Genomic DNA, 62,408 nt, shown 5'->3' on the forward strand with positions numbered 1-62,408 from the left:
ACCAGTGAAGATCACAAATCATTGAAGAGAAAAGGTTCAGAGCACTGTCTAGTGGGTCTAGATGACCCACTAATTCCCAATGTTAAAGTGCCTAAGATAGAACAAGGGTTACGAAGTTTTTGGATGTTTGTTTGGCCTAAAAAACCTCAAACCCATTCCTGTTCATTTTAGATTATAGATTAATGTTGATAATATCGCTTGAGAACCTAAAGGTGCTCATATAAAAAAAGAAGAAAACCTTTTTAAGCTCCAAGTTCAATTAAACTATAATATAGAAAAGAAATGATTAACTGCATTTCCGTGTCTTTTTTCAGACTTCAGAGATCCATCCCCATACAGGTTTTTGTGCTTTTAGTTAGAAAAACTTTAAGCGATGACATCATTGAGACCAAATGAGTCGAGATGAACGCAGCAGCACATAAAGGTGGATTTTTTGTTTTATTGTTTACATATATGTGCAAATTTGCTTCATTCAAAGCTGAAATAAATGAGCTGCAAAACAATCCTACACATAATGTAAGCCAAAATAAGGAATTCTGTTCATATACAATTTACAAAATAGAATAAAACTTTATAAAAAAACCAAAGGTTTACTTTGATCCAACAGCTGAAATGCCGCTTTTCATTTTATCGACACATAATCGTCCTTTACATTCACGTGCGTATCGTAGAAGTCTCTTATTGCAAACGCGTCCATTCAGTGAGGTAGAAAGGTTTCCTGGTTCCTGGTTGACCTCTTCATGAGGAGACGCTAGGTGCTCATTCTGCGCTGAGAGCTGCTTTCAGTCCTGTAGAGCTGCTCGTAGGACGGTTCCTCGCTGTCGCCGCTCCCTCTGAGGTCCACATCTGGAGCGGCGTACGGGTCTTGGTGCAGAGTGATCCCGTTGGACGTCACTGGTTGGTGACTGAACCCTGGATCCTGTTGAGGTCTCCAAGGAGCTTTCCCAAACGTTCCTGGAAGGGAAACGTCAGCTTGAAGGTAGAGAACGTCTAAAAAAAAGTAGCCGTTAGCAAAAACGTACCCATGAATGTGTTGTAGGGAGGCGGACGATCGGGACGTCCCCCACAGTCCACGACTTCCACCTCCTCGATGGACGGCCGCCGGTCCCTTTGCTGCGGGAAAGGACCATGATGCAGACTGGTAACAGGAAGTGACATCAGGAAAGCAGAAGGGCGCACGTCAAAATGCTCCGCCGTGAAATAGTCCCTCCCTCTGGAGTCGGTCAGGCTGCCGGCGTCCACGCAGACCGGTCTCTGGTCCACAGAACACCCTGAAGATGTGAAGAGCGTAAGCACCAAAGTGGACCAGAATGCTTCACTCCAGAGTTCCAATCTAGTCATGTTGAATAAAGACCAACTAACCTGTGAAAACGTCTGACGGCTCGTTGTAGTAAATGTTATCTCGACGAAGCAGAGAAGCAACTGGACCTTGATAGTTGCAGAGCAAAGGATCTATAGCTGCCTCCATGTCCGTCTCGCTTCCCGTATCAAGCTGGTAGAGACCTGTAGAGTCATGGTAGCGTGTGAGACAGATGACACAGCACATTATGTGGACCACTTAATGAAATGCTGTTTTACGTTGACAGTGCTTCTTATGTATGACGATGGGTTGTGTCTATTGATCCTCAAAAATCTGTCCAAGGGTTTTGGTACGATTTGGTAAACTACTGAGCTGCACTGCTTGATGGACTGTCGGAGCGTTACTGAGACTGGCAGTCTTACGTACTCTGCTTAACCACAATCAAGTGAAATAGTGAGCGTATCGTTTTGTAATTTATGTTACAACTGAACAATGTTGAGTTGTTGTCAATAAAGTTGGACTTATCTGTTGGTGTTCCACTCTCTGTGAGGCAAACATAAAGAACACAGTTCACCAGAAAAACTTCCTATTGAAAGCTTTCCCCAATGCTCTGCCCTTTTGCCCCCTCTAAGCATTCTGGGTAGTGTAGTCCTACGACATTTTATGACTGCTTCACTTCGTCCAGTATAATCTGTGGCGCCTTATGGTCCAAAAGAAATACGATAGCTACTTTTAGGGCAGACGGTGTGTTTTACCGTTGGCGTCTTTAGGTTGGAGGTAGTAGCCGCTGATGGAGGACGTCATGCACGGATGACTGCTTCCACTCTCGGATGGGATGTACCCATCCTGCCGGTCAGCCAAAGTACCCTGGGAGGACAGGTAGCTGGGGATATCTGCGGGCAAGTTGGTCTCATCTGGAACACAGAGATGATGGATTTCATAAATATTTCCCAAAACAAAGAGGACAACTATCAAATAGCCCCCGCCCCCACACTCTTTAAGAACTACCATCCTGCTAGTAATCAGCTGTTTCAGCCACACTTATTGCTGATAATTAGGAAAGTAGGGCGGTAACTTTGGAGAACAAAGATCAGAAGGCTCCAAAACAGACGCTTCATGACATATTATTGTCAGAACGGGTGATGCTACCTGTGTTTGTGATGCTGCAGTCTTCATTTCGTCGTCGAGTGTGGTAAATGATGACCACCCACACCAGGGACGTCCCGACCACGCAGCACACCACCGCGATGATAACAATCCCCACGGTGGTCCACCCGTCTTCGTCAGACCCTGCTCCCGTCACAAGGCCGATCCCCACGCCGCCCTGCCCTCCCGAGTCGCAGTTGGGGTTTGGTATGACCACCAAGCGCACGCTGCCTCTCTCTGTCCCGAGTGTGTTGGACATCTCACAGGTGTACTTTCCCGCGTCGGCTTCTGTGACGTCTACGATGATCAGGAGCTGGTTGGCTGCGGCAAAAAAGTGGCGCTCGGTCACCACCAGAGGGCTTTCCTCTTTGGTCCAGTTCAGCCTGGGGGCAGGGCTGCCCCCGGCGATGCACTGAAGAACCGCAGTTTCTCCCTTGGCAACGGTGCGATCAATGAGCGGACGCAGAAAGGAGGGCGTTTCTGTACCAAAACAAAGGCGGGAAGAACAGACGTGAGCGCTTGCAACCCAACAAAAGCAAAGGCAACCAAACAGTTTTCTCTGACTCTCACCAAGAACCGTTAGTGTAGCGTTCGCAGAAATAGCCCCGGCCGTGTTCTGCGCCGTACAACTGTAGACGCCAATGTCTTCTGTCTTGACATCCACGATGAAGAAGACGTCGTCCTCCGGCATGACGTGCATGCGGCGTTCACGAGCGGCTGGGAAGTCCGTCCCTCCGTCTTTTTGCCAGGCGATCTGAGGGGAGGGGTGACCACCAGCAGCGCATTCCAGCCGAGCCGTGGCGCCAGCACGGACGCTCAGATCCATGGGCATCTTGGTGAAGGAAGGGAGCACTGGAAGCGTAGCAAAGCACACATTTATTGGATTAAAAACGTTTTGTTTTTTTAATCGGGCGGGTAGCAGTTCGGCTCCTCCCATTTCAAACTTACTGTGAACGGTGAGCTTGGCCTTGGTGGAGTAGGACGACCCAAAGTGGTTGGAGATGACGCACTGGTACTTCCCCTCGCTGGAAAAGTCCACAGTGCGCAGCTGCAGAGTGCTGGTGTACTCCGTCACCTCGGTCTCGCCGCCCACACGGCCCTGCACCCGCAGGTGGGCCTGGTTGTGGATCTCGGCGTCGTTCAGGACCTCGTTGTCTTTCTTCCACGCGAAGGTCATGGGAGAGTCGCTGGAGCTCGCCGCCGTGCACAGAAAGGTCACGTTGTTGCCTTTGAGGGCGGACTGGGTCTCGGGCTGCACCGTGATCTGAGGCTTGGGGAAGTCGACTGAGGAGCAAATGAAACCGCTGCGTTAACATCGTCATAGTCCGTCTCAGGAGCGAGCTTTGGAGTTCGCTGGCTCCACAGGAGCTTTTCCCGTCTCCATTTACCACCATAAGCAGGTCCAGCAGCACACGAGGGTAACACTCCACCATCCGGGTCAGTTTGGACTTAGCGGTTCCAGGGAGTCTACGCTACATGTGTCTGTACAGATGTTGAGGCGACGGCGTCACTCACCACACACCAGCTCCTCCTGGCCCACGGCGAACACACTCCTGCCCTTGAGCGTCTGGGGGTGGGCGCAGCTGGCGTTCAGGCGAAGCAGGAAGGTTTGCTCGGTCACCCAAACAGGAAGCCACTTCAGATGGCAGTCGCAAAGGAGGCTGGACGTGTTCAGACGCCTGCAGGAGGAGGAGACATCAGGAACGCCAGCGCACTCGCTCATGAGGGTCAAACTGAGGGAACGATGGCTTCTGATACGCCATCTAATGATGACCCAACATAGGAGGAGGGTGTCTAACATCAAAGGGGACCATGTGATTGTCAGCGATGTGACAGGTTCCATCTGATTGGTCAAAAGCGTAAAAGATTCCATTTGATTTGTGAAATACTTCCAGCTGCTATTGTTTTATCACGTGTGTAGTAGCATTTAAGGCATGATATCGCGATAACGATACACTATTGACTTTGAAGGCGTTTCTTGTTGTGACCTTAAATTTACGGCGGACTTCACTCTTTCGACAAGCGTCAAATTCACTGTTCGATACTTTCCCAAAGATGGCGCTCCAGCTGCTTGTGGGAGGAGCTACCGCCGAACGTCTTTGGTTCGTTTTTGGTAGTAATGGGAAAAGAAAAATATTCCAATGTTTTTTCTCCACAGTGGTTTTGGACATCTAACCCGTTGATTGCATCAACACAAGCTAAAGCTGACTACCTGACTGGTTGATGTGACACGAATTCTTCGGCAAAGTTCAGATTTTTGAACTGTCGATGCCCAAACCATGAAGTGACGCCCAAACCGCGGTGCTGGCAGACTGATGCGCGGCGCCAGCCGTTGGAGTCGCGCCGCAGGAACTCAGATCACGTCTGTACTGGTGGCTTGTATTGGCAAGAGTCTGCCGATACTTTAGGTATTCTGACACACGTCCCACGATACAAATCGCAATGAGCTACTGGAACACATTTTCACTTTTTATAAACAGTATGACTTAGAAAAAACTGTACTTGAATATAATTGTAATAAAATGGTCAAATTAATTGTATTCAATGATCACAATGTTAAGCACTGCAAGTGTATCTCAAAGACAAGTTGCTTTTGTCCAGGAAACGTCATAGAGCTTTTATTTTGGTAACTTGAAATATAGAAAAGAAACAGTCAACATTGTCTGATTTCCACAACAAAATATGTTTCAGTATAAGAATAAAAAACAGAATGAATGTTCCTTAACCAATAAGGTTCTAAAGGTCTAATCAAGTAAGTAAAGTTCTGTTTCTTTTCAACATGAATGTAGCTTCTCTAGAACTTTTAGATGCTTCAGGAGCCTGAATGGAGCTTCTAAACTAATCAATAAAGTGATGATGATGAGGCAGCATGCCAGGATGAAGAGCTTTAATGTGGCTTTAATTTGTTTCCATGACCGTCTGCTCTGCAGATGCAGCTCCACTTTCTCACACGTGGAAGTAAAGACGGATTTCACCGCTCATCGCCATGACGATGGCCTTTCTTCAGAGCGTTGGACACATCACTCTGATCCATCAGGACTAGAATATATTGCTGGGAGGTTCTGCAGAACTTTGACCCGCTTTGCCGACAGCATTTTGTCTCCGTGCATCAGCCGCTGTGCAGCTGCAGAGCTTCACTGGTTCTGATCTGAACTACAAAGAACCACAATCCGGGTTTTTATGGTACTGACAGCAACATGGAACAGAGTTTCTGTTCGGTACCATCCCAGTAAAAACCAAGAAGTTCATGTCTCAGAACAACAGAACCAGCTGCTTCTCTGAGATCTTGTTGTTTTGTGGTATAGAGCTGCTCTAAGAGGCTCAGTGTTCTCTGCTGCCAACTAGTGGTTGGAGGTTGAAGTGGAAAACAAGAGTCAGACTGCTATAAATCCTTCAACCAATCAATGTTTTCCTGTTTCTCTTTCTTTATTCTAGTTTCTTCCTCCATTTTTTGCCGCTTAACTCCTCCTACAATGTTTCAGCTTTTTCAACCATTCAACTATTCAAATCTTCATCTCTTTCATCTTTTTACAGCTCTGACTTTTGCTCCTTCAAATCCTTGAACTTTTCCAGAAATTCCAATAATTTTGCCTCCATTGAAATAAATGGGGAATCCTTGGTGTAGAAGCTCGCTGGTTCGATACCCGGCTCTGATATTTTTCACAAACACATTTTTTGTTATAGTGCTGTTTTCACTTTATTTATGGTCAACTTTGATCATTTCTTTATTTTTGCCAATTATGACCCTTGAAATTTCATTTCCATTTCCCTCCTCAGGACATTTTCTTCTGGAAATGCAGCTCCTTTTAGGTCAATAAATATCGTCCCGACAGCATTTGTAATCGATAAAATATCACAAAACGAAATATCGCAATATATATCCAAATACATTTTTCCCAACACCCCTAGTCCGTGCACTGCCTCAACCTGAGGCCTGAATCCGTTCGGTGTGAACACAGAAACACTGAAGCTCAGAGGCGACCAGACTCACAGCTCCTGCAGGTTCTTCAGTGGAGCGAAGGCGTCGACTTGGATGGCCATGATGGCGTTCCGGCTTAGATCTCTGCAGAAAATATGACAAAGAAGGATTAGCAAGCGGTGATGTTCTACACAAAGAGCTTGTTTTTGGTCAGCATCAGCTGTGAGCAGTAGGTTTGTAAAACCGAAGAGAAAAAAGAACGTCACAAAGGAAAGTCTGGGCTCCAGAACAATAAAACTCTGGGCAGCCGTGTTCTGCCTTAATCAAGAGGGGCCCAACTCCAGGCTGAGATTCCACCACGGCTGGGAAAAAGTCTAATTCCAATCGAAAGCAGCTGTTCGACCCGTACACACACCAGCTCGCCTCCTCTGGTCCTGCTGATCGATCTAGTCTGGCACAAAGTTTCAGAGCAGCCGGTTTTGAAGCCCCACCCCCTCCACATCAAAGCGGAGGAACCGCAGTGGCGTTTGGGTGTTTGGTTCTAACAAACACTCGCCGCGTCGTTTGGACACGATCACGGAAACACGACGCCGACTCACAGGTGCTGCAGCGCGTCCAGGCCTGAGAAAGACTTGGCGGTCACCGAGCGGATCCTGTTCCCATGCAGAAACCTGGGGAAAACGGATCACGTTGAAGGAATTTGGCTTCTATTCATCCTCCTTTTGTTTGTTTAACTTGCTTCATGGGGTCAAACTCACAGTCTTTTCAGGTTATGCAGAGCAGAGAAAGGTCCGTTCATGTCCTCGATGGTCCAAGATATTTCGTTGTTTTTTAAATCCCTGCAGAGGAAAGAAAGACGGCCACGCTGTGAGAAAAGCTTCTAATGTCAGTAAAACTTTACTCTGTGTCCTGTGAAAAGTGGAAAATCTACCAAACTTTTAGATTAGGTTCAAAGTGACTCTTAACAGGAAGTCATTTCATGGCTTTTGCCGCACTTTATAAAGTGCTGGGCGTGAGACGGACTTCCTGTGTAGCACCAGGACAAAAAAGGTCTACAAGAAAGCACATATCTATGAATATCCTACGTTTTTAGGTCAAATACTTGTTAAAATACTTTTACCTTTTAGTTCATCTGTTTTTTTTCAACATACCTCTCAAATTATATAGCTTTTGATAAATTCTCCATGAATTCTCCATGAATCTTCACATTAAAACCCTCATGGTAGAAACAGTAATTGTTCAAGTTTTCTTCTTTTCAGGCTAGTTAGCATTATTTCACACATCCTAGCTTACAGAAATATTGACAAGTAGCCTTCATGACAAACATTTTTTTTATTTACGTGTGTTCTCTACTAAAATGCATTTTAGCTAGCATAGCTTGGTAGCTATGCTAGCTAAAATGCATTTTTTCTTAGAGAAAAAAATGTGTTAAATCTTAAGGTAGCCTAATACAAAAGATGAATGTTGGGGCTTCAGACTTGGACTTGAGACACAAAAGTCTCTCAGACAGAAGTTTGAATCGATCTACCCGTAAAGACTTAGTTTGGGACTCGTGAACCATAGTCATTTGTTTATTTGTGCGTTTACCTCCTGATCACTGTCAAGTCTGGTGACAAAGTTTCTTTTTTTCCCCTGACATTTCATTGGCGGCCATGAGATTTGACTTGAACTTGCGTACTTGGCTTTGTGACCAAAGACTGGAGACTTGACTTGGATTTGTGACTCAACCTTACATACTTGACTTAACCTTAAACAAAGACTCGAGACTTGACTTGGATTTGCAAAATCTTCTTTGAGCTTCACTGAACTCCAACTGTCAGTGACAAACAACACTTTCTAGGTTAGACAATGACTCCAACTTGCTGAGTTGTTTGAATTTTCATTAGATTTTTGTCCTGATCGAGTCCGTTGTAATGTTCTAAACAATGTTACCAATATTATCTATATTAACATTATTATTAAGCAGGTCATCAAGATAACAGTCCGAAAAGTGAATATCTTGGTTGCATTTCAATGGGCAGAAGTGCAGAGTTAAGGCAGCTTCTTCTAAAGACCATCAGTGAAACTAAAATACTGCAGACGAGAAAGAAAGAAATGATCATTTTAACATTTTATGGTGCATGAACTTTGAAAAAGCAACGAAGCCCCAATTAGTCTCAATTAGAGCAAATGTCTATGAGACATTACAGAAATACTACTTTAACATGATTTAAAGTACTAAATATAAACGGGTTTATGTTGTTGCAAATGTATGTTTTTACAGCCTGATGACATTTATTCTGATTAATCTGTATAATAACTTGTCAGCATTTGCAAAGTTTGACGTTTCCACAGCAAACCAAGCATTTATTTGTTCCTCTTTATTTATGACAGCTGAAGGAAATGGGAAAGGAGAGAGTTGACTCCTGAAAACCGAGTGCAGACATTTATCCTGCGACCATCAGGGAAGTAAAACATTAGGCAACAACACAGAAAGCAAGAACGGCTCAAAGAAAAGGTTTCCTTTGATCCCTCAGCTATTATAATGCTGTCAAACTGGTATTTTCCTCCTCTACTTGCCTGGAAATGGCTGATGAAATTGGGAATGTGTGTGTGTGTGTGTGGGGGGGGGGGGGGGGGGGGAGGGAGTGAAGCCCTCAAGCAATCCATGTCCACCTAGATGCACACCTGCCCTGCGGTGACCCCAGCGACGCAGCTCACATTTGGTTCCAGTTAACTTCTCAACCATGGGAAATGTTTCTGAGCACAATGTGGGAAAGAGGAGATGCTTGGCTGTCGGGGTGGGGGGGTCACACACATGAAGGGATGGTGAACTGTGGGCGGGTGGGGGGCATTGTTTTTTTCTTCTTTCCCGATGTGTATGGAGGCACCTCAACACGGCCATTTATCTGGCATCCCAGAGACAAATCAGGCAGAAAATGTCCACTCATGCTAGGAACTGCTTGGGGGGGGGGGGGGGGGGGGGGGGGGGGGGGGGGGCGTAGAGTCGCAATAATCAAAAGGTTTAGATGTTTTCCTGCATCCATTTTTATGAAATGGGACACCAGCTTTGGTTAGAACTTGGACCACTTTGGGTGTTTGACACACAAGACTAAAAACGAGGAGACGGTCGTTAGCGGGCGCCACTCACAGCGTCTTCAGGCTGGGGAGACCCCGGAAAGCCCCGTCAGCGATGAAGCTGATGCTGTTGTTTCCGATGTGCAGCTCATCCAGCAGGCTGAGGCCCACAAAGCTGGACTCCTCCAGTCGGGTGAGGTGATTGGAGGACAGGTCGCTGAAGACGAAAACAGAAAAGCGTCCAGTTCAGATGAGCTGGGAAGAACAGGTTACCCAGAAACCCCTGGAACTTTCTAACAAATCCACTCAAAACCTGTAAAGTCCCACTCAAAAAGGGTTTTTTAATTCCAATTGAACCGTTTTTGGCCTAAAAATAAAAACGTGTCGTTTGGTGGACATAGTTTCTGCAGAGCAACAGAGTTAGCCCAGCCCAACTTCCCATTATCCCTGTGTTTACATGCCCCTCCCGCTAGCTTACAGCCCCTCAAACCCCCAACCAAAAATGCAACAAAAACAGCAGCAACATCAGATCCGTCCATCCGTCCAGTTCTGATCCAGATTCCAGCTCAGACCAGGAAAACAGAGATGTTCATGGATCCGTTTGTCTGCAGGTGGAGGATCAGAAAGGGGCGGAGCAGGAAGCTTGTGGCCCCGCCCAGAGTATTTTCTACATCACAATTACCATGTCTTTCAAATGGCCTTTTGTTCGTCTGCTCCTGATTCACAACAATTTGAACAAGGAAATACCCTTGTTCTATCTTGTGGGGTCAAAATGACCCCACCCCTACATTGAGGTGTTCTCCCTACCATGACAAAGGTGGATAAAGGTGGAAAGATTTCATGTAATCCATGGACACCAGTGAAGATCACAAATCATTGAAGAAAAAAGGTTCAGACCACTGACTAGTGGGTCTAGATGACCCCACTCCCAATGTTAAAGTGGCTAGGATAGTACAAGGGTTACCGTTACGTTTTTAAAAATGTCTTCCATCATGAGAAAAATGCTACAAAATCACCAAAAACCGGATTTTCATCACACATCGATACCAGCAGTAAGATCATTTATTCCTCCAGGTTGTTTCTTAGCTAAGTTTAGCTTTCCCAAACATTTCTATCATTTCTAGAAAAATGTGAGGTTTTAAATGTTTTGTCTTTAAGTGCTGCTCTCTCGTGCCAGAAAGATTGTACCTGTTAAATTAAGTATGAAGTCAAAGCAATAGTTCTGCTTTGATTCCATGTTGAGATCATCACAAATGCCTCAGCAAACCTGCTAAAACAGACGCTTTAAAGAACACAAAACCAACCAAAAACAGCAAAACCCTCAAACCTAAACCATGTGAGGTCCGTTCATGTCTGACTAGAGTGAAGAAAGACAATATTCTGATCATTTGGGACCTGAACCGTACAACTTCTACTGGACTACGTTGAACCAAATTTCCCGGTTTGTTTCCCCCCCCCCAAAATGAGTCAAAATGAAACTAGAGTTTGCATTTTGTTTTCATTAGTCAAAACTTCTAGTGGAACATTTGATTTGTTTGACGTGACGCAGCAGCTTTAATAAATTCCAACTAACCGTATTTTCTGCACTACAGGGCTCATCGTCAACGTTTTCAAACGTATACGTCACACAAAAGGTGCTATGCGGCGGACGAAAGAGTCAGAGATAAGTCCACGTAAAAACACGCAGTCTGACACCGCTACACGTTAGCCGCATTAGCGTATTTACCATAACACCAAATACCATTCTGACAGAGAACCGAGTACGCTTCAAGTAGGGCTGCACGATATAAGCGAAAACTCGCGATATTAGTGATCAATATTGCGATTGACGATATAACTTGCGATACAGGGGAAAAAATAGCAAAGCAACCAAAAACATTTCCCTTTTACTGCAACAGATTAAGTTAAATAAGACTCAACATAACTTAAGTTATGCTCCAAATGACCCTCGTCTACATAGGAGGCCAACATCAACATAAAAGGAATCCATCCGATTGGTCAAATGCTTAAATTGATTTATTTGAATGGTTAAATACGATATGCGTATTGCACAGCTTGATATCGCGATAACAATACATTTGTGATTTATTATCAAAATTGCTTTCACATCAGTAAACACACACTAATTTGAAAACAGTTAAAGCTTTTAAGAGCGCCTTCCCAAAAATAGGGTAAGTTGAAATATTTGACATCAGCGTCGATCAAAGTGCAAAAAAAAGACAAAAAAGAGAAATCATTTCGTCTAATAGCGTGCCTCCCTAAAGTCAATACTTTGACAGTTACTGAACGAAGCAACAGAACACATGTTTTCATTCCTATTGACGTCTTTGTCACACTGCCGTCTGGCTACATGTTTTTGCGACATTAGATCATTTTACGGCTGTTCTTCAGTCAGCCACAGACGATCGTCATGCCTGATGAAGGCCTGAGTGCTAAAGCGTTGCAATAAACGTGCGAGTAGCGAGTCCATATGCGATCTGAAAATCCTCTCAGCTGACTGAGCACTAAAATAACAATTTGAAATTCTTCTTGCAAGAATGTACATCATCAGGCCCAGATTCAAACTCATCAATTACTCCATTCAAACGGCTTAAGCCTCCTAACAAGCGTTTTAGCGACTGTTCCGACATTACCCAAGAAAGGAAGATAAGAAGGCCGGACACGTGTGCTTTCAACTTCCAAGGAAAAGAAGGAAGGACGTTGGGGAAAATGCCAACAACAAATAAAGAAAAAGGGGGGAGTATTTGTGAAAAGGCTTAGACGGGGCAAACATCAGGCCGGCCACAGTCGTAAACAGCAACCACAACAAAGGAATGCGGCGGCGTTTCCAGGAACCCGATAAGTCGTGAAGGTTCGTGTGTGAAGTTCAAAGCAAAACGAGGAAAACTATGAACGGGATTCAGCATTAAAGACGGCAGACAGGTGGAAGTTCTGAGGGTGAAGAGATGGGGTGTTGATATGATGGCATTGTGTGTGTGTGTGTGTGCGTTTGTGGCAACAGGGGGAAGAGGACCGGGAGGAGAAGTGTTGGGAGTTCAGAGAGCGAATGGAAAGTAAGGAGGGAAAAACAAGAGACTCACAGCTGGCTGAGTTTTTGGCAGAAGTCCCAGGCCTCGGGTTCGATGGCGCCGATGGCGTTGTGTCCGAGGTGGAGCTGCTGCAGCGTCAGCAGCCCGTACAGCCAGCGCTTCGTCACCACCGTCAGGTTGTTGTTGTCCAGTTGTCTGCGCGCCACAAAACCACGTTTTTAGGGCTGCACGCCAAAACCGTGGCGTTAGCTTGTTAAGGTTTGCTTACAGGACTTCAACGTTCTCCAGACCCCAGAAAGCGCCGTCCATCAGGCGGACGACGCCGTTTCTCTGCATCTTTAGAAAACGGAGAGACTGAAGACCCAAGAAAGTCAGGCCCTCCACGTGGCGAATCCGATTGCGGCTCAAATCCCTGAGACATAAAAAATAACACCAATTCAAAAACCGTAAGGCTAGCTCATGATTTTTCTGCTTTGTGGATACTTCAACCTCAAAGTCTTCCAAAGTGTCGATGCGACGCGTTAATCATTGAAACCACAGCCTTAGCTTTAGCGTTAGCTGACGTTTTACGCACTTTATGAGGGATTGGAAACATTTGTGACTAAATCTTGTCAAACTGGAGTTAAAATGAGAAATCTGAATATTTCAAGGGCATGAAAACGATTTTAACGATTGAAACGTTTTTGAAAATTAGGTGGAAGTTTCAATGACGTAAAAAACAAACACAAATGACTAAATTTGCACAGACTAAAACAAACAAACATTCGGATAAAACAATCAGATGTGGGTATCGATACCGACGTATTACTGGTATCGCATTCAAATTTGCTGCTTCCTTTCAGACACGTCAATCACTGGCATTCTATTCTAGCCAATCATCTCATCTATCCAGCGATTGTGGGCGGGCTCATTTAGGAGGGGGTGGTTGTGAGCGTCCGTCAAAATGCAGCGGGGGAAGGAGTGACCCGATGGATGGGAGTGACGTGTGAAACACGTCACCGTGATGTCAGCGTGTGTGAAAACAGAGATGCAGACTCTCCACAAAAATGCATCTCATGCCTCATTTCCTTGCCGTTTTGGTTTCATGGCTCTTTCCCACCACGTGTGGTGACTTTTGTTAACTAGTCCTCGAGGCTCTGTCACACCTGAGCCTGTGGTAGGTCCTTACCTGCTTTCCTGACCGCCACATTTAGGCGCCTGAGCCGCGTCAAGGGTACCACTACACCGATCAAAATCCAAACGGTAGCCTTCCATAGTGTTGGGCTCTTCTTCCATGGAGGCTGCTTCCAGCATGGCGGGTCTAAACGTCACTAGTTAAAAAGGCCTTATAACTCAACTCAGTTTTCCTTCTGATCTCCTGAGATAAATCTCTTTGTTGCTTTCTGGGCAGCCAGGAGGAGTTTCCACACTAAAATAAATTCTAACAGCTGACCAATGGAAAGCCTGAAGGCTCCTTAGCACTCTGTGTGTGGCCCAAACGTCTGCATTGTAAAGGTGAAGCGTGGAAAGCTGAGCTTACAGGTGCTGGAGGCTGGGCAGCTGGAAGATCTTGGGCGTGATGGCGGACAGGCGGTTGCGGTTGAGCCGTAGGACCTGCAGCGTGCTGGACAGGTTGGCGAAGCAGCCCGTCTCCATCGAGGAGATGCGGTTGTTGTTGAGGAACCTGAAACGCGCCGAGGACAAGACGGTGAGGGTTCGACGCCCGGAGGGCGCCGCACGGCGTGGCAAAAAGCAGAGTCCTCACATGTTTCTGAGGGGCAGAGCGGGGAAGGAGCCCGCCTTCATTTCCACAATGTTGTTGTAGCTGAGGTCCAGTGTTTCCAGGGAGAGGAAGGGCCCGAGCTGCTCCTGGGAGATCCTGGCGATCTTGTTGTTTGCTCTGAAAACACAGACACCGTTGCTTCAATAAATTGGAAAAATACCGAGGATTTGACGAGCGGCGCGCCAGAGTTTCAGGTTCCCGGACAGACAAACAGCCAAGTCCTTAAATTAGGCTGTGGAATGAAGAAAACGACAAACTGACACACTCCCTGACCCCGTTTGCATTTTTCCCAGAAGCCAGCAAATTGTTGTGTGCGATTAATGTCACTGCTCGTCTCTGCAAACAACCTTCAGCCCTGGCGATGTGTTATTTTGTTTATAAGGTAATTACCAACAAGGTATTTAAAAACCTTACCCACCAATTACTCAGCTGATGAATACCATTGGCTCAGTGAAAGCATGCCTCGGCAGAGGCCAGCAATTTCCTGAGCTACACGCCTCCTAAATTGCAGTGCGGGGACTGCTTGGTTATAAACAGAGTCGGTACAGGGCGCTCTTTGTGTTTGACGTTTCGGCGGCAGGGAGAGTGGATGCACGGGTGGAGGGAGGAGGCTGCAGCCGCCAACACTCCTGCTGCTGCACCTCCACGCCGGGGAAGGAGGTGGAGCACAGAGCGCTGAACGCACGAGCTGAAGGCGCTCATCAACCGGGAAACTATTGAACTGAATAGGGTTTTTTTTCTCTGCGTCCCATTTCATCAAAGCGATTGAATCAGCAAAAGGAAAAGTTTTGTAAAGAAAAAAAATTCTTAAAAACCCGTCAATCTGTGAACTGATTCCACTTTCCAAGAACCATCAATGGGAGCTGATAACAAAGTCGTGTAAATAGAAAAATACTTTTTATGAACTCGTCTGGACATTCATGGCAGATGCCTGAACATTTAGAAAATGGTAAATTTTAGTATTTAGTATGAGATAACCAAAGAACAAAGAGATCATATTTTTACTAAGACATTTAATGTGTTCAAATATGGGAAATCACATCCGTTCACGTAGCGTAGAATTTTGAGCCATCGACGCTCTAAGACGCGTTCACACAGGCTCAATTGACCGTCAGTAGAGTTCATGGCTGAAGTGGTTGCCATGGTTTCGCTGGTTTCTCCCATTTTCTATCTTACCAACAGATGATTCTTTGTCATTAAAACGAACTAAACAACTCGTTTTCCCTCCATGCAAAACTGAACATCCATTGGCTCAAATCGATTTAATAAGCTGGATTCAACCCAACGTCATCAAGGATATTTCTGTTAGTCAAAGAACTGATTTAGTAATGGTTGCTAAGTGTTGGTTTTGTGCAACTTTGCCCACCAAGTTTCCAGGAGGTCTGGTCTGCTCTTGATAGTGCCGTGTAAAGGAAAACTCAAAGAAAATGTCCCAAACTAAACTATTCTGTTAGCTTGGCTCATTTTATCGTGAAGAACCCATAGATCCGTTTTAGGAATGACCTTGAAAATCAATTACTTGCTTTTGCAAAGTTGACTAAAGCTGTCATGACGCTTCCTTCAATAACAATAGCAAACATATAACATAAGATATTTAAGACGTTTACGAGTTTTCTGCTGGAATGGACTTTGTCTTAATGCATTTCACAAAAATAGTTGGTTTAAATGAATTGAAGTTGGAGTGAACATTCTAGATGATTAAAACCCAAATCCTTGTTTGGTACGGGGGATTACTTTGATCCGTTATCAGACACGGCCGCCTCTCTATCGTGGATCAGACATAGTATGTTGAGCACATCAGAGACAATCGCTACGCCGGCCAAAGTAGCAGAAGTCTTCATTTTTATGTCAATTATTAGGTTCAAAATGTTTAAACATTTTTACAAACGTAGTCCAACACATTTGTTCTCATAATAAGTGTCTCAAAAGTGTCTGAACTGGGACAAATACAACTCTATGTAGGTTGTTAACCAGAAAAGACAAAAACAAAAAACCTGAGCCAAATGTTTTCTACAAGCTCCTTCCTTTGCTTTTCGTCTTCTAAACCAGTTTGTCCCTTTCGGGGTCACGGGGCTGCTGGAGCCTATCCCGGGACATCTGGGGCCACCCTGGACGGGTCGCCAGTCTGTCGCAGGGCCACAATCACACACCCATGCACACTCACATTCACACCTGGAGACAATTTAGAGCAGGGGTGGGCAATTATTTTAACTGGGGGGCCACATTGGGTTCTAAAATTCGATAGAAGGACCGGACCAGGAGCAGATGCGTGGAGTGAGATGATATAACATGGAATGTAGATGAAAACATTTATACTAAAAATTATATTCTAAAACCGAATATTCTAGAGTTTCTGGTTTAAAACTTTTGTTCCCATTTTAGATCCATTTTTTATTGTGAAGCCCTTTGGTTCCTTCAAGGAGCTGTAAAGGGCTTTATGAATAAAGTTTCATTCATTCATGATCCTTTTAATAAAATAAATCACATTATTTATGAAATAAAACAAATAACACTATGATTTTCAAAGACAAAAATTCAGGAAAAATATACTGATACATTTAAAAAAACGATAAATCGTGGATCCTCTCCCGTCATGATAATCCTAATAAAGACTTTGAGGGCTGCAGCTCGTCACACGTCTCACGTTTTGCGTAGCTGCTGTGTTCTGCACGTCTGTTTCTCATCCAGTAATAATGAAAAGCTAATTTCTGTGTCTTCTGCTGCAGCTCAGCTTATACTGATCTTTTCACCAGAACAGACTTCCTCGTTTATTGCAGGAGTTACGTTCTAAAAATAACCTGTGATCTGTGAAATCCACGGAGTCTGATCACAGAAGTTTATGGCAGTAAAACTCCTCACGGCCTAAATACTCTTTTCTCACACAGGCATGAACATTTTCAGACTTTTCTCTTGTTTAAATTCTCAAACCTTCATTAGCTCCAGGATCTTAGAATGAAAACAAAGATCTGATCATAGATTTCTGATCTAAAGAGCTCCGCGTTTCTGTACAGAACACACGGAGGAGATTGATTGACAGGGTCTCCAGCCAATCAGGACACAGAACAGGGTGCGCTGTTTAAAAAAAACAGCATGATCGCTCTAAAAGAATGAACTAAACCGGGAAAGATGAACTGTGACGTAAAAGGAAAGACTGTCTTCTGTTCTGTTTGACAGAGACTTCAGAGGGTTTCAGGTTGGAGCTCAGACTGCAGAAGGGGGAAGAAAATCTCCCGTCTTGATCGTGTGGCCAGTGTTAAAAACAAATACAAACATGGGTCTCTGATATTGTTCAGCGGGCCGGACCAAACATGGAGGCGGACCGGATCCAGCCTGTGGGCCGCAGTTCCCCCCACCCCCCTGATATAGAGGAACCAATGAACCTATGAAGCATGTTTTTGGACTTAAAAACATACTAAGGATTCAGACTCTAGACAATATTGTTACTTAAAATGTACATTTTGTTGCAACGTTTTTGAATTTTGCTGTTGGCTCTTTTAGTGGAGTTTCTCTTCTTGAACCTTTTACAGTCTGACCAAATTGTCCAGTTTTCTTTGTTTTTTGTGGCTTTACCCACCATTGGGTTTAAAAGCAGATTAAGCTAAACTAAACAGATCTTGACTTAGAAAAATAAAATATCGTCAATATCAAAATCTGCTAAATACAATATCACCTGATCAAATTAAATAATCAATAACTTGAATTTCCTTTTTAAATCTATTTCCTGTAAGTTTTCTTTAGAGTAAAATCTGGTTTTTGGTTAGAATTTAATGCACAAATTTCTGATTTTATCAATTAGACTTTAAAAGGTAAAATGTTTTAACCCTTGTGCTATCTTAGATGACCCCCCCCCCCCCCCCTTCCATTGAGGTGTTCTCCCTACCATGACAAAGGTGGATAAAGGTGGAAAGATTTCATGTAATCCATGGACACCAGTGAAGATCACAAATCATTGAAGAAAAAAGGTTCAGAGCACTGTCTAGTGGGTCTAGATGACCCAACTCCCAACGTTAACGTGCCTAGGATAGAACAAGGGTTAATTGAATTTTTTTCATAAATGTCTTTTTTTAACCAGAAATCAAATCAAAATATAAAACAATCAGTCATCTGGTAGCAATACACAACCATAAAGACTTAGAGTATCATTTTAAGGTTATTGACCCAAAGGATTATCAACGACTACTTTACAGGGAATTCACTCCTGGTTTGGCATTTACCATATTTAAATTTAATTCAATGTTTTTACTGAAACATTACTTTGAAGAACATTCAGTGAGTCTGTAGAATCAGATCCATCTTCAGAGTCAAAAACAGCTGCTTTTCAGATGCATCAGGTCCAAATTTAATTATTCCTTCAAACAGAATCTTTGCTCACCAAAGTGCATCCTTAGATACTTGATGGTGTAGCACTTCTTTTATTCTTCATCGCTGATGTAGAAGATAGTCTACTAGATATGAAAAAATGGCCTGAATGCTCAAAAAACCCCAAAAAGACAGGAATGTAACAAAATCCTCAAGTGGGCCGTAACTCTGCTACAAGGGGGGCATTGTGAAAAGCATTCGCTTGAATCCCAATAACAAAAACGGCACAAGGAGGCCTTTTGTTGGAGGATTTGCAGGGGGCTCTCCATGCCCCACTGCCCTTGGGTGCCCGACAAAAGTGCAGCGCACCACCTGTATCTCAGTTTTCATGTTCGCCTGCCGACAGAACCAGGTCCGCCTGGTGGGACGGAACCGGTCTGTCTGGTTTTGCTCAGGGGAGACGGAGGGGCTTCCAAAGAGGATCTGTGCACTGGGATGACTCCAGCCAATCACTGGGATGGGTACAATACAAACAGCATTCGTGCGCACATCATTTAAATCAAAGCTCCGTCCACACCGAATGCTGTTTGTGCGTAAAACCAGTGTTTTTGCTTTAACCTGCGTCAAAGCCGGTTTACCAGCAGCTCCTGCCGCGTTTGGGAGGAGCCTCCATCAAAAACTTTTCTCAACCTGATCACGGAGCACGCGGACGGCGTTGAAGAAGTGCACTAAAGCGTCAGTGCGGTGCACGTTTCTACGAAATCCTTCAGAAATCAGTCAGACTCTCTCAGTCTGAGAAAACTGCTGGTACCAGTGGGCGGGGGGGGGGGGGGGGGGGGGGGGGCTTTGTAGCAGCAGGCCACTGTGAAAGAAGGATAAGTGGTAGATTCTGACACCCCCTGATTCTCTTACTTACTTTTCCCCCCGCTGATTTCTATGGGTATCTTTTATGTAAAGGAGTATCTTAAGTTCAAAAGTCTCAATGTTTTGTTTTTATAAATAGGCATCAATGAGAAAATATTTTAATGTTATCATACATTTGTGTCTGTGCGAATATGTTATGAAGTACTTTATATATCATTAAATAATGTTTTGAAGCTTTAAAAAAAATAATTGTAGACCTTATTTTGTAGCTTTTTTCCGTTGTTTTTTTCCCCTGTTACTGATCCGATTTGTACTGTGACTAAAACCACAACACAATCTGAACCGTGAGTTCGGATTGTGGCTAAAGCCCGTTGCACCCCTACAGCATGCTCTGTTCTTTACTCTTTAAAGGGCCCATATCCTATTTCTGTGAGGAATTAACATTACAAAACACTTAAAAACCCTAAAAGTTGATTTTGCTAATCAACTTTTAGAGAAACAACTTCATCAACAAATCAGTTGATTAAGCGAACCAGGGGTATATTTGTATAAACTCCTTCTGCATTTGAAAACAAACTTTACTTCTATGAGTACTTTTACTATTTTGTAAGTGATTGGGGAGGAAAACGGTTTTGCCAAATTCACACCGTTCAAGTGACCTCTTCCAATAAAAAGTCCATGTAAACGCACGTTCATGTGTTTTTTGATTGAAAGTTTTAAAGTTCAATTTTCTGAACTTTGTGTACAAATGCGCGTTGAAAATGAAACCAGCTTGAACTTTAAACAATCAGGGAATGAGATTTGGTAGTGACGTTTGGGTAGTGTCCTTTTTGTCACTGAAGTGCCAGCTGTTTGAAATGTGACCATGAAGCAGAAATGATTAATCGTAGTTTGTGTCTGGCCGGAATTAGACGTCACTAAGCCAGTCACATGTCGGAATAAATTAAAATTAAGAATAAGAGTTTATTGCCGTTAGTACATATAAAACAGTCGGGGTGATTTACAGAAGGACAACAAAAACTAACCAGGTTCATAAATAAGATGAGGAACAAAGTTTACGACAGAGAAGAGTGTTAAAATATTGGAGTGTCCCAAACTTTCCATTATTGCACTTTTTGTCACATATTCGCTGTTCTTTGCACTTAGTGTCCCGGCTAAATGTGCATCACATCCCTGGTGTATTTGTAGCATTAGAGAGAAGTGGACACAAGTGTTCAGAAAACAAAGTCAGAGGCTGAAGAGGGGAAACAGAAAAACCTTGGCCATAAAGAGAGAGAACCTACAAAAATACTAAAGTTGCTTCAGGTTTAATGTTATCATTGTTATAAATAACCATTTACAGAAGGACTGCGTCTTGGTGTGCAACTACACTCAAAATTAAAAAAAAATAAATAACAAAATATATACACAGCACAGATAAACACACATACAACCATCGTCTGCACAATCACACATTTGCACAGATCCACAGACAACTGTACAGGCCACCTATACTGGGTCGCACCCAGTTCATCCGGTTAAAATCATTCACCTCTCCCGTGACTCCAATCACCACAGGTGTGCCTCAGGGCTCTATCCCGGGGCCCCTTCTCTTCATCATCTCCTTCATTTTCATTTTCACTACTATGCCGACGACACCCAGCTCTACACCTCCTCCAAACCTGGCTGTACTTTTCCACCCTTCTTCCCTCTCCAATTGTCTTTTTGAAGTCAAATCCTGGTACACCGCAAATTAAATTGCAATAAGACTGAACTTCTAATTGTTGGCACTAAATCCACTCTTGGCAAACTTGGTAATTTCTCTCTCTCCTTCGACAATTCCTCCATATTTCCCTCCCCTCAGGTTAATAGTCTGGGTGTCGTCCTTGACAGCACTCTTTCATTCACTGCCCACATCAATAACATCACCCGCTCTGTCTACTTCCACCTTTGTAACATTCGTCGTCTCCGTCCCGCACTCACTCCCCACTCCACAGCGGTCCTACTCCACAGTCTCGTCATCCTGTATCGACTACTGTGAATCCCTTCTTTCTGGACTTCCACAAAAACCCCTCCGTAAGCTTCAACTGGTTCAAAACTCAGCTGCTCAAATATTAAACCAACCCCCCCTCCCATTCACCATATCACAGCAGTCTTCCAGCAGCATCATTGGTTACCAGTACCTCACCGGATCACCTACAAAATCCTCATCTTAACCTTCAAAGCCCTCCACAACCTCGCCCTCGCCCCTCCGTGTCTCTGAGCTCCTGACTGTTGCTCCTCCCACTCGCTCCCTCAGATCCTCTTCCTCCCTTCGACTGGCTGTTCCATGACCACGTCTCATTCCAATGGGGGGGGTAGAGCATTCAGCAGCTCTGGAACCCCCTCCCCTCTGATCTACAAAATATGGACTCACTCTCTCACTTTTCCAAACACCTCAAAATTCACCTTTTTCGTCACGCATTCAGCTCATAATGTTTAAATTGATGTTTTTAACTGTTAACTTATTTTGTGTTTTGGAGTTTTATTGTTGTATATTTATGTTTTTTACATACTTTTGTACTGTGAGGTGACCTTGAGTGTCCAGAAAGGCGCCATATATATAAAATTTATTTTTGTTGTTATTATTATACAAGCTAACTCACTCATACGTGTGTCATACCTCAGAGCGGATACAAACATCTGTGTTTGTGCAGAGGTGAACAGGCAGATGTGTGTAGGTGCGTCTGTGCTTCCTGCCCACACACCAAGAGCTCACGTACAACTCAACAACCCTCAGAAAACCAGATACCAGCCGCCCCGAGACCAGCACTGAAACTGAACTGGAACCAACCCCTGGAGGGACCCCTGGTGGCCCAGTTCCAGCGTAGGCAAAGGCCCACCAACCCCACTGCTTCAGGGATGATTCTTCAATTGAAACTCATCCCAGACACGTCTCGACCGTGGAGCTAGTGAGCTTTCGTGTGTCACTGTGCTATTTCCTTTCAGAAAACGTTTTCATCTGGAATCAGGCGCTTTACTCTCTCTGCTGCGGCGCCTGACAGAAACCGGCGCTGCGTTTGCCGTTCAGACGCCGCAGTAAATCCAACGACTTGTGCGTTTCCCGCGCCGAAGTCCAACCGTTTCGGAGCAGCTGGTAAATCAGGAACCAAACAAACGATGCAAACCCTCATTAGCAGCACAGAGATTTATTCTGCAAAGGTCACGGGTGGACGGCAGGAATCACTCCTGTTTGGGTTTGTGATTCCCATCTTCAGCAGAGAGAGTCCTCCTCCTCCTCCTCACAGATTCCCCGCGGCGTAATCAGACCTGGAATCTGTGCGGTCATTTGTTGAATCCTCCTTGAACACGGGCAGAGGGATTTGGAGGTGGTCCCTGCTCCCCACAGACCCCCCTCCATAAATTCCAAGGAAATTGTTCAATTAATTAAGATGATCACAACTCAATTGCTACCAGCTGCAGGGCTTTAAGGTTTGTTTTTGCTCTGAGCGAATGGGGTCACAGAAGTCGGCGAGAGCTGCCGCTCTGTCTGACTGTCTGTTTGAATAAGTGGTATTTGATACCCAGAGGCTCCTTTTTTCCCCTTTTACAACCATCCCAGCTTCATGAAACTGAAGGAGGGAGAGAAATTCTGGAAAAATGTTCCACTGGAGGAAAAAAAACACCAGAAAAGGCAGCACAGCTTGATCTGAGGGAAGATAGTGGAGGAAAGCAATTTCCACCCATTTTTTCACAAGTTGACAGCAGACTTCAACTCTGATTCAAGATTCAGGTTGAAAGGGTTTGTTTTCATCTGTGCAGTAAGCAAACGGGTTTCCCTGCACAACAAGACGCTACCTTTGCTGTTTGCTCTGAATGCCATAACGTTAAAGGTTAAATAAAAATATAGAGGCTGATATTTAGAGGATATCTGAAACATTCACACCAAATATAAAACATAACTATGCGCCAGTAAATGACTAAACCTATAAACAAACCAGCTGTTGTGCAAATTCAGCTGAGAAAAGCTGCAGAAGAGTTTTTTGTGAGCTAAACACTGTGATGCACATGGATGAGAATTAATAACCAGAAGCAGCTGCATTTCCAGAAGAAAATGCAGGTATGAACGCTAAACTGCTGAATGGAAATGAAACTTAAAGGGTCATTTAGTGTTGCAGAGACTCTCTGGCATCCGGGACGATTTAAAAGAAAAGTAAAACCAACATCTCGACGCAAAATACATTTTTGAAAAGCCAACAAAAATGCTTCTATAGTTTTTATTGGGATTGATTTGACATTCTAGATGTGAGGAAGCTTTGTTTGTAAAAGTTGAAGGTTTTCTTCCTCCGTCGACCGGCACAGCGAGCGGGATAGATTGTTGAAAAGTAATCAAAGTCTGAAGTCAATTTGTGAAAGAATTGTACATTGTATTGTCACAAGACTAAAATATGTTGTAGTCCAAAGCCTTGTGGGCATTTTAACGTTTTAATCGTGTCTCTAGCTGAAAGCATATTGAAGTTATAATTTTTGAAAGAAGCAAAGGTTTTCAAGGTTTCCCCGTGTATTTCAATGGTGGCAAAAATCCTGGAATATCTTGAAAAGTTCATGGATTTGAAGGAGCAAAAGTCAGAGCTGTAAAAAGATGAAAGAGCTGAACATTTGAATAGTTGAATGATTAAAATAGCTGAAACATTGTAGGAGGAGTTAAGCTGCAAAACCTGGAGGACGATACTAGAATAAAGAAAGAGAAACAGGAAAACACTGGTCTGTTGAAGGATTTATAACATTCAACCAATAAACAATGAGTTTGTGCAAAGGTGCTGCTTTCGTACGGACTCCTGTTAAGGAGTCTGATGCAGAGGGAAAGAAAGGAGTTCTGAAAGGGATTCTTAGTGAGGTTTTGTGGTTTGAGACAGAACGTCTTCCTGAAAGCCGCGGTGCGTTCACTGAGCTTTGGACATTGGCATACCCAAACAGCTCGTCTCTGTCCCATACAATCTACTTTTGTCATTTTTCTACAATCCGCAGCAAAACAGAGCAGTTTGTCGGAGGAAATGTTGAACACGGTGGAATGACTCAATTAGAAATGAATTAGTTCTTCTCATCTGTCCCGGGTTCAGTCATCCAACCTGTTGTTGGGGGTTTTAGGGAAATCAAGGGAGGGGGCTGGGGCATGAGAGGGAATTCAGGCCTTTGAGGAGCTTAGATCCGCTAATAGGTAAAAAGAATAGACTTACAAACAACTTTAGGGAGTGTTTTCGTCTGCTGTCTTTGTTGTTGGCCACAGAGTAAAGAAACTTAAACGGGTGAAGTCTCGGCGTGTCAGAGCGGCGCTAACGACGGTGACGAGATAGCGGACCTCGTTATCACCAGAAGAAAGAGAGAGCGGGCCGTTTTTGGCTTCCGTGTACTGGTGTCCAAAAAGACCAGAAAAGGCTTTGAAGTGTTTTTTAGATTTCTTTTGAAGCGTTAATGTCAGGACAGTGATTTCACCACACTGATCAAGTTTGGATTTTGATAGTCAGCTTGCTGAAAATGTGAGAAATTTTATATAAAGTTAAAGTTGTGGCTGTTTTTAAAACTGTTATGTAGGGAACCTGGAACCGATCTTCTGTGCTACATGACGATAAAAAATCTGTCCAATTGTTTTAGTACAACTTTGGTAAACCTTGAACCAGCACAGCTTGATGGATTGTTGGAGGATTATGGGTAATGTAGTCAGGAGTTCTTAGTCTTATTACAGACACAAACAGAGAATGGCACAGTTCACTAGAAGAACTACCCATCAACCCCTCTGACCAATCGCCTGGCTTTTGGCTCCTCTAAGCATTCTGGGTAGTGCAGTTATACTACATTATATGACTGATTTGTTTCGCCTGGTGCTTCAAGTTTTGCTGCATGGTGTGAAATTTCAAAACAGAACGTTTGTTCTTTGTTTAGTGATGTGGCGCCTTATGGCCCGAAAAATGCAATAAGCCAACGGTCAGCTAACTATTACATGTGATCACAAAAACCGGTTATTTTATTGCTAACCTACAAGAATGAGTTTAATCTTTTTGTAATTATCAAAGGAAAGGGGTCATTCAAAACTGTATTTTAATAAACTAATGGGGGAAAAAAGACTAAACCAAAGTAAGAAAAAACGACTGAAGCTTTCGTCTGCAGCAGACACATCCAGAGCTGGAAACCTTCAAACAAACCGTCGACTGACTGTGGGCGGAGCTCCCCGCAGCCGCCAGTCGGGTCATGTCAGGGCTTGATGGGGAAAATGCCTCATGAACCCGAGAATCAGACAAATTCTTTCGCTGCAAATTTTTCCCTTTGGCAGTTTTGGGAAAGATGCATCTGAAAGTGAACGCAGACACTCTGAGGCACTGAGAAAAGAGCTGCTGCTGAAACCAGATCGGAATCCCCACAAAAACGTTCGCCGAGCTTTGAGGCGGGAAGGCAACGTTACAGCAGCAATAACTCTAATTTCCTGTTTTTTTTTATCATCCTGTCCCTGGCTGCGGTTAAAAATACACCAACAACAGGCGCTAAGCATCGTAACTCCATCCTTGCAGCAATTAACCCTCAAGGATTTGACCCAGACTGGGGCTAAAGTCCCAAACTGCTTCATCTGGGAGCCGCTTCAATCAAACTGGATCGACTTTATAGAGGGGAAAAAAGGGAAGGCGGCGGGTCACCTTTCAGCCCACGGCTGGACCCGGCGAGGGAACAAACAGGAAGTGTACTTACAAAATAAGGGTTGTGATTCTTGACGCAAAGGGTCCCAAATCCGGCATTTCCTTCAGGTCATTATGGTTCAGTTTTCTTTATATGTTGAGACAGAAAAGAAAGAAAACGTTGATTAAACGTAGAGAAAGAAGGAATGAAAGCTAGAAGGACAATCGTACTTACATTTCACTCAGATTCTGCAGGTTAGAGAACAAATCTCTGTTAATCGTCTGCAGTTTGTTATGACTTAGATCCCTGTCAAAGAAAAAGGAAAAGTATTTTTAGTCAATATTTTGATGCAGAGTCATGAAAATATAAAATATTTGACTTCCTGACTGAAGCAACTCTGAAATGAAAAGGTAATGTAGGACAGGTGTAATTCACTGAGTGAACACTAGGGGTCTGTAACGTTCACTGAAGCTACGTGACACAGAACACCGTCTGCACAGCTTGACGTTCTAGCGTCAGAGGTTTCAGGCGCCATGGCAACACGCCTTGGCGACACGTCAGAAGTTTTGCTGCTTGGTGTGAAATATCTGAACTTTGGTGAAACTTTGCATCGCGTCGACCAATCAGGATATCAGCTTTGGTGGCGACATGTTCATTGTGGGGACGGCAGCTGGAGTCCACAACCAACACGGAGGAGAAGCTGACTGTTTGTCGTTTTTGCTCTTCACAAATTTTAGATTTTTGTATTTATATCAAACAAATGTAGTCATAATTTGACTCTTATTTTGACTTTTTGCTTCTTTGGACTAATATGGGACCAGACGGTGACAGTAGCTCCTCCCACATGAAAGTGTTTAAAAACAACATAATTATAATTAAAAGACAACTGGGAACACTTTGAAATGGATCAACAGATGATTGGAGACGGACCTGAATGACCGATACGTTGTTCGTAGGAGTCTCCATGAAGCCCCGTCGCCCAAATATCAGAGCGAGCTGATGGTAGGAGCTGCCAGACATCTGAGAGCAACTAAAGTTTCCAAATGCAGCGTCTTGTTCAAATGACTTAAAAGGCTGCTTTTGGCTTTTCCGAGCTCCTATACAGCAACAGAGAAGGTCTGTGCCAAACGTGCTCAATCATACCCAAAATCCTTCTTCCTGTGTGCCAAAACAGAGACAGGCTGGTGGGGTTTTTCTTCAGCTGACAAAGTGGGACAAGGTCTCCGTCCAGATCTGAGTTTGATTCATTTTCTAGCTTAAATCACAAATACTAGAAGCCAAATGCAGCTGGTTTGATGTCCATTATTAGTCTACAAACCCTTCTAAGCATGTTGGAACCAGAGCTCCACTGCCCGTTTCTCAGACGTATATTTGGGCTGTAAACTAAAACCCTGTGCGCCGTTCATTGTCTGCTTCAGACTCAATTTCTGTGTTTAGACTGTGTCTGCCCCCCCCCCGGACCAGTCAGCTTGGTCTTTGCAGTTTTGGTTGCAGCTCATTTAAAAAAAAAGGGGGGGGGGGCAGCTGAAAGTCGGCTGGAGAAGTCTGGCGTGCACAGCGCGGCGCTCCATAAAAAGCAGTGGAGTTATTGGCGCTGCTGCGCCTGATCAACGCCGTGGTGCCAGACACTTTTTTTTAACACCTCCCCTCCTCTGTCTTTACCTCCCTCATCTGGAATCCATTAAGGACCGCAGGGAGGAGGGGGAGAAACCAACAACCGGTAATGTATTCACAGTGCTGGGGGAGAATGGAAAGGACGCCTGAAACACCCCTCCAGGATTTTGTAGGGCCCGTTTTGGCTTTCAGGTGGTGCTTCAATCAACCAAAGATTTATTTGCCTCTTTTTTTTTAAAGCATGACAGCTTTTTTCCCTCCAAGCAGCTGTTTGTTGTTGCAGCTCCGGCCCTGGGAGGCAGACGGAAAAGGTGTCGCACCAAGCTGCATAGATAAAGCCGTACACATCCATTTCCCTCACAGAGGAGCGAGATAACACAAAGAGCCACATGCAAGCTGCAGCCTGTTGGTGCAGCTCTGCTAAAAACCTGCACAAAGATTCTCCTATCAGATCCTAGAAAGTGAAGGAACCGACAGCCTGTTGTTCACACCGAGGCAGCAAAAAAGAAAAACCCCAACTTAGTAAACAGAAAGCTTTTAAAAACCTAAAGAACACAATATTTTAGACACTTTAAGGCTTAAAAGGCTTCATTTTGTTCTAAAAACAACAGTGAGCCTCATGATCTGACGCACCTTATATACGGATGAATTCTGATTGTGTTTACTGATGTTGAAGTGATTTTGAGAGGCTTTGGCAAAACGTTCGGTTGGGTGTTTTAGCGAATACCACAAAGCGGCTAACGTGTAGCCGTGTTGGACTGTGTGTTTTTATGTGTTACTATGAAGGTCGGGGGTTAGCTTATTGCGTATTTAGCGTATTACATGTATTGTGAATAAGCTAACATGGCTAACATGAAGCGTGTTTCAAACGGTTACTCTGAACACGGTTAGAGTCTGACTGACGGATTTATCTCTGACTGTTTTGTTTCGCTAAACGCGCCTTATAGTTCAATACGGCGTATTTATGGTATATAATTGACATTTCTTAGTGGGCGGATCCTATGGTGCAGAAAAATACGGAAACTATTATACATATTTTTTATTTCCAATAACTAAATAAAAGATCAATTTTTAGAAGTTAGGCAGTTTTTTCCCTATTTGATGCTAGCTTACCAATGTTAGCCTCAGCTGCTAGCTAATAAAACAGTCAAGTGGCTAACTGACATTAGCCTAATTATTTTAAAGGGAAATGGCTAATATTCCTGATTTTGTCTCAACTTCAAAATACTCTTCCAGAAACAACCTTGCTCTCCTACATTTATGACTTTCAGGCAAAAATGGATTATCTTATAGCGCTAGCAAGAGCATAACAGTTAGCTAATGAAAACGCTAGAAAAGGTTCATTTTTCTTAAATAATGGCTTAACATCTTGCTTTTCTGTTAAATTAAAATTGAAATACTGTCGCACACAACTCATAGCTAAAAATACTTAATAGGAAAAACAGCGATATCAGGGATATCAAGGGATTATTTTAAGACAAATCTACATTTCACTACCAAAACATCTCTGATAACTAGGATGTTTTGTTTTTCCAGTATCCTTCTTTCTACACCTGACTTTTCCCCTTTGGCTAACTGACATTAGCTTGACTTTTATCCGGAAAAGGTCACGTGTTGCATATCGATGCAAAGCCGCTTTTCTCCACGTCAGCAAATTCACGTTGATGAAGTAACGCGTGAAGAGGTTCAGTGCGTCAAAGAGTGTGTTTTTTTAGGTGCCGCTGGCGACATCTCTAGTGTAAAAAAGAGTTGAATCAAATTCAAAATTTCTTTGCCACATTTGGGCTTTTAAAGCAAACATTGGTTCGCTTACAGCACTAGCAAGGACAACCTTTAGCTAAAAAAAAATTTAAAGTGGTGCTAGCTAGTTAATCTTTTTTTGTCCAAATAAAGCACTAAACACAAGTTTTCTACAGAATTACATCAACAGGAATTAAGTGAATTAAAGCCAAATTAAAAACACTTAAAACTAATGTCTTAAAAGGTATTTAATTGTAGAACAGCCTGTGTGAGAAAATGGACTGATTAGGTAATGATAAGTAATGATAATTTAAAACAATTTTTTGTTTTCTTCATTAATGAATCCTTTTCACCCAAATGTAACTTTTTAGCCATTTTCTCCTTTTAAATAGCTGATAACCAGGATTTTATCCCGTTGTTCCCAATTTTTCTTCCTCCATCCCCCTTTTTTCTGGCTAATTAACATTAGCTTGATTTTTATGAGGCCCGCACAATAAACCCCCAATTTATAGTCATCGCGACATCAAGCTGTGCAATACGCGTATCGCAAAAGTCGGCAAAAAGTGCAATAAACAGTTACCTTAAATGTGCTGAAACAACCTTATGGCAGCTTGAAGTGTTTAATCAAACAAATAAATCCATGTATGCATTTGACCAATCGGATGGACGCCTTCACGTTGTTGACCAATCGGATGGAGCCGTTTGATGTTAGTTGCTCACCTCATATATAGACGAAGGTCATTTGGAGTGTAATTGAAGGTATGCTGAGACTTATTTAAATTAAACTGCTGTTGCAGTAAAGTGGAAATGATGTTTTTGCTATCTGTTCATGCATCGTAAGCTATATCGTCATCACAATAATGATCACTATTATCGCACATTGCGAGTTTTCCTCATATCGTGCAGCCCTAAATTCTAAACAGCTAAAGGCTGATATTCCTGGTTTTAACTTAATTTCTTTGCCACGTTTGGGCTTTTCAAGCAAAAATAGATTTGGCCTACAGAGTTGTTAGCTAAGTGACGTTAGTTCATAAACCTTTTATTTTATTTATTTTTTACAATAAAGCACTAACTTCAAGTATTTCTGAGGAACTATTGCAGACAGCAAAAAGATTAAATGAATCTAAAAATATCTATAAAACTGTTGTACTTTGCATTCTCGACTACTTTTTTAATATGCGGAGACCTAATTGGGGCAGACCTCCATTTTTGACCCGCCTCCTCAAATCTCCAGTGCTCAGGATTTCATCCAGTTGTGGTTCCCCCCCCCTCCATGAATCTGTCCCAAACTAAACCGTTCTCCTCGCTGCCATCGCTAATTCAGCAGAAATAACTTAAGGGGTGCTGGAAAGAAAGGGCTGGGCGCTTTGAGGGGTTTCAGAAGTGCTGGCGAGCCACTTGCACAGTGAAAAGAATTTTCCCCGGTGTGGAGATCTTTTTAGTATTTTCTTAAGCCCCCCACCCCCCCCCTTCATTTTCTTTGGAAGAACAGGCCTCAGTTATGAAGCTCGGGCTGTTTTCTCTGGCAGCTTCAACTTTCCACAGCAGCACAGTCTAGGTGGAGAAAAACTGGAGCAGGAACCAAAGCAGAACCGGGCCAGCGGTCCAAATGAAGAGCTCCAGCTTTAATGGTCAAATTAAAACCTGTCACTGTAGCTATGGATGTTCTGGTTCTGGAGTGATGAATCTTGATTTATGCTTAAACTGCCTCAAAGTCTAAACAAAACTAAACCAGAACATGGTGGAAAGGTCCAACACTGTCAAATATTAATACATTAGCTATTATAGTATTGTAGTAAATAAGTAGTGGAACTATAATACATTTAAATTCAATTGTTTACACTAAAACATAGACATTTTAACAGGAATGATGATGGGGAAAATGACAACATGTTGGTAAATTCTTGTCAAATTTAGCCTCAAACGCTTTTTGGAAAGAGTTTTGAGACTGGAATAGATTTTTTCCCATCATGCCTTTAGAGGACGAACGAAATTAGAGGAATAAAACAGGAGCGAATCAGTTTTGAGTCATTTAAGTCAAATAAAGGCACTTTAAAGTTTTAAAAAAAGTTTCAAACATAAATAGAAATAGTCGATATTAATAAAAACGTGAATGTTGTTTTGGTTACTTACAGTCGAACCGTCCAATCCGGGATCCACTTCGGAAACCGACCCTTCTCCAGCCGACTGCAGTCCACCAGTTCCCCAAAACACTGGCAGGGAGGCGGGCACGTCCTCGAGCTGGACCCGGAGCCACGCTCCAGAACCAGAACCAACAAGAACAGCGAGGCGAACCCCGAAACCGTCCGGGGATGCGAGGAGGACCGCATTGTTCCGGAACGTCGTCGTTCTTTGGCAATCAGTCCGAACGAAGTGCGACAGCCCAAAAAGAACCGAACCGAGAAGCAGCTTCCTCCTCCCGCTCCTACATCCGCGTGCTCGCGGCCGCGTGCCTCGCAGACGTAGGGATCAAACGCAGGCGGCTCCTCTCCGACGCTCCCATTCCTGTGGAGAAAGTTGCGCGGAGCTCCTCGCGGCTGCAGTTGGAGGCAACTTGTGGAGAGCAGGATTCCCGCAGCGCATGAGCACACAGCAGAGGTATGCGGGGGCGGGGCCGCGGGGGAGCATGGGAAATGGAGTCTCAAAAAAAAAAAAGAAAAGGACAAGCTCGAGGGAAGAGCTTCAAACCGCCCCCAACTGAGGGTAGCGTACGATCAGACCAACGTACGCTCCCTTCCTGCACGTTTTCGTCTGCTCCTGATTCACAATATTATTTAGAGTCTGAGCGTTCAGAGCGGCCAACTGAAACTGAGCAAAGGAGGAATCGAACCCTGTGTCAGCCAGCCTAATGCACCCCAGGCTATTGATTTTAATTCAGATGTCGAGTGCAAATATTGGATTGATCTAGAAAGAATCCATGGTAATGAACAGTTGATTGATTTAGTTGATATTAGAAAAACATACATTTACATTTTTATCAAAGGTTTTTCAAAATAATAAAGTAATATTGAAAAATAGAAATACGTTTTCTTCAGTTATATCCCATAAACTATATTTTTAAATGACAAGAAACAAGATCATGTGTTTTTATTTTGAATTTTCTTTTCCTTTAAAGTAAAAAAAGAAAAGTCTCTCAAAAAATGTTAACATGAAAAAATATATACATTTTTTTTTAAATATCAAATCTAGTCCTTCAAGTTATATAAAATAGAACATCTGAGTTAAGATTTAAATTTTCTCATTTTCCAGTCACACCAGGTTCAGGCTGTCAATCATCCATCATGTCTTGTGTTTGTGATCCTCGGTACATTTTGGTGTCAGCATCAGGTCCTCTGCCTTACTCTTTTTGTCTCAGTTGGTTCTAGTTTGTTTCTAAGCCCGGTTGTCTGCAATAATGAGTCCAACGCCACCAGTTTCTGACACATATAACGGAAAAATCTCAGTATCAAGGCCTGTTCACATCGGGACGAATTTCGCCGGCGATTTTCGCCGACGTTTAACGCCTCGTGACTAAACAAAGGGCACCAACGAGAGTGTGCACACCGACGCGAAAAAACGCGACGCGTTAAAGCGTCAAAAAAAAAAAACGCCTCGGGTTCGTTTTTTTTTTTCGACGCGTCGCGTCGAAATCTACTCGACCAATGAGAATGGCGCTTTTGCTCACGTGTCTGGAGCTTCTGAAGTTACAGTAAAACACAACTTGGGGGCGCTCAAACACAAAACTGCCTTGCTGAGCACACATACCAGCGAAGAAGATAGACGCCAAGTAGCGTCTACACAGCCGCGAAGCAATAATGACGGACATTCTAAAATATCCCCGAACCAAGCACCAGTTGGACCTACTGGTGCTTGAAATATTCATGTTTTCGTTGTTTGATTCTGACAAGCGTGTAAATACTTGCTCTCTTCTTCTGAGTGAAAAGCGACTTTAAGAAGCGTAAAGTTGCGCAGCGCCACCTTGTGTACAGGAGTATTTCTGTTTTACATTAAGCGCCATCTAATGTCAGGGAATGAAATTGCATGTTCGCTCCACTCATCGTCAGCGAAAATCGCCTGGGTGTGAACACAAAAAACGTGGCGAAAAACGCTGGCGAATAACGCCTGGCGAATATTCGTCCCGGTGTGTACGGGCCTTCACGGTGGTATTATTCTCTCCTCATCAGTGAAATACCTGAATGTTACGCCTTTCAGACACGGGAGTGAAGCTCGGCGTTCGGGGAGAGTCTCTGATGATGTCATGAACCCAAACATGATGATGTCATGAACCCAGACGTGGAGACGTGATGACCGATGCTTTTGCAGAGCTTTTTTAAATAAATAAACCTGATCTCTCGACATCATCTGCGTCTTCCATGTAAGTGAGATACACACAGACACCGCTCCATGTAGCCATCAGGATAAAAACATTCGCCAGAAGCTCCTCCCACACGCAGCCGGGGCGTCAAGCTTATGTATGGGGGCGGCCGTGGTGCAGCGGTAGGGCGGTCGATCCATGATCGTAAGATTGCAGGTTCAATTCCCGCCTTAGTAAGGCAATTCCCGCCCATGAGTCGAAGTGTCCTTGGGCAAGACACTGAACCCCACCTTGCCTCTGGTGGTAGGCGGGCGCCTGGGTTTGGCAGCGGAGCCGCCACCAGTGTGTGAATGTGTGTGTGACTGGGTGAATGGGTCTGTGACTCTAAAGCGCTTTGTCCTTGTAGGAAGAAAGGCGCTATATAAGTATACGCCATTTACCATTTACACATTTATGGACAGGCGGCGAGCAGAGAATTCGCTGCTTGTTTGAAGAGGGGCGGTCGACGCAAATTTGTCGCACGAATGGCATCTGGACGCAGCTCTACTTCTCACCACCACCAAGGGATATTTTTGTCAATTTCAAACAATTACTGAAAACAAAAAAACTGCAGTCGAGGGCATGTGCCTCGGCGGCCCAAACCCCGGTCATGGAACTTGGCTTTTGGGACATGGAATGTCACCTCTCTGGGAGGGAAGGAGCCTGAGCTGGTGCGAGAGGTTGAGAGATACCGTCTAGATATAGTCGGGCTAACCTCCACACATAGCCTGGGCTCTGAAACTCAGTCCTTAGAGAGGGGTTGGACTCTCTACCACTCTGGAGTTGCCCAAGGTGAGAGAAGCGGCGGGCTGGTGTGGGCTTACTCGTGAGCCCCCAGCTTAGCCGCCAAGTGTTGGAGTTCACCCCGGTGGACGAGAGGGTCATGTACCTCCGCCTTCGGGTGGGGGACAGGTCTCTAACTGTGGTTTCGGCTTACGGGCCGAACAGCAGCTTGGAGTACCAGGCCTTCTTGGTGTCTCTCGAAGGGGTACTGGAAAATGCCCCGACGGGGGACTCCATTGTCCTCCTGGGGGACTTCAATGCCCACATGGGCAATGACAGTGCCACCTGGAGGGGCGTGATTGGTAGGAGTGCCCCCCCTGATCTGAACCCGAGTGGTGTTTTGTTTTTGGACTTCTGTGCTCGTCACAGTTTGTCCATAACGAACACCATGTTCGAGCACAAGGGTGTCCATCAATACACCTGGCATCAGGACACCCTAGGCAGGGTCAATCCCTCTGACACGCCTTCTTTTGAAGAAGCAGAGAATGAGGACTTTGGGGTGAGCCTGTCTATTACCCGGGCTGAAGTCACCGAGGTAGTCAACGAGCTCCTCGGTGGCAGGGCCCCGGGAGTGGATGAGGTCCACCCTGAGTACCTCAAGTCTGTGGATGCTGTGGGAGTGTCTTGGCTGACACGTCTCTGCAGCATCGCGTGGCAGTCGGGAACTGTACCACTGGACTGGCAGACAGGGGTGGCAGTTCACCTCTTTAAGAAGGGGGACCGGAGGGTGTGTTCCAACTACAGGGGAATTACACTCCTCAGCCTCCCTGGGAAAGTCTATGCCAGGGTACTGGAGAGGAGAGTCCGTCCGATAGTCGAACCTCGGATTCAGGAACAACAGTGCGGTTTCCGTCCTGGTCGTGGAACAGTGGACCAGCTCTACACCCTATCTAGGGTGCTGGAGGGATTGTGGGAGTTTGCTCATCCAGTCCATATGTGTTTTGTGGATTTGGAGAAGGCATTCGACCTCGTCCCCCGTTGTATCCTGTGGGGGGTGCTCTGGGAGTATGGGGTCCGGGGAGCCTTACTAAGGGCTGTCCGGTCTCGGTATGACCAGAGTAGGAGCTTGGTTCGCATAGCCGGCAGTAAGTCAGACCTGTTCCCGGTCCACGTTGGACTCCGGCAGGGCTGCCCTTTATCACCGGTTCTGTTCATAGTTTTTATGGACAGAATTTCTAGGCGCAGCCAGGGGCCGGAGGGGATCTGGTTTGGGGACCACAGGATTTCCTCTCTGCTTTTTTCAGATGATGTTGTCCTGTTGGCTTCATCGAGCCAGGACCTCCAGCGTGCGTTGGGGCGGTTTGCGGCAGAGTGTGAAGCGGGTGGGATGAGGGCCAGCACCGCTAAATCCGAGGCCATGGTTCTTGACCGGAGAAAGGTAGCTTGCCATCTCTCGGTGGGTGGAGTATCCTTACCCCAGGTGGAGGAGTTTAAATATCTGGGGGTCTTGTTCACGAGTGAGGGAAGACCGGAGCGTGAGATTGACAGGCGGATCGGAGCGGCGTCCGTAGTTTTGCGGTCGCTATATCGGTCTGTTGTGGTGAGGAGAGAGCTGAGCCGAAAAGCAAAGCTCTCAATTTACCGGTCGATCTTCATTCCAATACTCACCTATGGTCATGAGCTATGTGTTATGACCGAAAGAACGAGGTCCCAAATACAAGCGGCTGAAATGAGCTTCCTCCTTAGGGTGGCGGGGCGCTCCCTTAGAGATAGGGTGAGAAGCTCGGCCACCCGCGGAGGGCTCGGAGTAGAACCGTTTCTCCTCCACATCGAAAGGAGCCAGTTGAGGTGGCTCGGGCATCTAGTCCGGATGCCTCCTGGACGCCTCCCTGGAGAGGTGTTCCAGGCATGTCCCACTGGGCGGAGGCCCCGGGGAAGACCCAGGACACGCTGGAGAGACTACGTCTCTCGGCTGGCCTGGGAGAGCCTCGGGGTTCCCCCAGAGGAGCTGGAGGAAGTGGCTGGGGCGAGGGAAGTCTGGGCATCTCTACTTAGACTCCTGCCCCCGCGACCCGGTCCCGGATAAGCGGAGGAAGATGGATGGAGATGGATGGATGGAACTTCTTGTTAACACCTCATTTCATGTTGACGTATCATACCCCTCAGTTTAGTGGCTGAATGGATCAGCCCTTTTTAACGGGGGACGCGTTAATTCATGATAACGGACGCCGTTTCGAGCTGCATCCCTTACATTGTGACATTGTTTTGAACTCATTGATGATGTCACAGCAGCGACGGACACCCACAGGGACACGAGAGCGATGCAAGACGGAACATGACCATAGTTAGACATTAAGAATGAGATCAATGGGATTTTGAAACATTACACGCTAATTTGTCCGTAACTAATGAATCTCGATAGTTGGACAACTGTCAGTTTGTCAGTTTTGACAAATGTAAAAAAAAATGTATTTAAATGTATTTTTTTAATAAACCATCAACGTTTACATCTTCAGAAGATCATAAATATCGTTGCAAAATGCTCATATTAATTAGATTTTAACTTTGTGAAATCAATAACATCATATCCACCGGTAAAAAAAAAGTAGTGAGCATGGTGTCTGAATTGCTTTTAAAATCCAGGGCACTACATAGTGGTGCACTATCTAGTTTTGTAGTAGTTAGGGGTTAAGGTGGGAATTCAGACATGGCCATAGATTGTTGGGAAAACAGTGAGAAGCAATGTGCGTCACATTAAAAGTTGTTGTAATGAGCCTGAATTCATCCGATCACATTCCAGTGAGTTGCTGGGTCTCATCGTTGTGGTTTTATGGCATTGGTTTAAGAGAATTCTGTTCAGGAACTACATGGTAGCTTTCAGGATGACGTCACAGCAGCGCATGCCGCGTAACCAGACACAGAAAAGCATGTAGGAAATGTTTTAGTGGTGTTAAAATAAACGTTCTAACAAATAAACAGTTGGACCCTTTTTCTGTTTGATAACACGACAACCGTTGCTTTATATTTGTCCGCGGCTCATCTGCTGCTTCATTCCTACTTTGTTTAGGTCTCGTGATCACTGGCTACGGTGGCCATTTTGGTCCAATTGTAGAACGGATTGTATTCAGACTAAGAACGCTCAGTGAACTGATATTGGACTCAAACTGAGACCACCTCCAAAAGACGGGTCAGAGAGCTGTTTCTGGTCCCGGACCAGGGTCCATTTGGGTGTATTCAAGCATAAAATGTGTTCCAGGTTATTAAGGGAAAAGTAAACATGTCGAGTCTGAACACCCCCTAAGTCACGTCACTGAAGCTCTGAAAGATTTCACAATAAAGGTTTGAAAAGACCTTCGGGACAGAAGACACTTTCAGACCAGGATTTTCTAATTTAGTATATAGGAATTCTTTCCTTTCACACCGTAAACCTTTTATTTTTTTTTGCTTCGCTGAACAGTCCATCTGCTTTACAGTACAGATGAATCACACCAGAGTTCACTTGCAAGTGAACCAAAACTTTGTTTCTCTGTAGTCATGAAGCAAACCAACGAAGGGTCAACAGACCAGACCAAACAGTCTGGGTGGAAAGTAGTGAAAGCGTGCATAGAGGAGGGGTATTGCAGACCAATTGTGATCCATGGGTCATTACATAACATACATTATTTTGGTTTGATTAATTGTCTTATTCTGAAGGAAGTTTTATTTTGTAAAAGTACTGGATTCTCTTCTCTGCATTCGTCTATAACTCTCTTGACACATTTCAAGTCGTTTATTTGCTACTTTCTTAAAGCGGCTGCTCCTCTACTGTCACACCAATAAAGTTCTGTGAGGGTTTTATCATTTTATTTTGTTGAATTTATCCACCCTGCGAGGCTGAAGTTGCCGTCTGTATTGGTTTCCAAAATTAAGGGAAGGTTTAATGGGTTCAACACTGAAATCTGTGGAGATGATCAGGTTTTGATTATACTTTTAATAATGCATTTACCTGGTTCCATATTCACGTGAACATGGTGTGTGTGGTACTAACACAGGTGCTCACTTGCTGTAAACTGAACCAGTGCTGATCTCCACACAAGGTTGTCTGTCTTTTCTAGTCCAGTTCTTTATGGAGTGGAGGCATCTGTGGATTGTGGACATGACCGCCCTTGACTGGCCACTGCTTGCTTGCATGCACAGAATATGTCTAATGACGTATTTTACATGTTTACATGGTGCTTTGTTGGAAAATAAAGCTGACAGCGGATGACAGTGGAGCTTTCTGGCCTGGTGGTGTCTGAAAAAGGTTTAAACTCTCATGAAGAACCTTTTGTGATGTATTTATTTTCCCACTGCACAGTAGATCCTTGGTGTCCAGGGGGGTATTCCAGAAAGCAGGTGATGCTAGCTCCCACGGTAAGTTTGAGGCTAAAGAAGTGTACAACCACTGCTTTCGGTTCCAAAAACAGAGGTATGTTTCAGGGTATGCTTAGTTGCCGTAGTAACTCATGCTTTGAACATAACCTGGTCTGGAGCAGGTTTAGTTGAAGATTAGTTTGTTTTCAGAGAGGTGAAGCAGCATGGCGTGTCCATTTGAAGAGGATTTAGTGCAGGGGTCGGGAACCTTTTTGGCCAAGAGAGCCATAAATGCCACATATTTTGAAATGTAATTTCGAAAGAGCCATACAATAATGTAGTGTCCTTTTCCCACACTGAGGCACGGAGACTTAACCTCTTTTAAAGTTCTTTATTCTGATTACTGCAGACCGCAACAAACGCCGTTCAATTAATTCAGCAACTCCTGAATCTCTCCCGCCAACACGAGAGCGCTTCTCCCAACTTTATATTCCCCTGCTCCCGCTGCAGCCCTCCCATTTCCCTTATTCGGCCCATAGCTGAACCCCATTGGTCCAAACTACCTAACAACAGGCTGAGCGACAGAACTGAGGGCCAATCAGATCTCTGCTTGATGCGTTCAATGAACTCCAGAACTTTCAACGCGGTCCAACAGCCATCCAACTCAGTCCGCGACAATTTGTTTAAAACTAAATATACAAATGAATGTGTGCATTTGATTTAATTTCAACATTTTTAAAGTACAATAAGTCTGTGGATTCTTTTTAATAACATTGTTATTCTGTTGCTAATAAATGATGAGTATTTCTCGTGGTAGTTCTGCTGATGGTCTAGTCTGGTTGATACGTGGTGAGTTTCTGCTTCATACAGGCGTTGAGACTTTAAACGTCATCGTCTGTCTGAATGTTCTGTAGATGTGACAAAGACTGCTCACATGTAGATGGGGAGCCAAACACACACTCACGCTGCAGTGAGTGACGGGCAGTGGGTTTTACGTTTTTACAATCCCTGCGCGATTCACCTGCTGCCGGTCCCCATACCCCCCCCACCCCCACCCTCTGCTTTCTCCCTCACACATCCCGTCCCCGCATCTGCGCGCTCTTTCTCAGAGACGGGAGCGCGTAGTTTTAGGCACGTCAATTCACAGGTTTCCAGCTGGTACAAACTCTGTGAAATAATAGATAATAGTAACTGATAGCGCTGGCGCAGATTTCTCTCTCTAAGCACCGCTACTACTGCGCGCCTCTGGCATCGCATCGCGCCCGAGAAGGACTGGTCTAATGAAAAAAAAAAACTATAATTAAAGATTTGTCTGCGAGCCACATGTGACCATCAAAAGAGCCATATATGGCTCGCGAGCCATAGGTTCCCGACCCCTGATTTAGTGGATGAAGAAGCTCAGATGATACTTTTTCCATCGTGAGGGGGGTGATAAGACCACATATGGATGTTGGAAAGAGAAACTTTTTTACATTAATCTAACTTCATTATTTGCTTCAGTTACGATAAATCAATTCTTTTTAGTTAAGTCAGCTTAAAAATAACACATAGTTATCAGACATTTATTTTACTTTGATTCAAATTAATTCAATTAAGTAGGTGTAACTTTGGTGCTGCTGTTAGATCGGCACCGCAAGGAATTGTGGGATACCATTCCCTTTTTCTGTTTGGATAGATTTGGGTTCAAGTGTGGGTTTTTGACCAAATATGTTTAGTCGTTTAGCTGTTTTACTGTATTTTGCAGAGTTATTTTATCCTGTTATATTTCATTCTTTCTGCACCATGAGTGAGAGGGAGGAAGAGGATGATGAGGATATTTAGCACACCTAGTATTTGAAGATATAGTATATGGTTATATCATTCACATCTGCTTTGTTTCATTTATTTTATTGTTATAAAAATGAGTATATCTGCAGGCTCAAATTTATACATATGAGAGTTCAAGAAGTATATTAAGATGGAAAAACTTTAATTAAATTGTAGTAATATGAGATTTAGTTAGTTAAATTTGAGTTGTAAAAACAAATATTGAGTTGGATAGACGTAAGAAATTTGGTTGAATAAATTTAACTCAATTACTTGTTACCAATTGAAGTAATTTAAGTTGGATAAGTTATATATATATGCGTCACAAGGAAAATGGAAATAAGATCAGAAACTCGTGCGTTTACTTTGTTCTTTTTCTCCAAGCAGAAACTCTTTCTTTTGCTGATGATGCAGCCGTGTTACTTTTTGATGGATGTGTAGTCTTCATACACCATCATTAAAATCTCAGACTCCGTCTCACTGAAGTATAGCGCTCTCTTTTTTTCTCCACGCGTTTCCATGGTGACTCCGGAAATCGGCCATCCATTGAGAATGTCTTTATGTACCTGCCGTGCACGAGCATTAACCCAGGGTTACCAAGTCGAGCGTAATTACATTAACTCATATCCGGCCTTTTGGAACCGACATACCCCGAGTAAGCAAGTTCAGGCGGACTTCAGCCAGAGTTCAGGGTTAAAGTCAGAGTAGTTTAAACATGCTTCCTGGAATACCCCCCTGAACCATCCGAACCTGCAAAGGCCATTGCCTGGCCTCTGTCACAAAAAAGGCAGCAGGTTTATTAGCTAAGCTAAAAGTCCACAAAGCTAAATCTGGGTCAGGCATGCAGAGGTCAACAACAAGCACGGGAGCATCAAAAGAGAAACAGGGGTAGTCAGGATCCAGGGGAGAGTTCGGGGCAGGCAAACGGAGTCAAAAACAGAAGAGGGTCAGGAAATCAGCCGATCAGCTCAGAGAGTGACACAAAGGTGTGCGGCATCCAGGAACTGTGCGCTGGGGTTGCTGGGAGATGTAGTGCATTCAGTCCTCTGGAGACGGTTCCTGCCGGTGACCAGAGGGGGAGAAATAGTTCTGACTTCTGACAACCTGCAACAAAAAAAGTCTAAACCAACTGCAGATATTCTACAAACGATAATAATTCCATAAAAGAAAGTTACTGATTTGTGGAAGTTGGTTTCTGATTGGTACAAACTTGTAAAGGAGACATTTAAGAATTGTCCTACATCAAAGCTAAATTAAGACACATATTCCACAGTGTTTAAGAGAAATGCACAATATGGCATCATTACTTAAAAAACTGATTAATTTTTTTCCCCTGAAAAATAATCTTAATCAGAATTAAGCTCTCAGTGGCATTCTATTAAAAAAAGAATTGAATTAAATCTTAAAAATCAACGACTTTGTTTTATTGAAACAATTAATTTTTAAATTTTTTTGTAATTTTAATTAATTTTGAATTAAATTTCATGTAGGAGCATTGATGTAAAAAAAAAAAGATTTTCCCTTAACGTTTGAGGGAACAGTTGAGGGAAAACCATATGGTAAGAAATCCAGACGCTAACTTTGTGAAAATCTTGTCTGACCCAAAGTCAGTTTGTGGCCTAAACAGAGTTGGGGAGAGCTGGCATAAAGACATTCTTGAAGTTGGAATGAAGCTTAACTTTATAATTTACTGTTTAACACAAAGATTTAAAAACGGTTGTGTTTTAGAACAAAAGTTCTGGTTTGGGGGAAAGCAGGTGAATCCTCTGTCTCCATCAGGATGGAACTTTCTGTTCCTTTCGCTGTCGAGCAGAAACAAGAACCTCAACGCTGTGAAGAGTTTCCAGAAGAATCCTGGAAGCAGCAGCTCCGAGCTTCCAGGCGAGTTCACACTGGAAGTTCGGTCCACACGCGAGTTTACGTCCTCAGATACTTCATGAAGGTGGAGCAGGTGTTGGAGGTGTGATGGCCTTTCAAGTCTGCAACAAAAAACCTCCAAATAAAAATAAAAATCACTGAAAAGTCCATCGACTTGACGCTGGTTGATGTTTTAGAACATAGTTGGAAAGTCTTCAAAAGTTCCTAAATCAAGTGATCAGTTTGAATGTGTTTATTTTTGAGTGTTTATGGTTTATAAAAAAGATTTACATGTAAATTCTAACATAATAAGGATTTTTGAACTGATTATTGCATAGATTTAAAATGTCTTAATTTCTGCTCACCTCCTTTTTCAGAGTGTAAATAATTATTTATTTATTTTCTATTTATTTTTATTTTTTTTAACTTGTCCTGTCCAACAGCTGGGCAGGCAGATGAGAGCTGAGGGCCTCTTGTGTTGGACATATTTTATTTTAACAAGAGGGGTTATTAATCTTTAGACAAACCAGAGGTATGTCTGAATAAACCCCTTTTGTAATCGAGGCCAAACTTTATTAATTTCAATCATGTTTGAAAATCTTTGGTGTTGGACCGGACGGAAAAGGAAAGAAGGGAAGAAGAGAGAGGGATGTTAGAGAGAGGGGGGGGGGGGGTAGGAGGGTGATAATAGGAGGGGGGGGGATAAGACCATGAAGCAGCATAAAGCAACAAGTTTACTGGTTGTTAATCATTACGCTACGGTTCAAATGTAGTACAAAAGGGCGGGGCCTGTTCACACACACTCAAATGTTATCAACACACCTGCTAGCTGCAAAAAATGTTCACATGTCAACATGTACACAAAACAGATAGTGTTCACGAACGCATACCTATGCCTTTAAACCAACTAGTGTGAAATCTTTCATTCATTCAATCATGCAAACTATAAGTGCAAAGGTGAGCTAACACCTGTGCTCAGGTGAGTGTTTATGTTCTTCTAAAATGGATGGTGGAACGTGAAAAGAAGGAGGGAGAGTGCCCAGCCATCCCCACACCCAGACCCCCGCCGCAGCAGCAGCGGCAGCCGGAATCCCCCAACGCCACACGGCAGCAGGCAGGGAACAACCGCCCCCCGGGCGACCAAGACCGCCACCCAGGCGTAAATAATTATAATATATTTTGATTTATCCTTTATTCAGATTTTCTTATTGTTTTTGAAGTTACCCATCTCCTTATTAATGGGCTCATCATTCAGCGTGTTTCACATTCGAAGCACTAATCATGAAAGAGGAGGCGTGGCCGAGGGAGGTTTTGTTTTTGTACCCAAAAGAAACCAAACTAGGTGAAGGAGTGAAGTTTTTTTAGCCCCTCCCACCTAAAGAATCTGAGTCAAAAGACGGTTCTGAGTTAAAGTGTCCTCAAAGCCTTGGAAGACAAAGCTGCTCTGGTATTTTCACAAACACGTGTTTCTGTACTCTTCTGTTGTTTGAAAAATGTATCCTTCAAGGTTTGCTAACTTAAAGATCTACTTACTCCAGTGAAATGAGTGTTTTTGGTGTTTTTCACGTCTTTTTGTGGCATTTTGCTGATGATGGAGCACATATATGATGAAAATTAAGCTTAAAATTGCATTTCTGAGAATTTCTTTATTCAAATTGTTGTGAATCAGGAGCAGATGAAAAAATGCAATTAGTAGAAAATACGCTGTGGACCAAAAGCTTCCTGCTCTGCTCCATTCTGATCATCAACCTGCAGACCAGCAGATCCATGAACGCCTCTGTTTTCCTGGTCCCAGCTGGAATCTGGATCAGAACTGTTCGGATGGAGAGCTACGAAGTTTCACCGCCAATATTAGGTTGGAGGGCTGTAAACCAGCAGAACAGAGTGTAGACAGAGAGCTCTCAGCAACGGCAAGAAGAAAAGGGGGCGGGTTTGCTCCTTTCCAACTCAGAGACGAATTTTTAATGAACTCCTGCCGCTCTGCAGAAACTATGTCCTAGAAAACGACACAGGGTTTTGGATTTCGGCCAAAAAACAACATAATGATTTTAAGAAGAGCACGGAGAACGCTTTGGGAATAGATCATCAGAGGATCAGAGTGGGTCTCTTTGCACATTAAATGACTGAAATCCTTCTCTGAATCCCGTTCGGGGTCACAGCGATGCTTCAGCCTGTTCCAGCCACTGTTGGGTGAAGGTGGGGTTCACCCCGAAATTATCACCCGTCTGTCTCAAGGCCGCACAGATTCCAACCTAAAGAAAATTTAGAATCACAATGAACCCATGAAGCATGGTGTTGGATTGTGGGAGAAGAAAACCCCCACATGTTCGAGGAGAACATGCAAACCTCACACAGAAAGGACCCAGCAGGGACTCAAACCAGGACGTTTGCGCGTGCTAACCACTCCACCACCCCACAGGCCTGAAGAAATAAGTCTGGAGGAAAATATCTTACTTTAGTCACCATCTTCAAGGCCTTTTTTTGTTTCCCTCCTCCTGGGGTGTGGGGGGCACAAACTTAGCAGGAATGAAGGGTCAGGAATGTCATGATTGATTGGACCCCTGTGAACTCCAAAGGGGGGGGGGGTCAGACTGTCCCAGCAGGCCCACTCATCGACAGACTGATTGCTTCCTCGTGGGCTTTTCTGCTGTGACCCCCCCCCCCCAACCACCACCCTCCCTCCCCCGTGCTGACATGTTTGATGGAACAGGTGGCTGTAAGTTTGCTTTCTCCGCCCCTTTATTCCCATTTTCATCAGTGAAAAGAAATCAGAACCACTCCATGTAAAGCTTTACTTCAGCATCTTCTTCATCAGTCGGTATCTACCTATCCCATCATGCCTTGCATCAGCTTTCAGATTCTTCTCGCGGTGAAATCCTATTTTCTAGCGGTCGCAGCGGCGCCGGGACGATAGATGTTTCTGTGGACCGCCTCTTTTCTCTGCCGCCTCAGGTCGGTCTGGACCTGCTGGGCCAGAATCTGTGCCGGAGCTTTCAGACTCTGCTCAGACGCTGGCGCACAGCCAGACATCGTCCTCAGAAGAAAAAGCTACCCAGCATGCTCAGCTCCAGGTACCTCTGCCAGTAAGAATCCACAGTAGAGGGGGAGGGGTCAGAACGGTATGGCTTCTTCACGGGTTTCCAGAAAGTTCTCCTACCTGCGAATCCGACACACTTGATTATAAGAGACTTACTGTTTGTATTAATCTTTAAAGATTTAATTCAAATCTCAGATGGAGATCTTAACAGGTGTGTAGACGTGCAAAGACATCCCATTTAGGACTTTCAAAGCTTTTAATGCCATTTTCAATTAAACTGCAAGTCAAAGAAACGGACAAATGTCCAGCAAGCGTACATTCAAACATCACTTCATGAATAAAAAGAATAAACAAGTTAAAAGAAAAATAGGAAAACATAAACATTAATGAAGCCGGGATAGAATAACGCACAACACTTCAAAAACTGTCCTATTTTTTTATGAAATGTGTTTTTTTAAAAATAGAAATGCAACAGTACAAAAAACAATCATACGGCACCTGAATGGACAGATAAAAACACAATCATCACCTGCCTTTGGACATTTCTATTCGGTGGTCGAGGAAACGATCAATTCCCACAAAACGTCACGCTGCTCTCACTAAGACAAACTGGCAGGTACACACATGTTACATAGCTAAGGGGACAAACCACTATGTTTCCTACCAACACCACGTGTAACACACTCCAGCACTCCTGAGCGTCGTAACTATTACACGCACATCCATGGTCCTAGTATAACAACACAGAATATAGCGAACATTTATTAACAAAATGTAAAAAACCATTATCTATGAACTGCACACCCTAAAATGCTAAGGATTGTTATTTTTTCCTCTCGATAATCTCAGCATTCATCTCCGTCAGTCTGCACCCGACTTCTTCTACCCTCAGTTCGCCCTCAACTCTGCCGATTACAGCTACTCAGACTGCATTGCGCCCTCTACTGTTTTATCACGGTATTAAACACAGCACTCGGGAAACTTGGAAAATAATCTAAAAAATAGATTTCTTCCTCAAACAAATATTTTATACCACCTGCTTCCATTAATGACTAAAAACTCCACATAGCAAACATGAAGCACAGCACACGACTGTCCTCACGGACGGATACGGACTGTTTGTTGGTAAACACAAACTATGGGTCACGTGCACGTGCGTGACTTTAGTGAGGCGTAAGGACACCGTACGACAGCAGCCCCCGTACATCATACGTGTCCAACTTACTCATCCTTAAACAGTCCCCTTCCCCCACGCACGGCAGGTCACATGATTTTCATGACGCGCCTTAAGGCGGTAGGCTGTAGAAGTCTCAAAGGAACTGCCAGACACACCGGCCCTACCTTTTGAGGTGCAGCGGATCCTTTCTACGACCCTCCACGGACTCGGACAATCCAAAAACACACAGCCCCAAATGGATCGACCCCCCCACAGTCAGTCCCCCCAAATATATGCATTTAAACAGTTCTGTTATGGTTTTAGCAGCAGTTCTTTTAGCTGAAGTGCTATTAATAATGCTTAAATAAGCTTGTATTGATGACTTTTTTTTTAAATCTTTGTCAATAACATCAGTATTAGTTCCATATTTAAGGGGAGCAAAGCTTTTTGCTCAGGGGGCAGCCCCCATGCTTGGCACAGATTAAACATGTCAGTGTGCTAACGTGCCCAGATGACTGTAAATCTCAGAGAAAGTCAGGTTTCATGACATAACTTCACTGGCAGTCTTCTGTAGGTTTTTCTGTGAGACTCTCACTGTGATTTTTCCCCAGATGTCACTCAGCTCATGTCCATCAATTCCCAACACAAACTGGAGAAACAAGTATCCTTGGAATTCCTGGGATTCACAGCGAAACACGAACCCCACAGGCATGTTTACCCCAAGTACACGTGCACCGTCTCACCTCCCCAGGACCCGGGAGCATAAGGCCTCATTGCAGGTGCCGCGCCGTGTTCCCCCCACCAGACACAGGCGCATTTACTGGTCCGAACAGAGCGCGTGTTGTCACTGTGTGAGGCTGACGCTGACGGCTCGCTGAGAGCCTCCAAAGTGGGCCAGTAAAGGTCTGCGTTGTGTGGCCGCTGTCTCACAGCGCCAAACAAGATGGTTGCTGTGCGAGTGTGCCGGCGGGTGTACAAGCGTGCAGTGTGCCTGCCTCTTATAATTGATGATATGATGGAGGGTGGTGGAGAATGTGGGGAAAGGGAAACGGCCTTAAGACGGACCCAAGCCCCCCATTCTTGGAAACACCAAGCAACTTCTGCACCGATCAAGTTTGTAATGTAATTGTTTTGCTCTTGACTCTGGTGTGAAGGGAGCATCAGCTCTGACGGGGTAATCGGCTCTGGCAGCGATCTTAGTTATTAAAATGTGTAAACACCCAGAGCAGAAGTCATCAGTTTAGAGTGAAGGACACAGGATATAGGACGTTAGCCCGAGGTTGCTATTGATTGTAATTATCTTTCATCCCTGAGCTGGAATTGTTGCTAATGCAATCGCTGGTGGTCCTGAATCTGTGAAGTCTTATTAGAGCGGATCCATCTGTACGCAGACACACGGGGCTGAAAAGTCCGTTCAATATCCAATTTAACTCCCAAATCAACCTCTCTGCACGTTCCCCTCACTGCCTTCTACTCCACAAAGCTCACCTCAACCAGTAAGTGTGAGTGGCTTAGATAAACACACCAAAGAGGCCCCAATGCTGCTTGTCTGACTGACAACGCTCCTCTCAGAATGATCCCTGATGAAGGCTCTGTTGGTCTGAAAAAAGGACTGAAAACTCAACGCCGTCTCACATGAGGTTTCTATTTCGTTTCCATTATCTAGCTTTTCAATTCTGAAGACTCTGAGTGGGAATCTGCTGTCAGACAAGCCAGGAATCCTACATCTCCTTCCTGCCAAGACCCCCCACTTCACAAAGTCCCCCCAGGAGAAAACCCGGTGGATCCAGAGTTAGGATACAAAGTGGGCCAGCTGTTAAAACACTTGACAGCCGTTTGGGAAATTGTAGGGGTTGGGGGGTCAGGACCTATTGTGGGTTTCTTTACATTCAAAAATAAATCTATGGTGTATTTAGACTGGACACATTTCCAAATGGACCCTGGTCCGGGACCAGAAACAGCTCTCTGACCCGTCTTTTGGAGGTGGTCTCAGTTTGAGTCCAATATCAGTTCACTGAGCGTTCTCAGTCTGAATACAATCCGTTCTACAACTGGACCAAAATGGCCACCGTAGCCAGTGATCACGAGACCTAAACAAAGTAGGAATGAAGCAGCAGATGAGCAGCGGACAAACATAAAGCAACGGTTGTCGTGTTATCAAACAGAAAAAAGGGTCCAACTGTTTATTTGTTAGAACGTTTATTTTAACACCACTAAAACACTTCTGACATGCTTTTCTGTGTCTGGTTACGCGGCATGCGCTGCTGTGACGTCATCCTGAAAGCTACCATGTAGTTCCTGAACAGAATTCTCTTAAACCAAAGCCATAAAACCACAACGATGAGACCCAGCAACTCACTGGGATGTGATCGGATGAATTCAGGCTGATCAAAGCAACTTTTAACGTGATACAGATAGCTTCTCACTGTTTTCCCCACAATCTATATGCCATAGACACTTATCAGTGAACTTTCTTTGCTGTCTTCTAGTCAGTGACCACCATTGATACAGTCGTTCAAAACTTTTGAGCCAAATATAAAGTCTGACTGAAGTAAAAGTGCAGGACCTCCACAATTTCTGTCTCTACTTGGTTTGCCCCGCCCCCGTAATTCCTGACCAATGACTGAAGATATCTTCAGTCACATGGTTTTGTTTACAAGCTTTAGTTCAGAACAGGGACCTTCCCTTGACGTAAGTCTGAATGCAGACCAAACACAAGGCTCAGGACTTGATTCAGACCAAATTAAGCGGACGGGTCCGGACCAACGGACTTCTCCAGTCTGAACTCACCCTAACTTGATGTCAGTCTTCATGGTTTCTGCCTTCACATGTCCTAACGGGGGTTCATGTATTGTTTTTAAGCATCCAATTGGACTTGGTCATAGCTATTGTACAGCGGGTCAACCGAAGCAACAGCATAATTCACCTGAAGCACAACCAGAACACCACGAAGACTCTACCCACGCTACCTCAGGCTGCAGACCGGTTTAACGTCAGACAAGATGTTCAACAGGTCCAAACGGGGCAGAAGTTTGCGTTGAATATTTTTAAGCTCCCGGTATCGAAATAAACAATTTTTCAAATTAAAATGCTACTATAAGAAATTTTGTTTAAAAAATATCTAAAAACAGTAAAAAAAAATTTTTTTACAGATGACAGAGATTCAACGAGACAACGTTGTAGATTTGTAGAAGTTGTTTCTGATTTGTAAATAATTCAATAAAAGTAAGATTACAGTTTTTCTCATAGAGCACCATTATAACAGTGAGAACTCAGCCCAGTCTCAGATCATCTTTCAGGGCAAAAAGATTTGACATCTTTTGTTTTTACATAAATCTTCATTCATTGTGTATTTTTTTCAACACAGAGGAACATTTTCACATGTTCTCATGTTTCTTAACAGATGCCTGCATAATTCTCCCTTACTGTAGGAAAATTCATAAATGCAATTTTTTTCAAGTTTCCACAAATCAGCTACTATATTGGATTGAATCTTCATTCTCTGTAAAATGTTTGCAGCTGGTTTACACTTAAACTTTGTGAAGAAGATTTTCCCTTTAACGTCAAAGTGGATGCTAACAACCGGATGCTAACTTTAGCCGGGTCCAACTTTTAAGGTGTGACAGATAAATAAAGCAAAATAAAATGTCACAACCGTCGTAAAACTGGCATTTTATAGATATAGTAATAACCACCTGTGTCTGTAACTTCATTATCTGTGTGTGAAACATTCAAAAGTCGTCTGTTGCATATTTATGCAGAGCAGCTTCAGAACAACTGTCTCAATAAATCCATATTTGGAGGAAAACTCCTGCTTTTGTCTGTAAACAGCAGCTTTATGTTTCTTTGAAGTCGCAGACCTTTATTCTATTTCCTTACTGACTCTTTTCTCCCCAAAGAAACTTTCCAAATACATTTAATTGTGGTTTTTTTGTAGCTTTTAGCTTTGCACCATGAACTTAGCGGTCGGAGCAGCTGCTCAAAGTCAGGTGACGCGTCAAAACAGACGGATGGTGAACAGAATCTGCAGGAAACATTCTGTCACTGCTCCCAAAGAGGAAACCAGATGAACAACTCGATCATGGTTTCAGTCAGCAGCAGTACATCTTTGAAACTCTTCTTTTATTTAGAAGACATCAAAGTATTTGGGTATTAGTTTGGAAAGTTAACATTTAAATGTGATGACATCAACCATCCTGGAACTTACCAATGTAAATACAGAATCAGAATGATGTTTTTATTAGAGCTGGACATCGTCCTCCATCCCACGGAGATACACGATCTCCACTTTCAGAACTACAGAACCGCAAAGTTACAAAAGTAGAAACTTAACTGAGATAATTTCAGTGAAAAAACTGCTGACTTTGCTCCAGTACTGAACAAACTGCAGGTTGGAGACAATCCTCCCCAAAAGACCAAGCGTCTCATGATTATATCAACAATAGTTCACCAATTAGGTTTGAAGTTTCTAATAAAATGTTTTACCTACATTTTCTTCTTCTTTCACTGTCATGTGTCTGGATTAGCTTTGAACAAACTACCTACAAGGAAAAAAATAGTCTTTTTTGTGAGCAGATGCTATTTTAACCCACGGCTAAATCTACCGTAGTGATGATGAAGACTAAAAGCATCACAAAAACTGTTTCTATGATTAAGCACAGTAATAATGTAATGCTAAAGTCAACTGAGCGAGTTTGGAGAAGCTAATATTTAAAACCATAAACTGAATGTGAACTAAAGAAATATGCTTTTTGTATGAGGCGGCTTATGGCATAGGTTAGTGAAGTCAACATGAAGCTACATACCTTTTATTCCGGCAAGATGTCCAACAAAGTCCACAGAAGCGGTTCTTTGTGAGCACCTGCAGAACAGGTCCAAACTAGTCCGGGTCGGTTACATGGTGGGCGGTTCTGACATTTTAGTTTGAATGAATTTTTTTGAAATGAGTTTTAGAAAATTAAAGTTGTGCTGTATTTCAGTGAAATCGTTTTTTATGTTACTAAATTTGGAGTTAAAATGACTTTTAAAGATCCTAATTAATCAAGAATGACTTTAATTCTTTTTGTAATGAATGTACTTAAATAAATAGTGTAACATGAAGACTTTTTACAGTGTATGGCCAGTTGTTGAGGTGATGCTTTGACGTTGACACTGTTGTTGTTGCAGGAGATCCGGAAATGGGGAAAAGTGACTTTAGCTTGACTAACAGACTAAAACACGTTGCCAGCAGAAATGTTTGCCACACACCCATGAGGCGGGTTTTTAGTTTGTGTTTAAACATTTGCATTCAACAGCAGGGCGTTTTGGTCTGTAGCTTCAGCTGTGATCACGCGTCCGGACAGACAAACCAAAAAAGTTCAAAAACAGCCGCAGGGTCAAACAGATAATTAAAACTTGTTAGTGAAAGTCAGCAAGCTTTCTAAACAGTTCACACAATCATTGGTTGGGGAGGACAAAAAGCCTCCTTTTGATGCCAGGGCCTTCGGATTTGCAGTTAAAAGACCATTTGTCAAATGAAACCTTTGGGCTGTTGGGTCGCTGATGGGTTAAATGGCCTGGATGGGAAACAACGCTCTGTTAATAAGTGAAGCTTTTTTGAATAGAGTGGAGGAAGTCAGCATATCTGATGGGGGATAAATGAGCGAAGGCCTGCAGGGGGACTCTTGTTTTCAGTTTCAATGGGATTGTTTGGACTTCACCGTCTGACGATGATTAAAGCCTCCATTCAGAACGACCCACCGCTTTACTTTTATGGACGTTCCCAAAGAATGTCAGTCTCTTCTGGAACGTCCATGTCGGTTAAAGGCATTTTCTGTGATAGATAATTATCAAACCAGCATTATTACTCTGAGCTGCGTTGAATGACTGAAGGGGACATTGCAGCTTCTCCCCGGGGACTCTAAAATCTCGACCCACCCTCCCCAACCAACTTTTGTTCCCTAGCAAACCCCCTGCTGCTCACCTCCTGAATGGATGCCCTCCTCCTGTCACCTCCTCTGTTTTTCCAGCCTCACCTTTTGTTTGCTGACTTGAAATCCAACCATTCAAGCCCAGCTTGCCCTTTTTGTTTTTTTTTTTTGCTTTTTGAGCTGTTGGGACAATCCAATCAATCAACAGAAAACAAATAGAAAGTTTTTTTTTACCATTAAACAATGCCAGATCTGCATTTAATGAAACAGCCATGCAGGGAAAGTCAAGCAGGTCCGAGCTTTAGCTTATGTGCTGAAAGACAAATAAAAGGAGCGGGTCTTAGAAACCTTAAAGTGACAGACAGCAGTACTCACAAGCAGAATTATGTCATTAAATGCGGTTTATTAAACATTCGATCCATTTCCTCCAAGTCCCTCTTAGTCAACGAGTTAATTACTGATAACAACCTTAGTCTTTTAGCCTTAACAGAAACTTGGCTCCATCAGGATGACTATGTTAGATTGAATGAAGCAACCCCCCCCACTTATGCTAACTATCAGAAATCCAGGATTTCAGGGAAAGGAGGTGGTTTGGCAGTAATATCACAGTCTAGCTTACTTCTCAGCCCTAAAGTTAAAAATGCTTATAATTCATTTGAAAACATCATATTGTCTATAAGTCACCCAAACAGGAAAACTCCAAAACCTGTTTTACTCATAATTATTTATCGCCCCCCCCGGCCCATATTCAGAATTTTTAACTGAGTTAGTATTCATGTTGATGACCCCAGTGACTGCCTAGGAACGGCTTTTGCAGCTTTATTAGATGATGTTGGTTTCACCCAAAGTGTGAATGAACCCACTCACTGTCATAAGCACACCCTGGACCTTGTTCTAACCCATGGGATAGAGATCAGCCAGCTGAGTGTCCTTCCTCTTAACCCCATCATTTCTGATCACTTTATGATTACCTTCCAGTTTACACTGGAACATCCTTCTGCCCCAGTGAATAAGAAACAGCTTAGAAGAACCTTAACTGACCGTTCTGTGTCTGAGTTTAAACACACAGTTCAGCCAGTACTTAGTGATATTCTGAGAAAATACTCTGAGACCAGCTCCCATAGTATCAGTCCTAGTATAAATGACCACTTTGTTAATGATGCCTTACAAGCCCTCAGGAGTACACTCCATGTTGTTGCCCCCTTGAAACCTAAGTTCGTCAGACAAAACCGAGTAGCACCGTGGTTTAACGCTGAAACTCGTTCTCTTAAACAAGAAACCCGTAAGTTGGAAAGAGAATGGCGCCGCTCCGGTTCAGAGCAGTCTCTGAATATCTGGAAACATAGCCTATTAAATTATAAAAAAGCTCTACGTAGAGCTAGAAGCCAGTACTATTCAACCTTAATATCAGAGAATGGAAACAATCCAAGATTTCTTTTTAGCACTATTGCTAGATTAACTCGCAGTCAGAGCTCAGTAGAACCACATGTTCCTGTTTCTCTAAGCTCTGATGATTTTTTTACATTTTTCGATAGTAAAATCTCAAATATTAGACATAAGTTAAATCAAGTTATTCCTACTATCAGCCCAGAACAGGCTGAAGCGGTAGAAGTGGAGGCATCCATAGAAACCTCTGTAACATTAGACTGCTTCGCTGCTGTGGATCAAGCGGAAATAACATCAATTATTACGTCCTCCAAATCCTCAACGTGTCTGTTAGACCCAATTCCCACTAGACTTTTTAAAGAAACTTTTCCCCTAATTAATGATCCCATATTAACAATGATAAATGCCTCTCTGGAAACGGGTTACGTGCCACAGTCTTTTAAATATGCAGTTGTTAAACCTCTTCTAAAAAAGCCCAGTTTGGATCCTAGCATCTTGGCCAACTATAGACCGATATCAAACCTGCCCTTTATTTCTAAAATCCTAGAAAGAGTTGTAGTTAAGCAGCTTTACTGCCACCTACAGGACAACAGCCACTTTGAAGACTTTCAGTCGGGGTTTAGACCTCACCACAGTACGGAAACTGCACTAGTTAGAGTCTCTAATGACTTGTTATTGGCCTCAGAAAAGGGACTACTTTCTATTCTGGTCCTGTTGGACCTCAGTGCAGCCTTTGACACTATCGACCACGGTATTTTACTCCATAGACTAGAGCAGGACATAGGGATCAGAGGATCTGCTCTCCAGTGGTTTAAATCCTATCTGTCTGATAGGTATCAGTTCGTTAATGTAAATGGACATTCCTCTCAGTGCACTCGAGTCAACTATGGAGTCCCACAGGGCTCAGTCTTGGGACCGATCCTGTTTACGCTTTATATGCTACCCCTAGGAAACATAATCAGGAAACACAGCATTAATTTTCATTGTTATGCCGGCGATACGCAGTTGTATTTATCCATGAAGCCTGACCAGAATGACCAGATAGAGAAACTGAACGCCTGCATCAGTGACATCAAGACCTGGATGACAATTAATTACCTCCTCTTGAACCCAGAAAAAACTGAGGTCATTATACTAGGTCCTAAAAACCTCAGAGATGCTCTGTCTGCTCAGATAGTCTCCCTGGATGGTATAAGTATAGCCCCCAATTCCACAGTTAGAAACTTTGGGGTTTTATTTGACCAGGATTTATCATTTAAGGCTCACATATCTCAGGCGTGTAGAACTGCCTTTTTTCACCTGCGGAATATTGCTAAGATCAGAAATCTACTTTCTAAGAGTGATGCTGAAAAACTCATCCATGCATTTGTTACGTCGAGGCTGGATTACTGTAACTCCTTGTTAGCAGCGTGTCCTAAGAGTTCCTTAAGAAGTCTCCAGCTTGTTCAGAACGCAGCTGCTAGATTGTTAGCAGGAACTAGCAGAAGAGATCACATCACTCCTGTGTTAGTTTCGCTCCATTGGCTCCCAGTTGATTCCAGAATCAAGTTCAAGATCCTCCTGTTAACCTATAAGGCCTTACATGGAATGGCCCCGTCCTATATTAAGGACCTCATAGTCCCTTACCATCCAATCAGAACACTTCACTCACTAAATGCAGGACTGCTTGTGGTTCCTAGAATTAGTAAAAGTACGGTTGGAGGTAGAGCGTTTAGCCACCAAGCCCCTGTCTTATGGAATAAACTCCCAGCTCATGTAAGAGAGGCCGACTCAGTTTCTACATTCAAAGCTAGACTGAAAACATTCCTCTTTGGACAGGCTTATTGTCAGACTAGTTAGTATTCAGAGATTATTTAACTTAATGTTAATTTGTTTAAATTAAACTTAATAATAACTATTTCTTTTAAAAGGCTGCTAGAAGTTGAAGCTGGGGTAACTATGGTGCACTGGGGTTCTGTCCTCTTTCCTGTTTTTACTTCTACCCTTCCTCTCTTCTCTATTCTTGATCATAATTTATCATTTAGTTCTCCATGCCTCTGTTTGGTGCAGTGATTCATGTATTGTCCCTCTTTTCCTCTCCCCTCCTGGGGAGTGGGAGTGCTTCCAGACTCCAGTTGGCTCATCCGTGCTCCAGTTCCTGACCGAGTACCTCGCCTTTGCTCCTGCTCCTACACCTGGCTGTGGTTCCTGTCTCCGGCTCGACTCGCGCCTTTGACTGTCCCCACAACCACGGCTGGATGAAGCTCGTCTGCTGGACTTTATATATGTAGTTGTAGATTTAGATAAGTTAATTCTTCTCTAAGATTTCTGGTAAATCGCCTGTCCGTCCTGGGGGAGGATCCCTCCTTCATGTGGGCATCCCTGAGGTTTCTTCGTTTTTTCCGGAATCCGTTTTTTTGGGAGTTCTCACCGCGAAGGGGGGGTCTAAGGGCAGGGATGCCAGTATAGCTTAGTCAGTTTGTTAGTTCATTTTAGTATTTTTCTATTGAACTCTTTGTATTCGTGATCCTTTTAATTTCATGTTTTACTTCGAAGCCCATCGAGACGACTGTTGTTGTGATTTTGGGCTATACAAATAAAATTGAATTGAATTGAATTATTCAATACTTCCTAAAGAAAAAAAAGAAAAAAAAGAACTTTTGAGGGAAGAATGATACTTCATTAAATCATTGTCCCTAAAATATCACACATTTTTAACTTTGAAGTCAAAACTTTGGAATTGGAAAATCGACTATTTTAAAGAGTCAAATAAATTGCTGCTACAGTTTTGAACACGTTAAACTACACATGATTGCTATTTAGACTGTGAATCAGAAAGATGTGGTAATGAGATAAACGTGACAATTGGAGGCTTTGAAATGATCTGAAACAAAAATGTAACTTGACTTTTGGTCGGTTAACTTTCTCGCTAGCTCCAAGTCAGTTTTAGCCCGTTCACATGTCTTAAAAGAGCTGAAAATCCCCCATTATGTTATATCCTTTTATATTTGAATGTTATTAAATTGTTTTGTATAATCTGGGATGTAACTGGGATGTGAGCGGCACCTCGTCCGTGTTGCTGATGTGGCTGGAGGTGTTCGTCTGTGATCTTTGCTCTGCAGTAGGAGCGGAAGATGGACAGCTTTTTCATTGTAATCCGCTGAAAGTTGCTGCGCCACCGTAGTCGTTCCCCGGATGGAAAGATGACACAGTTTCATAAAATGAAAGCACCGAGACGGCCCTCCTACAAAATGTTCAATTTTCCTTTCCTCTGCAGGCGTTGCTGCCTTCAGTGGAATGGTGACTGTAGTGACGCTTCTCCCAGCTGTTCTCTGATCGTTCATCCATCGCTCCAGCCGGTCCTCCAACTCGCCTTGTTTCCACGGAAACTCAGTTGCGTCTTCTGGACTTTTCGTAGTTTGTTTTCCAGCTTCCTCCACTTCTGTAGTTCTTAAAAATATCGGACAAGATTTGAACAAATGGGTGTTTTTTTTAAATACACGAAAAATTTAGAATGAAGATCTGCTGTTACTTTTTTTCCCTTGAATTGAATGCAGTACACATCCATAGTCACGCGATCATTAGGTGTTTTAAAAAGTTCTCTGACCGACTGGCGTCTCCATCGTTTTTGCGCCGTCGCTGTCTCTTCCTTTTCATTTGGCTCTCATTCTGCTGATATCGAAGGACCTGGAGCAAAGTCTGCATTTTGCAGGTTTCTACTTCAAAATGAGTTTCAGGGTCTTTCAGTAGCCACATTTGATTCCTCCCCTTGACAAGCAGCTCGTTGTTAAAGCTACATTTCCCGGCATTTTGTGGCATTTCACGATGACAAGCTAAAGCGCCATCCGCTGAACTGACGACAACTCAAACTGCTTCACAGCAACATAATCTCCCATAATCCATAGCGCAACGTTGAACTTCTGCCACCATTGAGATTCAAATCTCATGTTAAACTTTTTTGTCTTTTGCAGGCAAAATATTAAAATTTCATAACTTTACCAAAACTTTACAGCAGATTTTTTTACAAACTTTTCAAGGACCTAGAAATTGGATTTTCAGTATCCAAAAACGTTACCAGGTTTCTCATGACCGTACGAACCCTGTTTACCAACTTCTGTGTTTGACTGTGGTTAAGTACACATTAACCACATAATGTATATATATAATATATATACTGTATATTGTATATACACATACCCACACACACACACACACACACACACACACACACACACAAACGCCCCTCTCACCCTTCCACAGGTGGTTTCTCCTCCAAGCTGGGGTCCTCTACCAGAGGCCTGGGAGCTTGAGGGTCCTGCAGTATCTTAGCTGTTCCTGTTCTTTTCTGGACTGAGAGGTCTGAGGTCTTTCCAGGTATCTGTTGTAGCCACTCCTCCAGCTTGGGGGATACTGCCCCGAGTGCTCCAATTACCACAGGCACCACTGTCACCTTCACTTTCCAGGCTTTCTCCAGTTCTTCTCTGAGTCCCTGGTATTTCTCCAGTTTCTCATGTTCCTTCTTCCTGATGTTCCCATCGCTTGGCACTGCCACATCCACCACAACGGCTTTCCTCTGTTCTTTATCCACCACTACAATGTCTGGTTGGTTCTCCATTACCATCCTATCAGTCTGGATCTGGAAGTCCCACAGGATCTTTGCCCTCTCATTCTCTACCACCTTCGGAGGTGTTTCCCATTTTGACCTTGGGGCTTCCAGTTCATATTCTGCACACATGTTCCTGTGTTTTACGCCAGCATCTTCCACCCTGTAGTTATGTGCTGGATTGTTTCAGGCGCCTCTTTGCACAGCCTACACCTTGGGTCTTGTCTGGTGTGGTAGATCTACACCTTGGGTCTTGTCTGGTGTGGTAGATCTGAGCCTCTATCGCTCTGGTGCTCATCCTGGATAGTGGCTTCTACGCTCACTAGTCCTCGGCCTCCTTCCTTGCGGCTAGCATACAGTCTCAGGGTGCTGGATTTGGGATGGAACCCTCCATGCATGGTGAGAATCTTTCGTGTTTTAACATCCGTGGTCTGTATCTCTTCCTTTGGCCATCTTATTATTCCTGCAGGGTATCTGATAACTGGCAGTGCGTAGCTGTTTATTGCCCGGGTCTTGTTGCCATTGAGCTGGCTCTCAGGACTTGCCGTACTCGTTGGAGGTATTTAGCTGTTCCAGCTTTCCTTGTTGCCTGCTCCAGGTTGCCATTTGCCTGTGGAATTCCAAGGTACTTGTAACTGTCCTCAATGTCTGCTATTGTTCCTTCTGGGAGTGAGACCCCTCCTGTGTGGACTACCTTGCCTCTCTTTGTTACCATCGGCTGCATTTCTCGAGCCCGAATGACATCCCAATGTCAGTACTGTAGATCCTGGTGGTGTGGATCAGGGAGTCAATGTCACGCTCGCTCTTAGCATATAGCTTGATGTCATCCATGTAGAGGAGGTGACTGATGTTGGCCCCATTTTCTGAGTCGGTATCCATAGCCAGTCTTGGTGATTATTTGGCTGAGGGGGTTCAGACCTATGCAGAACAGCAGTGGGGACAGAGTATATCCCACATTTGATGGACACTTGTGCAAGTTGCTTGCCATTGGCTTCAAGGGTGAGGTTGCTAAGTTCTTTTCTCAGAGAGACCAGCCACTGGGCATTGCTGTTATGTGCTGTCTCTTTCTCCCATATACTTTTCCAGCACTGTTCAGTTTCTAGCCTTGGTGGGTCTGCTCGGCTGTTTTGACCCTGCCACTGAGCGTCCACTTTCGCAGGCAGAGTTGCCATCAGCCTGTTCATCTGTCTGGCTTCATTATCTCTTGTGTCCCTCTTTAGTCGGCTGCTCAATGCTAGGGGCCTTTTATTTGGCAATTTCCAGTGCTTCAGGTATGGGCGTCTGGATGTATCTTGTAGGTACTTGCTTTCTCATTGTACATCTTTGAGCTTCTGTCAGCTGACTTACATCCTTCCGAGTTGCCTTGATTTTGGCCTTGTTGCTTTATGGTGGGTACTGTTTTCTCCCATGGTTTCCCTTATAGCCAAGCATCTCAAGTATCACTGTGGCTGAGGTGTAAACCAGTTCATTGGTTTCTGAGGTTGTTGTGGTAGGAATTGCCCTCAATGCTTCATTCACAGCTTCCAGGAGACTTTTAGGTGGTACATCACTTAACTGTTGTAGCTGGTGTCGGGGTTGCCTAGTGTTCATTCTATCTATCTATCTATCTATCTATCTATCTATCTATCTATCTATCTATCTATCTATCTATCTATCTATCTATCTATCTATCTATCTATCTATCTATCTATCTATCTATCTATCTATCTATCTATCTATCTATCTATCTATCTATCTATCTATCTATCTATCTATCTATCTATCTATCTATCTATCTATCTATCTATCTATCTATCTATCTATCTATCTATCTATCTATCTATCTATCTATCTATTTATTTATATATATATTGATAGATATATATATCTATATCATTACTGTTCACGGAGTTTCTTTTGTGTCAATGTCGTGGGCACCTTTGTTTCGTAGGTGGGGGAGGCTATCCAGGTGGGGCTGGAGCGTGTCCACAGCTGGTCGACGTCTCCTGGCTCCTTCAACTCCACTCCAGAGATCCAAACCTCCTGCAGCTGCAGCTCCTCTGACCCACACAGCCCTCACTGCCTTTGTGGAAAGAAGCTGACAGGAGAAGTAAACATCAAGGTGAAGAAAGAAAAGAAGCTCACTCTTCCCTTGGTGGTCTCTACGTGTCCACAGGCTGGCGTGGCTTAAATGCAGCTTTAAATCAGGAGGCCACAAGCTCGAACGGCACGCGGTGAAGACGAGAAACGATTATGTGAGAGGTGATGTGAGGGACCGGGAGCCTCTTCTGCTGCATCCAGGAGCTGCTCTCTGCTGAATGGTGACCTCTAGAGATGAAGGGAGACAACATTATTTCTCCTCCAGGACTTTACTACATACAACCACTAATACAAATACTACAAATCAGTATTTGGTGCACCAGATAAATCAATCAGAATGAATAGAGTTATATTCATTTCACTGAAAGTCACAGGTTTTAATAGAGCATACATGGTACATTTAGTATGACTAAATGACTTTAGGCTTTTAAGAAGTCGCACATATAGTTCATGGTTTTTATCTGTTGGATTTCATCTCATTGGGTTTAATGGAACTGACTTGCTTGAGTAACCAGCCCTCTAGTGGTTAACTGGTGAACTGACCATGCATTTTTAAACCAGTCTCAAACCAGTTCCGAAAAGCCTGAACTGAACCGGGTCTGCTAAAGACTTTGTCCTCTTTTTTACTTTAAGAAAAAACAAAAACAAACTATCATTTAACGGCTTCATGCCATTTGTCACTAATTCACAACGTAACATTTAATCCAGAACGATACTTAAGTTAGCCTCACCTTGAATGGAAAAAAACACAATGGTTGTGGCCAAATTCCTTCCCTACTCACTATTTAGTGCGTTCGCCATTTTCTAGTGCTGTCCAAATGTACAAATCCAAGACCCAGTGACTTAGAAATTTACCAGAAAAACCAGTGTACATCGATGCTCCCCAGATCGGCGAATATAGACCACAATGCATTGCGTAGGGCGGGAATACAGACATAGCCAGAGACTAAAAAGTGGTTCAAACTGACCAAATAAAACAACACTAACAACTAAAACAAACCAACCAACAAGCACACGTTAAAGGAAAATAGAAAAAGAATGTGTGTGATATTTGTGATAAAATCATCACAAATAAACAACCCTTCCAAATAGTTTTATTAGCCAGGTTTAACCAATAATGTTTCGGACATATTTACTAATTAGTGGAGCTTTAACAGAAATATTCCTTTTATGAGCAAATTTTCCATGAGAGAATTCATATCTTTGCATTCCTTCTATTAGAAAAAGTATTCTAAAAAAAGTACAGCACATTTATAAAAACGTTAAAATAAAAGTTGGTTTTAGTTTTAAATTTCAAATATTTACGCTTGTTTAAAATTTTAAATATTTTTGTATGTTAGATTTGACAATACTATATGTATATATTATAGCACTAAATTATAGTTTTTCTCTTTTTCTATGCAACATTGATGTCACCTGACAAAACCAGCCTCAGTCTTCAAAGGAATCTTTAAATAAGTTACAACAGCTCCCTCTGCTGGTGGAATGTATAGAGGCTGGGAGAAAAACATCCTTCTGAGATTCAGAGTCAACTCCAAGGGTTTTAGTAAAAATGGGGGGAAAAAAAGTCTTGAATCTGTAAAAATGGAAAACTGAATGTGCATTTACTAGTATTAGCTTATTAGCAGCTAAAACATGTATGGCAGAGATTTGGAAAAATATTAACAGGCTTAATGCGACCCCGTGATTGAAGGAAATGTAATCCTTCCTTCTTTGGGAAACAATAATTTAATTAATCAATATCTATTTGAGGAAATTTGGGGATCTTTTATCAACTATATTTAAAACCTAGAAATAACAAACGGCTCAACAGATTTCTGATTTCAATTGTTTTGCAGTTCCATGACTCCAGCC

At 43.5% G+C, this 62,408-nt stretch overlaps 1 protein-coding gene across 1 annotated transcript; it reads right to left on the reverse strand.

Annotated features, from left to right (window-relative positions):
* Positions 1-419: 419 nt before the first annotated feature.
* Positions 420-31,963, reverse strand: lrig3 (leucine-rich repeats and immunoglobulin-like domains 3). The gene is made up of 19 exons (XM_004082849.5): positions 31,488-31,963; positions 26,235-26,306; positions 26,073-26,147; positions 14,196-14,330; positions 13,971-14,114; positions 12,720-12,863; positions 12,503-12,646; positions 9,496-9,639; positions 7,124-7,204; positions 6,965-7,036; positions 6,438-6,509; positions 3,962-4,125; positions 3,395-3,730; positions 3,017-3,298; positions 2,450-2,926; positions 2,056-2,214; positions 1,363-1,503; positions 1,023-1,271; positions 420-954 (listed from the first exon to the last, which is right to left on the reverse strand). The coding sequence occupies exons 1-19, from the start codon at positions 31,682-31,684 to the stop codon at positions 752-754; spliced, it is 3,291 nt and encodes a 1,096-aa protein (XP_004082897.1). The 5' UTR covers positions 31,685-31,963; the 3' UTR covers positions 420-751.
* Positions 31,964-62,408: the final 30,445 nt, after the last annotated feature.

The sequence above is a fragment of the Oryzias latipes genome, chromosome 23 (genome assembly GCF_053564925.1).
Source record: "Oryzias latipes strain Hd-rR chromosome 23, Olatipes_Hd-rR_3.1".
Lineage (NCBI taxonomy): Eukaryota > Metazoa > Chordata > Actinopteri > Beloniformes > Adrianichthyidae > Oryzias > Oryzias latipes.

Bases quoted from the DNA above. Each gene is read 5' to 3' on its own strand.
- lrig3 (XM_004082849.5), bottom strand. From the start codon at position 31,684: ATGCGGTCCTCCTCGCATCCCCGGACGGTTTCGGGGTTCGCCTCGCTG. The intron at 14,115-14,195 runs GTGAGGACTCTG...GGCGCGTTTCAG, and splicing joins GCTCTGCCCCTCAGAAACAT to GTTCCTCAACAACAACCGCA. The intron at 2,215-2,449 runs GTAGCATCACCC...TCTGTGTTCCAG, and splicing joins CTGCAGCATCACAAACACAG to ATGAGACCAACTTGCCCGCA.